The sequence below is a fragment of the Phyllobates terribilis genome, unplaced genomic scaffold (assembly GCF_046119375.1).
Source record: "Phyllobates terribilis strain yellow unplaced genomic scaffold, ASM4611937v1 Scaffold_125__1_contigs__length_5108534, whole genome shotgun sequence".
Classification (NCBI taxonomy): domain Eukaryota; kingdom Metazoa; phylum Chordata; class Amphibia; order Anura; family Dendrobatidae; genus Phyllobates; species Phyllobates terribilis.
In genome coordinates, this window is record NW_027362885.1 from 2,111,514 (window position 1) to 2,183,602 (window position 72,089).

The window sequence follows — 72,089 nt, forward strand, 5'->3', positions numbered from 1 at the left end:
CTCTGGCTCCTCTGTTTTCAGTATTATCCCTGAGCTCCAACACCGCCAGTTGGCGCTCGGAAGTGCCGTCTGCACAGTCAACACTTTCTGCCGTGTTGTTGGGGTTCAGTAACGTCAGCAGTTCCCCTGCTGTGCGGACGGCAATTTCTCCTGCTCTGTCCACATCCACTGTACTACTGATTTAAAACCTCCTCTAAATACACCTTTGGCTCCTCTGTTTTCAGTATTATCCCTGAGCTCCAACATCGCCAGTTGGCGCTCGGAAGTGCCGTTTGCACAGTCAACACTTGCTGCCATGTTATTGGGGTTCAGTAACGTCAGCTGTTCCCCTGCTGTGCGGACGGCAATTTCTCCTGCTCTGTCCACATTCTCACTACTGCAGATTTTAGAGTTGCTCCATTTACACCTCTGGCTCCTCTGTTTTCAGTATTATCCCTGAGCTCCAACACCGCCAGTTGGCGCTCGGAAGTGCCGTCTGCACAGTCAACACTTGCTGCCGTGTCATTGGGATTCAGTAACGTCAGCTGTTCCCCTGCTGTGCGGACGGCAATTTCTCCTGCTCTGTCCACATTCTCAGTACTACAGATTTTAGAGTTGCTCCAATTACACCTCTGGCTCCTCTGTTTTCAGTATTATCCCTGAGCTCCAACACCGCCAGTTGGCGCTCGGAAGTGCCGTCTGCACAGTCAACACTTGCTGCCGTGTCATTAGGGTTCAGTAACGTCAGCTGTTCCCCTGCTGTGCGGACGGCAATTTCTCCTGCTCTGTTCACATTCTAACTACTACAGATTTTAAAGTTGCTCCAATTACACCTCTGGCTCCTCTGTTTTCAGTATTATCCCTGAGCTCCAACACCGCCAGTTGGTGCTCGGAAGTGCCGTCTGCACAGTCAACACTTGCTGCCGTGTTATTGGGGTTCAGTAACATCAGCTGTTCCCCTGCTGTGCGGACGGCAATTTCTCCTGCTCTGTCCACATTCTCACTACTACTGATTTTAAAGTTGCTCCAATTACACCTCTGGCTCCTCTGTTTTCAGTATTATCCCTGAGCTCCAACACCGCCAGTTGGCGCTCGGAAGTGCCGTCTGCACAGTCAACACTTGCTGCCGTGTTGTTGGGGTTCAGTAACGTCAGCTGTTCCCCTGCTGTGCGGACGGCAATTTCTCCTGCTCTGTCCACATCCACTGTACTAGTGATTTAAAACCTCCTCTAAATACACCTTTGGCTCCTCTGTTTTCAGTATTATCCCTGAGCTCCAACATCTCCAGTTGGCGCTCGGAAGTGCCGTTTGCACAGTCAACACTTGCTGCCATGTTATTGGGGTTCAGTAACGTCAGCTGTTCCCCTGCTGTGCGGACGGCAATTTCTCCTGCTCTGTTCACATTCTAACTACTACAGATTTTAAAGTTGCTCCAATTACACCTCTGGCTCCTCTGTTTTCAGTATTATCCCTGAGCTCCAACACCGCCAGTTGGCGCTCGGAAGTGCCGTCTGCACAGTCAACACTTGCTGCCGTGTCATTAGGGTTCAGTAACGTCAGCCTTTCCCCTGCTGTGCGGACGGCAATTTCTCCTGCTCTGTTCACATTCTAACTACTACAGATTTTAAAGTTGCTCCAATTACACCTCTGGCTCCTCTGTTTTCAGTATTATCCCTGAGCTCCAACACCGCCAGTTGGTGCTCGGAAGTGCCGTCTGCACAGTCAACACTTGCTGCCGTGTCATTGGGATTCAGTAACGTCAGCTGTTCCCCTGCTGTGCGGACGGCAATTTCTCCTGCTCTGTCCACATTCTCACTACTACAGATTTTAGAGTTGCTCCAATTACACCTCTGGCTCCTCTGTTTTCAGTATTATCCCTGAGCTCCAACACCGCCAGTTGGCGCTCGGAAGTGCCGTCTGCACAGTCAACACTTGCTGCCGTGTCATTAGGGTTCAGTAACGTCAGCTGTTCCCCTGCTGTGCGGACTGCAATTTCTCCTGCTCTGTTCACATTCTAACTACTACAGATTTTAAAGTTGCTCCAATTACACCTCTGGCTCCTCTGTTTTCAGTATTATCCCTAAGCTCCAACACCGCCAGTTGGCGCTCGGAAGTGCCGTCTGCACAGTCAACACTTGCTGCCGTGTTGTTGGGGTTCAGTAACGTCAGCTGTTCCCCTGCTGTGCGGACGGCAATTTCTCCTGCTCTGTCCACATCCACTGTACTACTGATTTAAAACCTCCTCTAAATACACCTTTGGCTCCTCTGTTTTCAGTATTATCCCTGAGCTCCAACATCGCCAGTTGGCGCTCGGAAGTGCCGTTTGCACAGTCAACACTTGCTGCCATGTTATTGGGGTTCAGTAACGTCAGCTGTTCCCCTGCTGTGCGGACGGCAATTTCTCCTGCTCTGTCCACATTCTCACTTCTACAGATTTTAAAGTTGCTCCAATTACACCTCTGGCTCCTCTGTTTTCAGTATTATCCCTGAGTTTCAACACCGCCAGTTGGCGCTCGGAAGTGCCGTCTGCACAGTCAACACTTGCTGCCGTGTCATTGGGGTTCAGTAACGTCAGCTGTTCCCCTGCTGTGCGGACGGCAATTTCTCCTGCTCTGTCCACATTCTCACTACTACAGATTTTAGAGTTGCTCCAATTACACCTCTGGCTCCTCTGTTTTCAGTATTATCCCTGAGCTCCAACACCGCCAGTTGGCGCTCGGAAGTGCCGTCTGCACAGTCAACACTTGCTGCCGTGTTATTGGGGTTCAGTAACATCAGCTGTTCCCCTGCTGTGCGGACGGCAATTTCTCCTGCTCTGTCCACATTCTCACTACTACTGATTTTAAAGTTGCTCCAATTACACCTCTGGCTCCTCTGTTTTCAGTATTATCCCTGAGCTCCAACACCGCCAGTTGGCGCTCGGAAGTGCCGTCTGCACAGTCAACACTTGCTGCCATGTTGTTGGGGTTCAGTAACGTCAGCTGTTCCCCTGCTGTGCGGACGGCACTTTCTCCTGCTCTGTCCACATCCACTGTACTACTGATTTAAAACCTCCTCCAAATACACCTCTGGCTCCTCTGTTTTCAGTATTATCCCTGAGCTCCAACACCGCCAGTTGGCGCTCGGAAGTGCCGTCTGCACAGTCAACACTTGCTGCCATGTTATTGGGGTTCAGTAACGTCAGCTGTTCCCCTGCTGTGCGGACGGCAATTTCTCCTGCTCTGTCCACATCCACTGTACTACTGATTTAAAACCTCCTCCAAATACACCTCTGGCTCCTCTGTTTTCAGTATTATCCCTGAGCTCCAACACCGCCAGTTGGCGCTCGGAAGTGCCGTCTGCACAGTCAACACTTGCTGCCATGTTATTGGGGTTCAGTAACGTTAGCTGTTCCCCTGCTGTGCGGATGGCAATTTCTCCTGCTCTGTCCACATTCTCACTACTACAGATTTTAAAGTTGCTCCAATTACACCTCTGGCTCCTCTGTTTTCAGTATTATCCCTGAGTTTCAACACCGCCAGTTGGCGCTCGGAAGTGCCGTCTGCACAGTCAACACTTGCTGCCGTGTCATTGGGGTTCAGTAACGTCAGCTGTTCCCCTGCTGTGCGGACGGCAATTTCTCCTGCTCTGTCCACATTCTCACTACTACAGATTTTAGAGTTGCTCCAATTACACCTCTGGCTCCTCTGTTTTCAGTATTATCCCTGAGCTCCAACACCGCCAGTTGGCGCTCGGAAGTGCCGTCTGCACAGTCAACACTTGCTGCCGTGTTATTGGGGTTCAGTAACATCAGCTGTTCCCCTGCTGTGCGGACGGCAATTTCTCCTGCTCTGTCCACATTCTCACTACTACTGATTTTAAAGTTGCTCCAATTACACCTCTGGCTCCTCTGTTTTCAGTATTATCCCTGAGCTCCAACACCGCCAGTTGGCGCTCGGAAGTGCCGTCTGCACAGTCAACACTTGCTGCCGTGTTATTGGGGTTCAGTAACGTCAGCTGTTCCCCTGCTGTGCGGACGGCACTTTCTCCTGCTCTGTCCACATTCTCACTACTACTGATTTTAAAGTTGCTCCAACTACACCTCTGTCCACATCCACTGTACTACTGATTTAAAACCTCCTCCAAATACACCTCTGGCTCCTCTGTTTTCAGTATTATCCCTGATCTCCAACACCGCCAGTTGGCGCTCGGAAGTGCCGTCTGCACAGTCAACACTTGCTGCCATGTTATTGGGGTTCAGTAACGTCAGCTGTTCCCCTGCTGTGCGGACGGCAATTTCTCCTGCTCTGTCCACATCCACTGTACTACTGATTTAAAACCTCCTCCAAATACACCTCTGGCTCCTCTGTTTTCAGTATTATCCCTGAGCTCCAACATCTCCAGTTGGCGCTCGGAAGTGCCGTCTGCACAGTCAACACTTGCTGCCATGTTATTGGGGTTCAGTAACGTCAGCTGTTCCCCTGCTGTGCGGACGGCAATTTCTCCTGCTCTGTCCACATTCTCACTACTACAGATTTTAAAGTTGCTCCAATTACACCTCTGGCTCCTCTGTTTTCAGTATTATCCCTGAGCTCCAACACCGCCAGTTGGCGCTCGGAAGTGCCGTCTGCACAGTCAACACTTGCTGCCGTGTCATTGGGGTTCAGTAACGTCAGCTGTTCCCCTGCCGTGCGGACGGCAATTTCTCCTGCTCTGTCCATGACTCACCCCCTGGGCCAGTGCTGTAGTGCGGCGCGCGTGAGCGCGGGGGATACCCGGAGCCGGATCCGATGGGGGTAGTAGTCTTCGTGTGGCGGTGACCCGGTCCGCGCCCAGGGTGGTCAAACTAAGTGGCAGTTATTGGTATGATGGTATTAGTGTCCGACTACGCCACCCGTTGAATGCGGTTATGAAACCGCCGCTGCAGGGCAGACCGCTGAGGCCGGTGGTATAGGTGTGCAGCAATGTTGATATAACCCCCAACGGGAGAGGTATGGCCTCAGGGCAGCGGATGTGGGTGATGTTGGGAGTGATGGTGTGGATGTCCCAGCACTAACGGTGCGACAAGGAAGCACGGAGACGCGAGGGTACAGTTCAGGGCCTTTACTGATGGTACAAGGCAAATTCCCCCGGGAGTACTGGCTAGTAGTTGGGGTCTGGTTAGTCTGCGAGTAAGCCGGAGTTCCCCTGGCCAGGTGGAGTTGTAGGCCTTCCCGTTAGTCTGTACCCTTCCTGGCTACCCTGCTTTCGGCGGTTACAAGTAGCCCACGTCCCTGGGTATACCGTGTGGTGCTCACCCGTATGGCTGGTGACCTGGGGCCTCCTGTTAGCCTCCGCTCCGGGATGGCGGTGCTGGTCCCTTCGTTGTGACTGAGCCTCCGGGCTTTTATGGCCAGAGGACCTGGAATCCCCTGCCGGATGGATTCTGCTGCTGGGTATATCTTAGTCCCCACAGCCTCGGACTCCTGTGTCCGGTTTTAGTACCTTCTCCCAGGGCGAGCTCTGCACAGCTCCAGCCCCTGGCGCTTCTCCTTGGCTCCTACAGAGCTCCTGATGTCTATCTGTCCCTGTTTCTGCGTGTCCAGAGCAGACTCCGTCTCTGTCTGGAACTCCTCTCTCTAACCCTGCCTCAGCCCCAGTTTTTGTAGGGGAAGTTCTTCCCCTCCCAGGACTGGGCAGGAGGTGTGGCATGCTTAGGATTCCTGCCCAGGAGACCTCCCACCTGCTCACAGACGTAATACTGCTATTACTGTGGAAACCAGACCCCTGGGGTGCCACATTCCCCCCTAGTGAAATTTAGTACTCCCGGACTAAACATTTTTTTTTTTTTTTTAAAACATAACAGGGTATAAACAATAACAATTAAATACATGAGATGGTCACGGCGTGTCCGTAACCGGGAAGCAATAAGGGTGTCCATTTCACCAAAGAGCAGGGAGCCGTAACCAGGTAGGGGTCTGTCCTGCCCCGAGTCTTTAACAGTCTTTAGTCCATTCCTGGGTTACGCTCCAAACGTATTTACAACAGAGTTCCGGTTACTCACTGTCCATAACCTGTCAGTCCATATAAAGAAATCTGTAACTGAAAAACATAATTAGCAACGGCTACAACAAAACAGGTAAACATAAAATAGTTAAAGCAACTAGCCAACTTAGATTCTCCAACGTACGGGCATCTGGCCTCTGGTAACCCTAGTGGACCTACGGAGCTCACTAACTGGTCCTGCACTACAGGGTGTAGGAGGTGTTATGGGCAGGCTGGGCAGCTTTCTGCGCACTCTTTGGCTCACTAGGGGCACGGCAGGCTCACTACTAGCAGAGGGTTGATCCTCCTGTACTGCTGGTGTGGACTCTTCTGCCTCTTGGGCCGGCTGCTTTTCCAGCTCTACTGGTTCCTCTGTAGGCACTTGCGGGTCTGGCTGGAGAAAGGTGAGGACGGGTACCACGACAGCACCGTTTACTTGTGTCCAAGACCGGGGGAAGTCTCCGAGTACAGTCCTGATCATTTCTTCCCTTTCCTCTGCGGGTCGAGGGTTTTCTTGATCTTCTTCTTCAGGGTTTTGCAGCTGCTCGGGACACTTCTTCAGGTGGTCTCTGGAGACAACGGCTGTGGTTTCTCCTCCATCCTTACTGATCACGCAAATCTTTGGGTTCTCATGGCTTGATGACAGTACGGTGTACGGGTCCTTCTCCCACTGGTCGTCCAACTTGTGGAGCCGTCTTTTCCTCTTCAAGACCTGCTCTCCAGGTACCAGGGGAACAGCGGGAGCATACTGATTATAAGCCCTCTCTTGCCTTTCTCTAGCTTGAGACAGACTTCGCTCCACGTTCTCCTGCACTTTCCGATACTGCTGCTGCCGTCCTGTATCCCAGTCTGCCTCTGGTGAGGCGTCCTCGGGCGTCAGGACTCCCATATCCAGGTCGATAGGCAGCTTACCAGGCCTCGCTCTCATTAGGTAAGCCGGGGTACAGTTGGTAGAACCTACAGGGATGTGGTTGTATAGGTCCACCAGATCAGGCAGCTTCTCAGGCCACAGACTGCGTTCTTCCAGGGGCAATGTTTTCAGGAGGTCTATCACCACCTGGTTCATCTTCTCGCAGAGTCCATTAGTTTGTGGGTGATAGGGCGTTGTTCTTATCTTCGTGCAGCCATACAGGTTGCAGAACTCCTGGAAGACTTCCGCTTCGAAGGCTGGCCCTTGGTCTGTTAGCACTTGGTCCGGGTACCCGTGTGTACGGCAGAAGTGCTGCTGGAAGGCTCTAGCTGCTGTTTGAGCCGTTAAGTCCTTGACCGGGACCACCACCAGGAACCGGGAGTAATGATCTACGATTGTGAGGGCGTAGACATACCCAGATCTGCTTGGAGCCAGTTTCACATGGTCCAGGGCTACCAGTTCCAGTGGCTGTCGGGTGATGATGGGCTGCAAGGGAGTCTTCTGGCTGGCACGGTCCTTCCTTCTTAGGTGGCACGGTCCACAGTCTCTGCACCACCTCTCGATGGCTCCTCTCATGCCTACCCAGTAGAACCGTTCACGCAATAAGAACTCCAGCTTCTTCCACCCGAAATGTCCTGCTCCGTTGTGGTACGCCTCCAGAATCATAGCCGCGTCTCGTCTGGGGACCACTACCTGCCAGGTCAACTCATGTGTTCGAGAGTTAACCATTCTCCGGCACAACTTCTCCCTGTAAAGGAACAGCCTACTTTTCTCCTTCCACAGTTGCTTAGTCTCCTCTGGGGCGTCTGGGTCCAGACTGGCATCGGCTTGGGTCAGCATTTCCTTCACCAGACGGACTGCAGGATCACTGTCTTGCGTCTCCGCCCAGTTGTAGTGGGGCAAGGGATTGAACGTCGCGGAGCGCCTGTCCTTCACACGGTGGGAATACAGGGTAATCCCATGACGGTGGAACGCAGGGAGCTCAACTTCTTCCAGATCTTCTGGATCTTCCCCTACGTCCGGTAAGTTCGGCATTCTAGACAGGGCATCCGCGTTGGCATTTGAGCGTCCTGCCCGGTATTTGATGGTGAATTCAAAGTTGGACAGGCGAGCCATCCATCTCTGTTCCAGAGCACCGAGCCTTGCAGTGTCCAGGTGTGTCAACGGGTTATTATCCGTGTACACGATGAATTTGGAGGAGGCAAGGTAATGCTTGAAACGTTCGGTCACTGCCCACACTACTGCCAGGAACTCCAGCTTGAATGAGCTATAATTCTCAGGGTTCCTCTCGGTGGGTCATAGCTTTCGGCTAGCGTAAGCGATTACCCGTTCTTTTCCTTGCTGGATCTGGGACAGCACGGCTCCTAGCCCGATGTTACTTGCGTCCGTGTGGAGGATAAAGGGCTGGCTGTAGTCTGGATATGCCAGGATTTCATCCCCCGTGAGGGCCATCTTCAGCTGGCAAAAGGACTCCTCTTCCAGCTTTTCCCACCTGAAGGGCGGCTTCTGATTTTTGGCTTTTCGAGATTGACCTATCAGGAGGTCCTGCATAGGGGCTGCCATTTTGGTGAAACCGGGAATGAATCTTCGGTAGTAGCCTACCAACCCGAGGAACTGCCGCACTTCCTTTATGCTGGAGGGTCTTGGCCAGTCCTTAATCACGGTGATCTTATCAGGGTCAGGAGCCACTCCGTCAGCACTCACCACGTGTCCCAGGTATTGCACCTTTGGTTTCAGGAGGTGACACTTGGAGGGTTTCACCTTTAGGCCGTAGTTTGCCAGAGCTTCGAACACTTCTGCCAGGTGTTTCAGGTGGTCCTCGTAGGTCTTGGAATAGACGATGACATCGTCCAGGTATAACAGGACCGTCTCGAAGTTCCGGTGTCCCAGACAGCATTCCATCAACCGTTGGAAGGTTCCTGATGCGTTGCAGAGCCCGAACGGCATATAGTTAAATTCGCTGAGACCCATCGGGGTGGTGAATGCGGTCTTCTCTCGGTCTGCCTCTGCTACAGGAACCTGCCAGTACCCGCTAGTGAGATCCAAAGTAGAGAAGAAGTTAGCAGATTTTAATGCAGCTAAGGACTCTTCTATCCTTGGTAACGGGTACGAATCTTTGTGTGTGATACGGTTGACCTTCCTGTAGTCTACACACATTCTCATAGTGTTGTCCTTCTTTTTCACTAAGACTAGTGGAGCTGCCCAGGGGCTACAGCTGTCCCTGATTACCCCAGCCTCCTTCATGTCTCTAAGCATCCCCTTGGCGTGTTGGTAGTGTGCAGGGGGTACGGGTCGGTATCTCTCCTTTATGGGAGGATGGTCTCCCGTGGGGATGTGGTGTTCTACCCCCTTTACTCGCCCGAAGTCTAACGGGTGTTTACTAAACACTCTCTCGTACTCTTGAACCACCCGATAGACTCCTTGTTTCTGGTGTGAGGGAGTGGAGTCAGTACCCAGATGTAGTTGCTGACACCAGTCCTCCACTGGTTTCTTAGAGCCGTCACCTTCCTCTGGTTGAGATGGAGGCAAGGGTTCCACGGCCTGTACAGAATTCTGGTTTATGGTGAACAATTTAGCTAGCGTGGCATACCGGGGCAGGTGTACTTCTCTCTCACCGATATTTATGATGCGAACGGGCACCCTCCCATGGCGTACATCGACCACCCCCCGTGCTGTCAAAATGGTGGGCCTACTGTCTGAGTAGACGGGTTCTACCATTGCTTGGTAGTCTCTACCTCTTAGACCAATAGCTGCCCGGCACCAAATCATCATCTCACTTTTTGGGGGCATGGCAATAGGGAACGGGTCACACATTCTCACGCTACCTATCTCACCACCAGATAGTTCCACCTGTTGCCGCTTCATCAGTGCCCGGATCTCTTTTTGGAGCACACGCTGCTGGCCAGAACTGGCGTTCTTGGCAACCTGCTGTAAAATGAGAATCACCTCTGCAAGACAATTTTCAATTACATTGGTTCCCAGGGTGATTCTAGGGTGACTCTCATGACGGTCTATGTCCACTATAATCAGTCCTTGTGCCGCCAGTTCGACTTTACCGATTTTAATGGTCACCTCCTTGAATCCCACCTGCGGCACGGGCTGACCATTGCTGGCGATGATACTCAGGTCGTCATCTGGGTAGCGGGTTATGTCCGAATCATTCCAGTACTGCTTGAAGAGCACGTACGGGATGGTGGTGACCTGTGACCCAGTGTCTAGTAGGGCACTCATAGGAATGCCATCCAGTACCACAGGCAAGATTGGACGTCCCCCTACGTATTTATCACGCAAGTTTGATGGGCCTGATGGTCTTATGCCTGGGGGTTGGCCCTCTACCCCAGGTTGTGCCCGTTTAAATGACAGTACCTTGCCACATGTCCGGGTTGATTGCAGCGGCGGCAAATAGGTCGTCCGTCCTCGTATCGATCGCTGGGTCTTCCTCTGGCCGGTGGGGTCCTCCTTGGTCGGCGCCACGGGATGTCCTCCGGTCCGGATGCCAGCTCGATCTTCCCTGCAGTAGAAACCTGTAAAGACTGCACAGTTCGGGTTAGCGCGGCAACGCTTTTAGTTAGCTCTTGGACCTGATGGTGCAGGTCTGTAGCCGGGTCACTGTTTAAAGCCTGCGCATCAGCTCCCACAGGCCCTGCAGACAAGGGCGCCGTCTCCTGGTGATAAGTGATAGCAGGGCGCCTGTGGGTCACAGCGCCACCTGGTGCCGGTTCTCGGAGCACCCGGATGGCTCAGTCCTTGAACTGTGCAAAGTCCAGGTCAGGGTCCTGTAAGGCCATTGCCCGCAACTGGGTCCGGTGGGCATTGCACAGTAGACCCTCAATGAATTGTTCAGTCAACAGCTTATCTTCATTTCCCACGCTGTCAGGGTCTGCCTGCTTAATGGCTCTCAGGGCCTCTTGTAGGTTTAGAGCATAGTCTCTTATACTCTCATGTGCCCGTTGTTTGCACCCATAAAATCTTAGTTTTATTTCGGCTGAGGTGCGGGTGTCAAATGTGTCTTTCAGCCGGGTTAGTATGTCTCTGACAGTCCTCTTCCTCCCAGGTGGCCAGGACTTTACCTCCCTTTGGGCTGCCCCGATTAATTGGGCCACCAGGATGCTCACTTTTTGCGCCTCCGTGAGGGGATACACCTGGAAGAGGCTATCCAGCCTTTCTCTGAAGTCATTTAGGGTATGTGACTCCCCTGAGTACTGGGGTAGCCAGGCTGCCCCCGGGATATAGGGCATGGTGAAAGGCATGACCGCAGCAGCGGTGGCGCTGGCGGCGGCTGTGGCGGTGAAGCTCTCCTCCGTATCCGACATCCTCCTCCCCCCTAGTGGACCGTGGCCTACCTTGCGATGATCCTCTTCCGTAGGCCGCGGCTCCGCAGTGGATCGTCAGGGTTGAGGACCTTCTGTCGCGCTCCTGTGACGTCGGCGTCTGCTGGGCTCCTTCCAGGACCTTACGCAACGTCCGGACGTGATGCGGGGCTTCAGTTCTCGCGGGCTTTTGGAGTCCACGCCCCTCTTCTTCCCGCGCGGCGCCCTCAGGATGGCGTCCAATGGCGGGAAAACTCCACGGATGGCGGGAAGAAGGCAGAAGATGGCGTCGGATGGCGGGAATCGGCTCCAGATGGCGGGAAACGACTCCGGACGGCGGGAAACTTCACCACAGGTAAGTATAAAAGTCTCTTTTTTCAGGCACGCAGTACCCGGTGGTTGCGGGCACGTAATCCTGCCGACTACGCCAAAGTTGACTCACCCCCTGGGCCAGTGCTGTAGTGCGGCGCGCGTGCGCGCGCGGGGGATACCCGGAGCCGGATCCGATGGGGATAGTAGTCTTCGTGTGGCGGTGACCCGGTCCGCGCCCAGGGTGGTCAAACTAAGTGGCAGTTATTGGTATGATGGTATTAGTGTCCGACTACGCCACCCGTTGAATGCGGTTATGAAACCGCCGCTGCAGGGCAGACCGCTGAGGCCGGTGGTATAGGTGTGCAGCAATGTTGATATAATCCCCAACGGGAGAGGTATGGCCTCAGGGCAGCGGATGTGGGTGATGTTGGGAGTGATGGTGTGGATGTCCCAGCACTAACGGTGCGACAAGGAAGCACGGAGACGCGAGGGTACAGTTCAGGGCCTTTACTGATGGTACAAGGCAAATTCCCCCGGGAGTACTGGCTAGTAGTTGGGGCCTGGTTAGTCTGCGAGTAAGCCGGAGTTCCCCTGGCCAGGTGGAGTTGTAGGCCTTCCCGTTAGTCTGTTCCCTTCCTGGCTACCCTGCTTTCGGCGGTTACAAGTAGCCCATGTCCCTGGGTATACCGTGTGGTGCTCACCCGTATGGCTGGTGACCTGGGGCCTCCTGTTAGCCTCCGCTCCGGGATGGCGGTGCTGGTCCCTTCGTTGTGACTGAGCCTGCGGGCTTTTATGGCCAGAGGACCTGGAATCCCCTGCCGGATGGATTCTGCTGCTGGGTATATCTTAGTCCCCACAGCCTCGGACTCCTGTGTCCGGTTTTAGTACCTTCTCTCAGGGCGAGCTCTGCACAGCTCCAGCCCCTGGCGCTTCTCCTTGGCTCCTACAGAGCTCCTGATGTCTATCTGTCCCTGTTTCTGCGTGTCCAGACCAGACTCCGTCTCTGTCTGGAACTCCTCTCTCTAACCCTGCCTCAGCCCCAGTTTTTGTAGGGGAAGTTCTTCCCCTCCCAGGACTGGGCAGGAGGTGTGGCATGCTTAGGATTCCTGCCCAGGAGACCTCCCACCTGCTCACAGACGTAATACTGCTATTACTGTGGAAACCAGACCCCTGGGGTGCCACATCCACATTCTCACTAATACAGATTTTAGAGTTGCTCCAATTACACCTCTGGCTCCTCTGTTTTCAGTATTATCCCTGAGCTCCAACACCGCCAGTTGGCGCTCGGAAGTGCCGTCTGCACAGTCAACACTTGCTGCCGTGTCATTGGGGTTCAGTAACGTCAGCTGTTCCCCTGCTGTGCGGACGGCAATTTTTCCTGCTCTGTCCACATTCTCACTACTACAGATTTTAGAGTTGCTCCAATTACACCTCTGGCTCCTCTGTTTTCAGTATTATCCCTGAGCTCCAACACTGTCAGTTGGCGCTCGGAAGTGCAGTCTGCACAGTCAACACTTGCTGCCGTGTCATTGGGGTTCAGTAACGTCAGCTGTTCCCCTGCTGTGCGGATGGCAATTTCTCCTGCTCTGTCCACATTCTCACTACTACAGATTTTAGAGTTGCTCCAATTACACCTCTGGCTCCTCTGTTTTCAGTATTATCCCTGAGCTCCAACACCGCCAGTTGGCGCTCGGAAGTGCCGTCTGCACAGTCAATACTTGCTGCCGTGTCATTGGGGTTCAGTAACGTCAGCTGTTCCCCTGCTGTGCGGACGGCAATTTCTCCTGCTCTGTCCACATTCTCACAAGTACTGATTTTAAAGTTGCTCCAATTACACCTCTGGCTCCTCTGTTTTCAGTATTATCCCTGAGCTCCAACACCGCCAGTTGGCGCTCGGAAGTGCCGTCTGCACAGTCAACACTTGCTGCCGTGTTATTGGGGTTCAGTAACGTCAGCTGTTCCCCTGCTGTGCGGACGGCACTTTCTCCTGCTCTGTCCACATCCACTGTACTACTGATTTAAAACCTCCTCCAAATACACCTCTGGCTCCTCTGTTTTCAGTATTATCCCTGAGCTCCAACACCGCCAGTTGGCGCTCGGAAGTGCCGTCTGCACAGTCAACACTTGCTGCCATGTTATTGGGGTTCAGTAACGTCAGCTGTTCCCCTGCTGTGCGGACGGCAATTTCTCCTGCTCTATCCACATCCACTGTACTACTGATTTAAAACCTCCTCTAAATACACCTCTGGCTCCTCTGTTTTCAGTATTATCCCTGAGCTCCAACATTGCCAGTTGGCGCTCGGAAGTGCCGTCTGCACAGTCAACACTTGCTGCCGTGTCATTGGGGTTCAGTAACGTCAGCTGTTCCCCTGCTGTGCGGACGGCAATTTCTCCTGCTCTGTCCACATTTTCACTACTACAGATTTTAGAGTTGCTCCAATTACACCTCTGGCTCCTCTGTTTTCAGTATTATCCCTGAGCTCCAACACCGCCAGTTGGCGCTCGGAAGTGCCGTCTGCACAGTCAACACTTGCTGCCGTGTCATTGGGGTTCAGTAACGTCAGCTGTTCCCCTGCTGTGCGGACGGCAATTTCTCCTGCTCTGTCCACATTCTCACAAGTACTGATTTTAAAGTTGCTCCAATTACACCTCTGGCTCCTCTGTTTTCAGTATTATCCCTGAGCTCCAACACCGCCAGTTGGCGCTCGGAAGTGCCGTCTGCACAGTCAACACTTGCTGCCGTGTTATTGGGGTTCAGTAACGTCAGCTGTTCCCCTGCTGTGCGGACGGCACTTTCTCCTGCTCTGTCCACATCCACTGTACTACTGATTTAAAACCTCCTCCAAATACACCTCTGGCTCCTCTGTTTTCAGTATTATCCCTGAGCTCCAACACCGCCAGTTGGCGCTCGGAAGTGCCGTCTGCACAGTCAACACTTGCTGCCATGTTATTGGGGTTCAGTAACGTCAGCTGTTCCCCTGCTGTGCGGACGGCAATTTCTCCTGCTCTGTCCACATCCACTGTACTACTGATTTAAAACCTCCTCTAAATACACCTCTGGCTCCTCTGTTTTCAGTATTATCCCTGAGCTCCAACATCGCCAGTTGGCGCTCGGAAGTGCCGTCTGCACAGTCAACACTTGCTGCCGTGTCATTGGGGTTCAGTAACGTCAGCTGTTCCCCTGCTGTGCGGACGGCAATTTCTCCTGCTCTGTCCACATTTTCACTACTACAGATTTTAGAGTTGCTCCAATTACACCTCTGGCTCCTCTGTTTTCAGTATTATCCCTGAGCTCCAACACCGCCAGTTGGCGCTCAGAAGTGCCGTCTGCACAGTCAACACTTGCTGCCGTGTCATTGGGGTTCAGTAACGTCAGCTGTTCCCCGGCTGTGCGGACGGCAATTTCTCCTGCTCTGTCCACATCCACTGTACTACTGATTTAAAACCTCCTCTAAATACACCTCTGGCTCCTCTGTTTTCAGTATTATCCCTGAGCTCCAACACCGCCAGTTGGCGCTCGGAAGTGCCGTCTGCACAGTCAACACTTGCTGCCATGTTATTGGGGTTCAGTAACGTCAGCTGTTCGCCTGCTGTGCGGACGGCAATTTCTCCTGCTCTGTCCACATTCTCACTACTACAGATTTTAAAGTTGCTCCAATTACACCTCTGGCTCCTCTGTTTTCAGTATTATCCCTGAGCTCCAACACCGCCAGTTGGCGCTCGGAAGTGCCGTCTGCACAGTCAACACTTGCTGCCGAGTCATTGGGGTTCAGTAACGTCAGCTGTTGCCCTGCTGTGCGGACGGCAATTTCTCCTGCTCTGTCCACATTCTCACTACTACAGATTTTAGAGTTGCTCCAATTACACCTCTGGCTCCTCTGTTTTCAGTATTATCCCTGAGCTCCAACACCGCCAGTTGGCGCTCGGAAGTGCCGTCTGCACAGTCAACACTTGCTGCCATGTCATTGGGGTTCAGTAACGGCAGCTGATCCCCTGCTGTGCGGACGGCAATTTCTCCTGCTCTGTCCACATTCTCACTACTACAGATTTTAAAGTTGCTCCAATTACACCTCTGGCTCCTCTGTTTTCAGTATTATCCCTGAGCTCCAACACCGCCAGTTGGCGCTCGGAAGTGCCGTCTGCACAGTCAACACTTGCTGCCGTGTCATTGGGGTTCAGTAACGTCAGCTGTTCCCCTGCTGTGCGGACGGCAATTTCTCCTGCTCTGTCCACATTCTCACTACTACAGATTTTAGAGTTGCTCCAATTACACCTCTGGCTCCTCTGTTTTCAGTATTATCCCTGAGCTCCAACACCGCCAGCTGGCGCTCGGAAGTGCCGTCTGCACAGTCAACACTTGCTGCCGTGTCATTGGGGTTCAGTAACGTCAGCTGTTCCCCTGCTGTGCGGACGGCAATTTCTCCTGCTCTGTCCACATTCTCACTACTACAGATTTTAAAGTTGCTCCAATTACACCTCTGGCTCCTCTGTTTTCAGTATTATCCCTGAGCTCCAACACCGCCAGTTGGCGCTCGGAAGTGCCGTCTGCACAGTCAACACTTGCTGCCGTGTCATTGGGGTTCAGTAACATCAGCTGTTCCCCTGCTGTGCGGACGGCAATTTCTCCTGCTCTGTCCACATCCACTGTACTACTGATTTAAAACCTCCTCCAAATACACCTCTGGCTCCTCTGTTTTTAGTATTTACTCTGGGCTCCAATACCGCTAGTTGCTGCTCAGAAGTGCCGCCTGCACAGCCAACGCTTGCTCCAGTGTTATTGGGGTTCAGTAACGTCAGCTGTTCCCCTGCTGTGTGTCCGGCAAATTCTCCTGCTTTGTCCACATCCACTGTACTACTGATTTAAAACCTCCTCCAAATACTCCTCTGGCTCCTCTGTTTTTAGTATTTACCCTGGGTTCCAGCACCGCCAGCTGGTTCTCGGTAGTTCCATTTGCTCTTGTACCTTCTACTACCCATCCGGGTTCCAGTACCGTCAGCTGGTTCTCGGCAGTGCCTTTGGATTAGGTGCCTCCTTCTCGGTATCCAAGTTCCACCAACGTCTGCTGGTTCTTGGTAGTGCTTTCTGGCACAGGTACCTCCTGCTTAGTAACCGAGTTCAAGTACCGTCAGCTGGTCTTCGGCAGTTCCATTGGCTCTTGTACCTTCTGCTACCCATCCGGGTTCCAGTACCGTCAGCTGGTCCTCGGTAGTTCAATTTGCTCTTGTACCTTCTACTACCCATCCGGGTTCCAGTACCGTCAGCTGGTTCTCGGCAGTGACTTTGGCACGGGTACTCCCTCCTGCCCAGCCTGGTTCCAGCACGCCAGCTGTTTCCGGGTAGTGTCAACGTCACTTTGCCTCCAATGCGTTGTCCTGTCGTGTTGCGGTCGGGTTAGCCGACTCTATGGTGCCTGCAGTTTAGGTGACTCCTATGTGGGCTGCGGGATCTGGCAATGAAGGCTGGTTCCATAGTGCCAATAGGACAAGCACCCCCTGTAGGACTGTGGATTTTGGTATCTGCGGCCGGCTCGCGGCCTTGAACTTTTTTTACATGGGTACCTTCTGCTACCCATCTGGGTTCCAGTACCGTCAGCTGGTTCTCGGCAGTGCCTTTGGATTAGGTGCCTCCTTCTCGGTATCCAAGTTCCACCAACGTCTGCTGGTCCTTGGTAGTGCTTTCTGGCACAGGTAGCTCCTGCTTAGTAACCGAGTTCCAGTACCGTCAGCTGGTCTTCGGCAGTTCCATTGGCTCTTGTACCTTCTACTACCCATCCGGGTTCCAGTACCGTCAGCTGGTTCTCGGCAGTGTCTTTGGCACGGGTACTCCCTCCTGCCCAGCCTGGTTGCAGCACGCCAGCTGTTTCCGGGTAGTGTCAACGTCACTTTGCCTCCAATGCGTTGTCCTGTCGTGTTGCGGTCGGGTTAGCCGACTCTATGGTGCCTGCAGTTTAGGTGACTCCTATGTGGGCTGCGGGATCTGGCAATGAAGGCTGGTTCCATAGTGCCAATAGGACAAGCACCCCCTGTAGGACTGTGGGTTTTGGTAACTGCGGCCGGCTCGCGGCCTTGAACTTTTTTTTACATGGGTACCTTCTGCTACCCATCCGGGTTCCAGTACCGTCAGCTGGTTCTCGGCAGTGCCTTTGGATTAGGTGCCTCCTTCTCGGTATCCAAGTTCCACCAACGTCTGCTGGTCCTTGGTAGTGCTTTCTGGCACAGGTACCTCCTGCTTAGTAACCGAGTTCCAGTACCGTCAGCTGGTCTTCGGCAGTTCCATTGGCTCTTGTACCTTCTGCTACCCATCCGGGTTCCAGTACCGTCAGCTGGTCCTCGGTAGTTCCATTTGCTCTTGTACCTTCTACTACCCATCCGGGATCCAGTACCGTCAGCTGGTTCTCGGCAGTGACTTTGGCACGGGTACTCCCTCCTGCCCAGCCTGGTTCCAGCACGCCAGCTGTTTCCGGGTAGTGTCAACGTCACTTTGCCTCCAATGCGTTGTCCTGTCGTGTTGCGGTCGGGTTAGCCGACTCTATGGTGCCTGCAGTTTAGGTGACTCCTATGTGGGCTGCGGGATCTGGCAATGAAGGCTGGTTCCATAGTGCCAATAGGACAAGCACCCCCTGTAGGACTATTGGTTTTGGTAACTGCGGCCGGCTCGCGGCCTTGAACTTTTTTTTACATGGGTATGACGCGCCCCCTGGGCCATGTTGTGCAGCGTTGCACATGCGGGGAATACCCGGAGCAGGATCTGATAGGGGTAGTAGTCCTCGTGGCGGTGACCCGGTCCGTGCCCAGGGTGTCAAACCAAGTGGCAGTATTTAAAAAGATGTTATAGAGTTCGACTACGCCACCCGTGGATTGCGGTTATGAAACCGCCGCTGCAGGGCAGACCGCTGAGGCTGGTGTTGTTTGTGCAGCTGAGAATGGAATGACTCCCCACGGGAGGAGTATTGCCTCAGGGCAGCTATTGAGGAGATGATGATGGGAGTGATGGTGCGGGTGTCTCAGTACTGATGGTGTAGGTGCGGCGATGAAACACGGAGGCTTGAAATGCAGTTTCCAAAGCTTTACTCACAGTTCTTTATCGGGTCACTTGTGCACAGTAAGGACCACCCGAGTCATGCTGCGTCCACCAGGTCAGGGACTCGGCCAACTCCCAGGCAATTCCAGAGCGTGGTCCAGGGCTCCCCTCTCTGCCTTCCTACTGGCCGTCCCCACCAGGGACCCACCTTTGTCCGGCTCCCTCGGGCCTTCTGGTGTCGAAACCTTTCCCGGTTTCCCTGACCCTATACGGTATGCCTTCCTGGTGGATTTGGTGAGGGGTCGCGCCAAGACTTGACCACGACCTCCGGTTCCTGGCTAAGGATAATTGGCCTCCACCAGTTTGGGATCCGGTACCCTGTTCTGCCAACCCTTCACCCGTTATTCCGTGGGATCTTAGGGTTCCCTCTTTTCTTGCGTCTCTGGGCCTTTCCTGGTGTTTCTGTTCCTTCTTCCTCCTACTTCTCTCTCTCTCTCTGCTTCAGGCCTCCACTTCAGGCCTGGCTCTGGAGCTGGGCCCGGACTGAGCCACAGCTCCCTGTCAGCCCTCTCTGGCTGAGCTCCTCTCCTCTTCTCCTCCTGCCTGAACTGCTGAACTCCACTGAACTAAGATGGTGCCCACCTTTTATACTTCCTTCTGACACCCGAGCCCAGGTGACTAGCACCCAATGGGCTCCTACCTATGCCCAGAGTCCCTCCCCTCTCTGCTCCTACACCACTGAGATATTCCTCCCCCCTCCCCACTCCAGCCAGGGACAGACGCTGTCGTACCTGCACATCTATCTGGTGGGAGTACCATTGATCTGTCCCCCGGAAATGGGGTGAGTGTGGTGCATGCAGCTAACTGAGCTCCGTTCCACACTCCATCCTTACCCGGGAGTGGAATACCACACCTCTGGTTCGAGGTGCAATACCCCTGTAGCAGCCGAGTCCTCGGGGTGCTACATTCTCCCCTGGTAAACCACAGCACGTCCTCGGGCTGGAAAAGAGTAAAACAATTTAGACATACAAAAATTTTTAAAGTGCACTCACATATAAGACATTAACTATGAACTCATCCCTTTATGGGAGGTACTCTACTCTTTTTAAACGTTACTGGTATAAACATCATAAAACATTACAAGACTTTCTTCACACACATATAAAATACTATAAACTCTGTTAGCAGCATATGTAACTTTCCATTATAAGATATTGTCAAAACATATTCTTGTGCAACTTGTGACCAGGTAAAGTGCAACAGTCACTAATTCCGTGATAGAAAAACAGTTCTTTACAAAACCAGTAGGGGGCGCTTTAAGAAGCGCAACTATTTACAGGGTGGCCGCTCTCAGTCCTCGGCCAGTGGGAATAGGGAATGGCTGCTCACAGTCCTCAGCCTGATTAGGGATTAGGGCACACAGGTAACAGTCCCTTTAATAACTCCACACTAGTCCCAACGGGGACCACACTTCAATCAGCAAGAGTTCTTGCACCCCGACGGGTAACTATATACAGTTCTTTGTTCATGCTACTTCCCTTCAGTAGCTATGTCCTCTCCGTGCTCCCTCCTGAGGATAGTCTTCAGACCCGTCCGGGTCCTCTTGGCTTTCCTCATACTGCAACTCCTCTTCAGTTAGCCGGTGTACGTGAAGAGCGTACGGTCCTTTGGCACACTCATGCCGGGTGAAGGTGACCACGTCACCCGAGTAGAGATCACGTCCACGGTGTCCTTCAGGAAGGTGGCTCTCGACATCCCTGCGGGTAACAAAGACGTCGCCGGGGGTTCGATGGTCCCGGATAAAGCCCCAGCCATTCTCTAGCTGGAACTTTATTACGGTCCCGTTGGCGCGGGGACCGTGGGCCGTACGGGGGTTTCGTCGGGCCCTGCGCTTCTGTTCCGCGCTTCGGGCCTGCAGCTGTTCCTCGCGGATCCGCCTCTCTCGCCGTTCTCTCCCAAAGACCTCCAGCTGTTGACGGCAGCACTCCTCACGCCGGGCTGCGTCCGCCCGGGTCTCCTTGGTGAACCCCATGAGGTCCTCACCGGTCGGATCCCATTCAAATTGGGCGTCCTCTAATGGGAGCGGAACAATTTTGGCGGGCGCCGGAGCCGGGATCAGAGGCTCACACAGGGGCCGTTCCTTCCGGAGTCGGGGGTTGACGTACTCCGGTGGCCACACGAAGGGCAGCCCGTCCGGGCTAGTATGCTGCGCGAAGAGATCTGCGCCCAGGGGTGGCACTGTGGAGGCAGAGGGCGCGGTGGGAACCGCGGCGCCCGGGGGTACTCGGCCTTGCATCCAGGCCGGAGGCATCCTATTTGGGTCTAGGAATGGCACTTTTGGGGAAGAGGGCGCTGAAGGGGCAGCGGCGCCCGGGTTCACCAGGCCTTGCGACCAGGCCGGTGGCACTGTGGAGGTAGAGGGCGCTGTGGAGACCGCGGCGCCCGGAGGTACTCGGCCTTGCGTCCAGGCCGGTGGCGCTTTTAAGGTAGAGGGCGCTGTTGGGGCAACGGCGCCCTGGTTCACTAGGCCTTGCGACCAGGCCGGTGGCACTTCCTGTTTCGCCGCGCTCAGGGTCAAGGGGCGTGGCGCGGAAGGGGGCGTGACCGCGGCTCCTGCCGCTTGAGACCTAGTTGGAAGCAGTGGCGGTGCGGCAACGGGCGCGGTGAGTAGGACTTCGGGCTCTGCGACGGGGAGCTGGGGCAGGCTTACGGCTACGGGGCTCGGGGTGATGACGTCCCCATTACCTGCTTTCATCCCTGCGGCTCCCTCCGCGGCGTCGTCTTCGGCCTTCGTCCCTCCTGCACCATCCTCAGGGGCAGACATGCTCCACGTTGCGGGTGGCGTCCTCTGCTGGCGGGTTCCAGCCTGCTGGGCCATCTCCCTTCTCCATTCGGCCAGTGCTTCCTGCTGTACTCGGGCCATCTTCCGGGCCAAGTCCGACAGCGCAGCCTGTGTGCGCTCCCGATCTCTGGGGAGTTGTGCCAGGATCTCCACCAGGCCGTCTGGGGTGGCGGCCTGCAACAGGCTCCGGACCACGGGGTCGGTACTGCTTGACTCTTCCTCCATCCCCGGGTGCGGTCTGTCCAGATTGATCCCGGCCGCCCCCAGTCCCTCCGTTTTGTTCTCTATCCGCCCCCATTGGGAGTGGTCCCGGGGCAACTTAGTGACAGTCAGTTTCAGGGGCAGCCCCCCCACTCTGATGGACATCTCCATTGTTGTAGTCTCGGCTGGTGAGGGCGGTCTCTTCCTTTGGCGCCACTCTGGGGCCATGCCCACGATGAGAGGTGGTCTCTTGCCACCCTCTGGCACGCCCATAATGGCGTCCGCTCTGACAGGGCGGGAAACCGTCCAAGATGGCGGGAATCGTCCCCCGATGGCGGGAAGCTCCGCGGGTGGCGGGTAAAAGCTGCAGATGGCGGGCAAACGGCGGGAAACGACTCCGGACGGCGTCCGATGGCGGGCATCCTCTGGAATTGTCGGGAGACTTCTTTTTGAGGTACATGTGAACTTTTCTTCAGGCACGCAGTACCCGGTGGTTGCGGGCACGAGATCCTGCCGACTACGCCAAAGCTGACGCGCCCCCTGGGCCATGTTGTGCAGCGTTGCGCATGCGGGGAATACCCGGAGCCGGATCTGATAGGGGTAGTAGTCCAAGTGGTGGTGACCCGGTCCGTGCCCAGGGTGTCAAACCAAGTGGCAGTATTTAAAAAGATGTTATAGAGTTCGACTACGCCACCCGTGGATTGCGGTTATGAAACCGCCGCTGCAGGGCAGACCGCTGAGGCTGGTGTTGTTTGTGCAGCTGAGAATGGAATGACTCCCCACGGGAGGAGTATTGCCTCAGGGCAGCTATTGAGGAGATGATGATGGGAGTGATGGTGCGGGTGTCTCAGTACTGATGGTGTAGGTGCGGCGATGAAACACGGAGGCTTGAAATGCAGTTTCCAAAGCTTTACTCACAGTTCTTTATCGGGTCACTTGTGCACAGTAAGGACCACCCGAGTCATGCTGCGTCCACCAGGTCAGGGACTCGGCCAACTCCCAGGCAATTCCAGAGCGTGGTCCAGGGCTCCCCTCTCTGCCTTCCTACTGGCCGCCCCCACCAGGGACCCACCTTTGTCCGGCTCCCTCGGGCCTTCTGGTGGCGAAACCTTTCCCGGTTTCCCTGACCCTATACGGTATGCCTTCCTGGTGGATTTGGTGAGGGGTCGCGCCAAGACTTAACCACGACCTCCGGTTCCTGGCTAAGGATAATTGGCCTCCACCAGTTTGGGATCCGGTACCCTGTTCTGCCAACCCTTCACCCGTTATTCCGTGGGATCTTAGGGTTCCCTCTTTTCTTGCGTCTCTGGGCCTTTCCTGGTGTTTCTGTTCCTTCTTCCTCCTACTTCTCTCTCTCTCTCTGCTTCAGGCCTCCACTTCAGGCCTGGCTCTGGAGCTGGGCCCGGACTGAGCCACAGCTCCCTGTCAGCCCTCTCTGGCTGAGCTCCTCTCCTCTTCTCCTCCTGCCTGAACTGAACTCCACTGAACTAAGATGGTGCCCACCTTTTATACTTCCTTCTGACACCCGAGCCCAGGTGACTAGCACCCAATGGGCTCCTACCTATGCCCAGAGTCCCTCCCCTCTCTGCTCCTACACCACTGAGATATTCCTCCCCCCTCCCCACTCCAGCCAGGGACAGACGCTGTCGTACCTGCACATCTATCTGGTGGGAGTACCATTGATCTGTCCCCCGGAAATGGGGTGAGTGTGGTGCATGCAGCTAACTGAGCTCCGTTCCACACTCCATCCTTACCCGGGAGTGGAATACCACACCTCTGGTTCGAGGTGCAATACCCCTGTAGCAGCCGAGTCCTCGGGGTGCTACAGGTACCTTCTGCTACCCATCCGGGTTCCAGTACCGTCAGCTGGTTCTCGGCAGTGCCTTTGGATTAGGTGCCTCCTTCTCGGTATCCAAGTTCCACCAACGTCTGCTGGTCCTTGGTAGTGCTTTCTGGCACAGGTACCTCCTGCTTATTAACCGAGTTCCAGTACCGTCAGCTGGTCTTCGGCAGTTCCATTGGCTCTTGTACCTTCTACTACCCATCCGGGTTCCAGTACCGTCAGCTGGTTCTCGGCAGTGTCTTTGGCACGGGTACTCCCTCCTGCCCAGCCTGGTTCCAGCACGCCAGCTGTTTCCGGGTAGTGTCAACGTCACTTTGCCTCCAATGCGTTGTCCTGTCGTGTTGCGGTCGGGTTAGCCGACTCTATGGTGCCTGCAGTTTAGGTGACTCCTATGTGGGCTGCGGGATCTGGCAATGAAGGCTGGTTCCATAGTGCCAATAGGACAAGCACCCCCTGTAGGACTGTGGGTTTTGGTAACTGCGGCCGGCTCGCGGCCTTGAACTTTTTTTTACATGGGTACCTTCTGCTACTCATCCGGGTTCCAGTACCGTCAGCTGGTTCTCGGCAGTGCCTTTGGATTAGGTGCCTCCTTCTCGGTATCCAAGTTCCACCAATGTCTGCTGGTCCTTGGTAGTGCTTTCTGGCACAGGTACCTCCTGCTTAGTAACCGAGTTCCAGTACCGTCAGCTGGTCTTCGGCAGCTCCATTGGCTCTTGTACCTTCTGCTACCCATCCGGGTTCCAGTACCGTCAGCTGGTCCTCGGTAGTTCCATTTGCTCTTGTACCTTCTACTACCCATCCGGGTTCCAGTACCGTCAGCTGGTTCTCGGCAGTGACTTTGGCACGGGTACTCCCTCCTGCCCAGCCTGGTTCCAGCACGCCTGCTGTTTCCGGGTAGTGTCAACGTCACTTTGCCTCCAATGCGTTGTCCTGTCGTGTTGCGGTCGTGTTAGCCTACTCTATGGTGCCTGCAGTTTAGGTGACTCCTATGTGGGCTGCGGGATCTGGCAATGAAGGCTGGTTCCATAGTGCCAATAGGACAAGCACCCCCTGTAGGACTGTTGGTTTTGGTAACTGCGGCCGGCTCGCGGCCTTGAACTTTTTTTTACATGGGTACCTTCTGCTACCCATCCGGGTTCCAGTACCGTCAGCTGGTTCTCGGCAGTGCCTTTGGATTAGGTGCCTCCTTCTCGGTATCCAAGTTCCACCAACGTCTGCTGGTCCTTGGTAGTGCTTTCTGGCACAGGTACCTCCTGCTTAGTAACCGAGTTCCAGTACCGTCAGCTGGTCTTCGGCAGTTCCATTGGCTCTTGTACCTTCTGCTACCCATCCGGGTTCCAGTACCGTCAGCTGGTTCTCGGTAGTTCCTCAGCTTTCTTGTACCTTCTGCTACATTTCCAAGTTCAAGCTTTTTGAAATGGTTCTTGGTAATCACTCTGGATCTCCCTGACGAGGACCCTGAAGACGAGGACCCTGAAGGCCAACCCTAAGAAGACGAGGACCCCGAAGACAACGACCCTGAAGACGAGGACCCTGAAGACCAACCCTAAGAAGACAAGGACCCCGAAGACAACGACCCTGAAGACGAGGACCCTGAAGACCACCCCGAAGAAGACGAGGACCCTGAAGACCACCCCGAAGAAGACGAGGACCCTGAAGACCACCCCGAAGAAGATGAGGACCCTGAAGACCACCCCGAAGAAGACGAGGACCCCGAAGACGAGGACCCAGAAGACCAACCCGAAGAAGACGAGGACCCTGAAGATGAGGGCCCCCGAAGACGACGACCCTGAAGACCACCCCGAAGAAGACGAAGAAGATGACCCTGAAGAAGTTGACCAAGAGGACAAAGAAGAGAAGACAAGCACCAAGATACAGAAGAACAAGAGACAGAAAACCAAGAAGTAGAAATACAAGAAGCTGCAGAACAAAAAGCGGAAGAACATTAAGCATAAGACTAAAAATCAGAGCAAAAGATAATATCTAAATTATAAGCAGAAGATGACTAAGCAGTGTATGGGGGTGAGTCAGTTCCTCCTCGTGGTGCCCCTGGAAAAGACCTGCTGCTGCAGGCCAAACTGAACGCGGACAAATCCTGTTGTAAATCTTTTGTGACGGGCAGAACGAAAGGTGTAATGTCCAAACTTTTATAGATAACAACTACAGGAATGCCTGTCACAAATAAGAATATGATGAAGAAGAAGAATATGAAGAAGATGAAGAAGTAGAATATGAAGAATGTAAAAAAAAAAGAATAATACGAAGAAGGTGAAGAAGAAGAAGATGAAGAAGGTGAAGAAGAAGAGGATGAAAAAGATGCTGAGGATGATGAAGGAGAAAGTGTGGGAGAAGTAAAAAAGAAGGTGAAGAGCATGGAAGTAGTGAAACATAAATATCTGACAAAATATAAAAATACTTAACATAGTCAATATTTCCGTAACTCAGAACGTCTTAAAAAAAATATTAATTCCTGCTATTCCATTTGATTGGGCTAAACCTCTATGCCTTTATTGTCTCCCCCACCTCCACCAATACATTCTACATTATTCTTAGTTGTTTTCTTTCATGTAGAATTAACCTACAAGGAAAGAAAGGGTTTATTTTCATTCCGATATTTCTGTCCCATTGACTTGCATTGGTTTCCGGTATCGGAATTGGCGATATCCGATACTTTTTCGGTATCAGTCCGATCCAATCCGATCCGATATTTCCCGATATCGGAAGGTATCGCTCAACACTACTTATGACTAAATTTCCATTTAAATGACAGAAAGAATCATTGAAATATTTAGGGGTCCATATTCCCTCAGATCCTAATAAATTATTTGCGCTTAACCATCAAGCTTTACTGAATAGAACATATAGAGATCTATTGAAATATGGTAAATTGAAGCTATCTTGATTTGGAAGAATGAACGCCATCAAAATTGACATTTTACCTTGTTTCTTGTACATTTTTCAAACAGTCCCGATCTCTCCTCCCCATAGTTTCTTTCGTAGACTAAGATTAGCTATGATTAAATTCATTTGGTGTAAGATTAAACCTCGCATAAACATACAGACACTCTCTCGTCATAAATCAACGGGTGGTGCAAGCCTTCCAAATTTCAAGAGATATTTTCAGGCCTCTGCCTTGCTGAGGATCCTAGTTTGGCACTTTTATGCAGACACTAAACAATGGGTGGGGGTGGAACAGGAAGGCTTAGAAGTCCCTCTACGACATCTACCATGGTGTCAAGAAGACTCAGTGACCTTGGTCAAGTGCAAATTAACTAGGGAAACACTTAGAACATGACATTCACTGAGGAAAAAGTGTTTCCAGATAAAACTATTAGTCCACTCATATCAATATTTTATAACCCTTCCTTTCTTTCCGGATATCTACGGGGGTCCTTCCTCGGTCGGAGGGCAGTGGAGGACACCTGATTGTTTCAAATATTGGAAAATGGTATGATACCTTCTTTTGTATCTTTACAAAGTCTCCAAATGTGAAAATCAAATGGTTTGAATACTTGCAAACACAATCCCTTCTAGTAGCACATAACCCTAATGTAAATTCGCTCCCAAACTACACCTGCTTTGAGAACATGTTCCTTCAGGAAAATGGACCGACTCACTCTATTTCTGTGATCTATGAGGGATTGGGTAGAGAGGAGGGAACGGAGAAGCTGGCATATCAGCGAGCATGGGAGAGGGACTTGGAGATTAGTTTGTCCCCTCTTGAATGGGCAAAAGGGTTCCTCTTCACACACACGCTCACTAATGCTGGGAGTGCACAAGAGAAGAACTATAAAATACTTACACAATGGTATCACTACCCATCTAAATGACATGCAATATTCCCTACAGTTTCAGAAATGTGTTGGAGATGTGAATGTGAAGTGGGTTCCATGATTCATATCTGGTGGGAGTGTTCTAGAATGAAACCATTTTGGGAGAAGGTATTCGATAATTACCAACGTATCACAGGTAACAGAGTAACAAGGTCTCCCTAAATAGCTCTCCTGTCAATTCTCCTTTCTTCAATAGGTACTTAAAAGAAAGACCTACTTCGATTTTGCTTTACAACGGCAAGGACGGTAATCCCGCGGTTTTGGAAACTTAAAAACCCACCTAGTATATTGGATTGGTACAATGAAATGGTGAATTTATGTAGAATGGAAGAACTTTCTGCAGAATGTAATGGAACCAATGATAAATTCAGAAGGGTTTGGAGCAGTTGGATTCTGTTTCAGGATTCACATAATTTTCATACTATGTTTTAATAGTTTCAACAGATTTATGTCATTGTACTCATAATCAGCTACATGGGCATAAGGACCTCCTCCCCCTCCCATCCCTCATCCCAATGTCTTTTCTCTCTCTTTTTCTTTCTTCTCTTTATATGATTTCTTCAGACATAATATAGAAGTTACCTCAACATAAGAACCTCTTATTGCTGATTATTACATAAACAATATGATGTTCAAGGTATTACAATGTGAATTGATATTGAAAGAGGTGATCTCATTGGAACTGTGGACATTTTCCATATTGTTATGTTGTCTTCAAATTCAATATATTTTTTGATTTGCAAAATGTTTAACAATCAATAATTAATGTTTAATTAATGTTTAATAAAACATATTGAACATAAAGGGTAATTTTAACTTTGGAAACAATTCTCTATCCGATGGGGTAGAAGATAACTGTCCAACTACTGGGACCCCCACTGATCCTGAAAGACAGGGCTCTGAAGTGCCCGGTGTGAATGGAGTCCTGGTCAGTCATGTGCACTCCTGCATCATTAACAGATGACTCCTCCAAGGGAGTGGTAAGGGGCATGAACAACTAAAGCAAAATTTGTTGAACCGTTCATTGCCCCTTGTTTGGGGTGGGGTTATAGTTTATGGGCTGGTAGGGTTTGTGTCACAGTCTGACCCTGATGCAGGGTGTGTGCAGAGCAGGATATCAGTCAAGCAGGAGGGAGTGATTACAGCGACCTCACTGTGTAGTGAGCACTGACTATTCATTACCCCAATGACTGGAAGCAGAAGCTGCAGGGAGAATATAACATCATTTTCTCCCTGTAGCTGCACTTCCAATTAGACTGCAGCACATGTGTAAATTGCTATTTTCCAGCAGGTTCAAATAATAGCAGCAGGTAAATACTATTTTATATAATCGTTTAATCTGTATCTCTGTGTTTTGAGAAGAAAATAAATAATGATTTTTATTGTGTTAATTATTCCATTTATAATGAAAAAATATAAATGAGCGTGCAAGTAAAGTTCTTTCAATAAAACACAAGTGCCTGAATATTAACTGTAGAGAAATCAAATCATATCTCTTCCCATGTGTACATTCACACCAGTGTATTGTCCGAGTGCTATGGCCTATGGCTGGGCAAAAGAATCGGTATCCCATACTGATCATCTGTTTTGCATCTAATTTATACAGACACGTTGGTCTTGTAAACTTTTTTAACTGGTGATTTATAAAACGGATGCCATACAGATGTATAAAAGGACGTACAGATAATATACAGATAACATACAGATGACAATAAGGATGAAAAATCATTCTTTTTTAATGGATGAAAATCGGAAGATTTTTTATGCTCTTGTGTTAACTTAGCCTATGATCCATCCAGTGATTCCAGAACAACATTCAGAAAACATTAATTCTTTTCCTGGGACTTTGGGTGTTATCAAAATAACTCTGCTCTGGGAATCTGTATGTAATATAAAAAAACTTTTTCAGATAGTTAACATTAAAATTCTCCAATGTGCCCGGCCAGCTGAATCCTATGGCCCTTAATAATGATTAGGTACAGTGACGTACCGTCCTATATAATGGACACGGACTATTTCTTAAGCACTTTGGAAGACTTCACTTGGCAACCCGTTTTCCTTTTGGCTTCCATTGATATTAAAAGTCTGTACACCAGGATTCCCCAGGACGGGGGTCTCCATGCGGTCCAAGACATTCTGATTAACCCAAATACAAATGAACAATTCATTGTATTTATGAGCGAAGCATTACATTTCATACTTACTGATAATGCTATTAAATTCAATAATAAATGGCATCATCAGGAGGTCGGCACAGCGGTAGGATTCTTCGTCACACGTATTTACACCAATATTTTATGACCGTTTTTGAAAATAATTATATTTTAATCTATAGTCATCCGTTCATCAGATTTATTTGTATTTTTTGCTGTTTTGTGGATGACATTTTTCTGATATGTTCCGGTACAGACTCACAATTTAACCAGTTTGTTAATGATTTAAATAATATTGAAAAAATGTATATGAAATTTACTAGCAAGTTTAGTGATATCAGAATAGAATTATTAGAGATTTCAGCCTCTATAATTACCAATGAAATCATTACTAAAAACTACAGAAAACTAGTCTTTCCTGCAATAAGAAAGTGCACATGCTCCACATGTAGAAAATCCAATCCATACAGTCACTTCTTGTGAATGCGATGTATATATAATATTATGGAGAATTTCATGGAACAGGACACATAATTAAAAGAAAGATTCACAAAAAGATGGTACCCAAAAAATGAATCCCAGAAGCTCTGAATGGAGTAAGCTCCAATTGCCTTTTATATTCTAAAGATGAAGAAAGAAGAATAGAAAATCACTTTTGCTTTTCTGTTAAACACCGTCCCTTACCTGCGTCTATAAAATCAGTTATTTATAAAACTATTGGCATATAATTGAAAATTATCCAGATTATAAAGTAGTGGTCTGAAACACAATTGCAATAAAAAAATACATTTTAGTGAGGAGCCGCTTTAGTGATAGGAAAACCACCTGGTTGGAAAAATCCGCACCAAACGGAAATTACAGATGGGGCAATTGCACAATATGTGATTATAATGCGAAAACGAACTACATCAGACTGTGAAACATAACGCATCAGGGTAATGAGTTTATTTCATGCCAATAAATATCATAGTCTATGTCCTGGTCTGTGAATGAGGAGCGTTTTATATAGGAAGAACAATACGTAACCTACAGGTCTAAACAAAAGGAACATTTTAAATCAATTAATACAGGAGCTTTTTCTCCTCATTTAACCGAACATATAAATAAACACCAAGAAGGGAAAATTAATATATTACAGTTTGCAGGTTTAGAAAAGGTCCCACCACCACTCGGGGGTGGTGACAGACATAAGATCCTATTAAGAAAAGAAGCATAATGGATCCTCCATACTAACACATTAGGACCTCTGGGGTTAAATGCTAAATTTGACATGAGAGTGTTCTTCTAATTCATATTTTGTCCACTTGACCTTCCTCTATCGAATGCAGCAGAATAAGTTTCTACCATGACACTTTGTAGCAGGGCATATACAGTATAAGGCATATGTAATAGTGGGGAAGGGCGTAGCCTTCCCTTGGTACTGAGATAGTTAAAGGGAGTGTTCCTGAAGTCAGACCTCTCTGAACTGTTGGTAGACCAAGCTAAGGGGTTAGCTTTACTGGTCCAGTCAGTAGGGTAAAGGGGGAACTTAGTGCCCGGATCAAGCCTTGAGTGATATAGAGCTTGTTCCTGGCATAATTCGTTGTGGGCTGCAGTACCTGTAAATGGCCACAAGATGGCACTGTTCTGAGTGCAGATGACAGGTTGAGTCTGCTAGCAGGGTTGCAGGCAGTGATGAGTTAATGCTGTGTGATGACAGCTCACAGGGGGTGGGCACATTGGCAAAAAGCCTCGGTTTTAGTGTCCAGAGGCGATTAAGAGACAGTACGGGGAATCGTGCGGGCAGCCTGACTATAGTGGCTGCTAGGGTAGACGGGAGCTCTACACCCTCAGACAGTGGGATCACTACTGTGCAAGTCTCCTCACGCAAGAGCAAGAGTCCTGTTAGCTGGTCGGAGAAACTCATCAGAGCTAGTGAGGACCCGAGGCACTTCTAGTCTGCAGGAAGCAGAAGAAGATAAATAGGACTCCAGGCTAGGACGTGGGGGAGATATTTGATCCAGGTCACTATTAATGTTACAGAAGAGTCTCGTGGACTAGAGATAGAGTCACAAGAGATGCTTCACTTAAAGAGGGAACCAGGGCTGAAGATGTTGTCAGTGCCTGTGAGAGAGATGATAGCCTGTCGGGCCTTACCCATTATATCTGCCTGTAAATACTACATATATTCCTCTTCCCCAAGTAAAGTTCAAGTTCTGGTTAAGAACCTTGTGTCCTCTGAAGTTCTTGCTGCCCTGGTCCCAGAAGAGAAATGCCTGGAGACAGCCGCGATCGGATGGCTTGAAGTAAGTGAAGAGCAACACATACACAGCCACACTTCAGAGGGAGGACACGTATTGTCTGTAGGGTGCCATAGCGAGTGGGGACTACAGCTCGCCCACGACTACCTCGCTGGGGCACCTTACACATACACTGATGTCATGATAGACTCGGGCCAGATGAAGCGTTAGTCACAGTGCGAAATGGCCGATACCTTTTAATGTTGCCTGTGTGCACATCCCATCCACCGCTGCACAGAAATAAAGTATATGGGCATTTTACTTCCAGGGTGACTGACACGCTTTTCTCTGAAGATCCTGTATGTGGACTACACCTTTCAGAGTGTCCAGCACTGACCTTGTGGTCGTATGTCCTGGGAGATCCATTATATACATGACACGGCTGCTCTTCCAGTGCAGCCAAGTGATCCATAGTGCTGGCCAATTTCTTTTTACTTGTTTCCTCGCAGTAATAATACCGTAACATTACATCCATAGAGAGATAAAGCCATGAAACTACGTCATCCTGTGGCTACTGCAGGGTATTACATCACTGTGGACAAAACACCACAGTATAAAACCCACTGGAGAATGTATAGATTTATATACTCTTGTATGTAGATGAAATGTCAGTGTGGCCTCTACACAACACAGGGCTGTGGATAGCGGCAGTAGGAGGCAGAATGTGAAATATAAGGATTATTTCCTATTTTCATTCATGTACATCACTGCAGATATACACCCATCAGCCATAACATGAACACCACCTGCCTAATATTTTGGGTACTTTGGAGACCTCAGTGATGTTTGCCGTGTAGCAGGGGGCATTCTCCTAATGATAGGGACCTCTGCCAGTAGGGAACATGGCTGCCATGAAGGGAGATACTCAGTGTTAGATGAGTCCTGGGACGTAATATCAGGTTGGTAAATTCACCTTAGTTTAGTGAACAGGACGGTGAGGGGAGGACACAGAAACATTCACCTCGTGGGCAATATGGGCCTGAAAACACCGGGATTTACTTGTCTTGACCTGTGTTGTGGTGTCATATACTGGAGCACAGAACTATTTCTCTTATACTTATTTATTTGGGAAATCACTGTTCCTCTTCAATCTGCAATCTTTACGTGTACCCTAATGTCACAATTGATTATTTCTGCAGCTTTATTTAGGCAATTTGGTGTCCTCCTTACTATATTCTGTAACACTGCTGTGTTCCTCCATCTCCGGTTGTTATTTTAATATGTCTTTGTGCATATGTTGTTTTTAATCAGATCATGCCCAGCAATTTTGTATATCTAATAAAGATACATTTATTTATTAAACTTTATATTTGTTGGTGCATCGGTTCTTGTTTTTTTTCTAGGTGCTCATAGATTTTTGGACAGTTAGATGCACAACATTTAGGACCCATCAGTAGAATCTTAAAAAAGGTATGTTACACTGCAAAACAAAACTTTTCTCATACTGGGTTATCTGATTATGTCAAACTTAGACCTTCAGTGGTTGATGTCATCATCGCTTACGCTCTGACTGATGATGTCACAATGGCGATGATATCACAATACTATGGAATTGTAAAGTTAAGATTCCACTGTCACTTTTCTTACTTTACCTTCAACTGTTGAAGAGTGAGGACGACTTTTGCGTACTTAGCAAATTCTTTTTCATTGATATTAACTTATCATGAGAAGAAAAAGGAAGTGTGGTGAAGAGAATAAGAGGAGCGCTAAAAAGAGATGCATGAAAGAGAGTTTTTCTCAGAGAGGAGAAACTTCTCAGGACATTGTACAGGATGTACCTGTTGAGAAGACAGAAGATCCCTGTACAACATCTTTTGGGCATCCTCTACAGAAAAAGACCCTTAAAAAGGGGAAAAGAAGAGGGAACACATTTCCTGAGAAGGCAGATGAAGCCCCAAATAAGAGAGGGAGAATGGTGGAATCTGAGAGTGGAAAGGATGATACCTCTGAAATAAGGTTTAGCGGGTCAGCTAAAACCAGGAGCTCTCACAAACATCAAGAGAGAGGTGAAGATCAAAGTTGTAGAGAACAACTTAAGAGAAAGAGGACATCTGACACTGAGACCACAACAAAGAGAAGACGTGAGAATGACAAAGCCATCTACCAAGCTCCAGAAGGTAAATTCTATAGTCATTAAGTCACAGACCACATCCATGTTTTATATAGTGTTCATTTATTTTACGAAATGTAACCTAATGACATAATCGTATCCCGTACATCTTACCATGTACATCAGAGCTCTCCACCTTCTATACTTGGGGCTCTCCGGCCGGAACATGGTGGTATCCAGCTTCATCATGTTCAAAGTTCATGACTGGGTTAAAATAATTGTCAATTTATTGCAGCATTATATGCGAGTGCGACAGTAAGATTAATTGTTAGTTCTTCTATCTGTTTTTCTTTCTAGGAGTAATTGGTGCGCAGACCACCAGCGTTTCAGACCCAGTGACTGCCCGTATTTCCCTGGAGAGTTTCACCTTTACCAGGAAGCTTGGAGAGGGCAGCTTTGGCAAGGTGATGCTGGCCACACATAAAACCAGTGGACATCAGCTGGCGATCAAGATGGTCAAGAAGAGGGAATTGGTGGAGAACGCTAGACACGCCATCCGCTTAGAGAGAGAGGTCCTGGAAATCACTGGAGAGAGCAGATTCTTCACACACGCCTATGGCACCTTCCAGACAGTGGTAAGAGACTCCTTTCCTTCTAGAAATTCCCCCTTTCCCCCCATCATGTCCAGTTTCTTCCATTAAGAGTGTAAATCCAATCTTTGCCAGTGCAAATGAAAAGATCTGCTGTGTGCCCTTGCCGCCATTACTGATGACTATCATTAGTGGATTTTGACTGAATCTTGAACTCGTACGCCTCCAGAGTTTGCAGATCATGGGGACATTTTTTCCTGAACATACAGTATAGTTCCCAGAACCATGGTAAATGTTATCAGGATGTAAAAAAGCCACATTATTTACCATCATCTTCCCTCCTTTCACACAGGACTATGCATTTTATGCCATGGAATATCTGAGTGGTGGCGACTTGACTGCATTTATCAATTCCAGATCCCCCCTGGATGTCTGCACGACCAGGTAAGAGAACAGCAGCTCTGTGACATCTGTGGCCGCTGTCTCCCATCACAGTAATTGGTGGTTCAGTAGAACAATCAATGCTGATAGGATTTTTTTCTTCCTTCTCAGGTTCCTTGCAGCAGAAATCTTGAGTGGACTAGAGTTTCTCCACAGCCGGGGGATTATTCACCGGTAATAAGTCATTTCTTTTTTATACATAGGAGAAGGTAAAATAGTGAAATGTGCCAGAACTAAGTAATCCGCATAATAGGTGGTGTAATGTCAGACAAAACTCACTAAAGATGCTCCAAATTTACTGTGATGAAATTTGGTGTGTTTTCAGACAGTCTGGTATACGTCTACACAAGACGGGATTAGTAACTCTGCCGCCCAGTGTTTAGTGAGTGGTCCTGTGCAGCCGCCCGCACAGCAACCCAAGCACTACAACTGATCCACGTCTGATTCACAGAACTATTTTTCTTTCTTTTTTCAGGGATTTAAAACCAGACAACATCCTTCTGGACAGCGATGGACACGCTAAGATCGCTGATTTCGGCCTTGCTGCAATGAATGTATTTGGCTCTCAGAAGATCAGTGACTTTGCCGGCACTCCCGGCTATATGGCTCCTGAGGTGACTATGTGACTACTGATATCTCATATCTTATTATCCACCTGCAATCTTCACTTACTGTGGAGCTTGTGCAATCACAGACCCATCACCACAGCGGCCCACATTTACTAACGCTGTCTAATAGATGGACTGTGTAAGGGCCCCCATACATATAAGACTAAAGTCAGCCAAACCTGCCAATATCACAGGGTTCAGCCAACAGTCTAATGTGTATGAGGACCTCTCAAGTCTTCATCCAGGAGGAGAAAAACACGGCACATCGGATTTCCAATGACCGATCTTTTGTTCTTCGGAGGAGTCTAGCAGCTTCTCTCTCATAGAGAACAGAGGAGCTCTCGCCCGAGCCGTGCATTCCTGTTTATGGGGGAGGTAGCTAACAACGATCTTTTGGCCAACATCTATGTAATGTATATGGGGGCTTAGGAGTGGAGGAACACTACCGGCAAACCTGGCCACGGTTGTTTTGTCTCCCAGGATGGAAAATGTACTAACTTATCCTTTTAATCTGATCTTTCCACAGATGCATTGTCAGCAGCCCTTTAATTACACGGTCGACCTGTTCTCTTTTGGGATCACAGTCTTCCAAATGGCCACAGGATCTTACCCGTTTTATACTGGTCGGAATCGACTAATGATTAAGCGTTCAGTGCAGCATGATAAACCTCGCTATCCGAACACCATGGATTCTAACATCAGGGACATCATAGAGAGAGTGAGTAATTAGACACTTATATCTGGAGACATAGAACAGATAGGCCTGTCATGAGTTGTGATAACACGCTGAACATTTCATCACCATTGTGTTTCAGCTTTATCCAATACAAGTGATTGGGACAAAGCTGCAGCCCCTGGCACAGCCCCTCCTATATGTACAGCTTTCTTATGTACAGCCTTATTCATATTATAAAGAGGCCGCGGCGCTCACCAAAACCTCTTCAAACAGCTAATCATCATGATCATTGGGCATCGGCCACCGTCTGATCTACTACAGACGGCCTATCCTATCCTATCCTTTCCTATCCTATCCTGTACTTTCCTATCACACCCAGTCCTATCCTGTACTATCCTGTCCTATCCTGTACTGTCCTATCCTGTCCTGTCCTATCCTGTATTTTCCTATCCTATCCTGTACTTTCCTATCCTATACTATCCTGTACTATCCTATACTATCCTGTACTGTCCTATCCTATCCTGTACTATCCTGTCCTATCCTGTACTATCCTATCCTGTCCTATCCTGTACTTTCCTATCCTGTACTGTCCTATCCTGTACTTTCCTATCCTATCCTGTACTATCCTGTCCTATCCTGTACTGTCCTATCCTGTCCTGTCCTATCCTGTACTATCCTGTACTTTCCTATCCTATCCTGTACTATCCTGTCCTATCCTGTACTTTCCTATCCTATCCTGTACTATCCTGTCCTATCCTGTACTGTCCTATCCTATCCTATCCTGTACTATCCTGTCCTATCCTGTACTGTCCTATCCTGTACTGTCCTATCCTGTACTATCCTGTCCTATCCTGTACTATGCTGTCCTATCCTGTACTTTCCTATCCTGTCCTATCCTGTACTTTTCTATCCTATCCTGTACTATCCTGTCCTATCCTGTTCTGTCCTATCCTGTACTTTCCTATCCTATCCTGTACTATCCTGTCCTATCCTGTACTGTACTATCCTATCTTTTCCTTTCCTATCCTTTACTATCCTGTACTGTCCTGTCCTATCCTATCCTCTCCTGTCCTATCCTGTACTATCCTATCCTATTTCTTTCTAGCAATGGTTGTTATAATAAATTCATCTTTCTATAAGAAAATGAGAATACATTTGTGACACTGATGTTTTTCTGCGATTATTCATATGACTACTTGTGATATAATAATGGTTCTTATATATTTGCAGCTCTTGTATAAATCACCAGAGAAGAGACAGGTTGCTTGCAGCAATTTAAAAGGACATCCATTCTTCTCGCCCATAAACTGGGAGGAATTGGAGGCAGGAAGGTTACGTCCACCATTTACAATGACACCTGTAAGTACACAGCATTATTTTATTATAATGTCACCTCCTCATCTGTATAATGTGACAATATGTGTAAGAAATACTCAAATAATGAGTAATAATCAGACATAGTGTAGGCCAGTATGTGTTTATCCTCCCCTGCTGGTAAACGTGTGGAATTACCGCATGGGGCAGGATGGGCAGGCCTTTACATATTTCTCAAAAGTGTAATTATTGTCCCCAATTCTCCAGAAGGTCACTTATTTAATAACTTGGATCCATTAGGCTGTGTTCACACTGTGCATTTTTTTGGTGAAAGCGCCATAATGCTCTTGCCATTTTTTTGGGAAAACCACAACAAAAGTGTGCATTTTTGTCGATACTGCGGCAAAAGAAACCAATGTGGTTGTAACGTGTGAGCGCAGCCTAGTGGTGCAGTTGTAGCCGATGTGCATACCGCAGATTGCCAGGCACCACCAGTAGTTGACTTGTTCTCAAGCTAAAAGTACCGGTGGATGGTGGTGATTGGGGGTAATCTGCACACGGTTACCACGGCTCATCCACAATCTGTACAGGTGCCCTAAGGAGAGGACTGATATAATGAAATACCTAATGAATTAACCAGACTGATTTGTCTTTCTTCTATAGATCCCAGTGATGCAAACTAGCAAACAAATTGAATTGCAGCAAGTGATGTCCCGCACTGAAGCTCGGAAACCACCTATAACCCCGGAGGACCAGCGGCTGTTCTGTGGCTTCTCCTATATCAGCGACAGGTGGAAGAACATTCAAAGCCGCAGCAATAACAGCAATGGAAATGTAAAGCAGTTCCCTCCCCCCAATACCTGACTACTGGGTCAGGGAGGCGTGGACCTGGGTGTGGTCTGAAGAAACAGGCGGGGTCTGTTTGAATCCCACCCCTGAGCTTTACCATTGGTCTCTTGTCCAGAGTTCTTCCATCTACTCTGTTACATATCAGAGACCATGACCTCCTGCATTCTCTATTGCTGCCCCATGCCTCATCTGGTGGCATGCTGCTTGGAGATGTAGGACCATCATACTACAGGACGGCACGGTGGCGCAGTGATTAGCGCTGTTGGCGAGCAGCACGGTGGTCCTGGGTGTAAATCTGGGACACCATCTGCACTGAGTTTGTATGTTCTCCCCGTGTCTGTGTGGGTTTCCTCCGGGTACTCCGGTTTCCTCCCACAACTCAAAACATACTGATAGGAGAAAAAAATAAAATTATTAATTATTGAACATCATCATCATGTATCTCGTGTATTTCTGTATTTATTACCAGTAAGTGATATATAGAAAGGTGGTAACACTGCATATTCTGTCATGACTTTCATATCCTATTACTTATAATGTCTACAGTGACATAAAACATTAATTTCTCAATAAGTAAGTTTTGAGCCTCTAGTAGTCTGCACAGTTACAATGTAACACGTAAACTCACCGGCTCCTTCCTACAGCCTCCCTATACGTTGTTATTGCTTCCTCCTGAGAATGAGGTTGTGTTGTTACTAGAACTCCGGGTTTTCTGTTCCTACGTGTGTTATGGGAATCTTACTTAGCTGTATATGTACAGCGGGTGATGGTTGTGGGTGCATGGAGTGGGCTCAGGAGCTGAGACCGGGTCATACAAGGCGGGAGTGGGTTGGGTACACAGCTGACTCGTGCCTCTAACTGACTAAGGTTGTATTGTTACTAGAACTATGGGTTTATGGTTCTGAGTCAGGGGCGCATCTTCCTGCAGCCTCGAACTCTGAATTATCACTCACTTCCATCTCTCCATGAGGCCAAATAAAAATAATGATAAAAAGTGATCAAAAAGTCATATGTATTCCAAAATGACACCAATAAAAACAGCAGCTCATTTTACAAAAATACAAGCCCTCATACAGTTCTGTTTACAGAAAAATGAAAAAGCTAGGACTCTGACAATATGACGAGCCCCTAAAAAGCTAATAAAAAGTAATTAAAAAATATACACTGCGCAAAAAGACCCAAAACACTTAAACAACAGAATATAACTCCAAGTAAATCAAACTTCTGTGAAATCAAACTGTCCACTTAGAAGCAACATTGACTGACAATCAATTTCACATGCTGTTGTGCAAATGGAATAGACAATAGATGGAAATTATTGGCAATTATCAAGACACCCTCAATAAAAGGAGTGGTTCTGCAGGTGGGGACCACAGACCACATCTCAGTACCAATGCTTTCTGGCTGATGTTTTGGTCACTTTTGAATGTTGGTTGTGCTTTCACACTCGTAGTAGCATGAGACGGACTCTACAACCCTCAGAAGATGCTCAGGTAGTGCAGCTCATCCAGGATGGCACATCAATGCGAGCTGTGGCAAGAAGGTTTGCTCTGTCTGTTAGCGTAGTGTCCAGAGGCTGGAGGCGCTACCAGGAGACAGGCCAGTACACCAGGAGACGAGGAGGGGGCCGTAGGAGGGCAACAACCCAGCAGCCGGACCGCTACCTCCGCCTTTGTGCAAGGAGGAACAGGAGGAGCACTGCCAGAGCCCTGCAAAATGACCTCCAACAGGCCACATATGTGCATGTGTCTGCACAAACGGTTAGAAACCGACTCCATGAGGGTGGTATGAGGGCCCGACGTCCACAGATGGGGGTTGTGCTCACAGCCCAACACCGTGCAGGACGCTTTGCATTTGCCACAGAACACCAGGATTGGCTAAGTCGCCAATGGCGCCCTGTGCTCTTCACAGATGAAAGCAGGTTCACACTGAGCACATGTGACAGACGTGACAGAGTCTGGAGGCGCCATGGAGAGAGATCTGCTGCCTGCAACATCCTTCAGCATGACCGATTTGGCAGTGGGTCAGTAATGGTGTGGGGTGGCATTTCTTTGGAGGGCCGCACTGCCCTCCATGTGCTCGCCAGAGGTAGCCTGACTCCCACTAGGTACCGAGATGAGATCCTCAGACCTCTTGTGAGACCATATGCTGGTGCGGTTGGCCCTGGGTTCCTCTTAATGCAGGACAATGCCAGACCTCATGTGGCTGGAGTGTGTCAGCAGTTCCTGCAAGATGAAGATGACGCGCCCCCTGGGCCTGTGCTGTTCAGGGGGATACCCGGAGCCGGATCGCTGGGGGTTGTAGTCTCAGTGTGGCGGTGACCCGGTCCGTGCCCAGGGCGGTCAAACCAGTGGCAGTCTTAAGTAATAACAATGTCCGACTACGCCACCCGTGGATTGCGGTCAGTGGGGACCGCCGCTGCGCTGCAGACCGCTGAGGCTGATGTAATTTGCGCAGCCGAGTATGGAATAACTCCCCACGGGAGAAGTATTGCCTCAGGGCAGCTAGTGTGGATGATGGGAGTGATGGTGTGAGCATCCCAGTAGTAATGGTGCTGGTGCGGCGATGAAACACAGAGACGTGTGGTGCAGTTCAGGGTCTTTACTGATGGTATAAAGCTGACCCTCCCGGGAGTACTGGTTAGCAGTAGGGGTCTGGTCAGTCTGTGAGCAAGCAGGATCTCCCCTGGCCAGGTGGAGTTGTAGGCCTCCCCGACTATCTGCACTCTTTCCTGGCTACCTTGCTCTATGCGGGTAGAAGTAGCCCACGTCCCTGAGTATACCGTGTGGAGCTCACCCGTATGGCCGGTGACTTGGGGCCTTCCGTTAGCCTCCGCTTCACGATGGCGGTGCTGGTCCCTTGCTTGTGACCGTGCCTCCGGGCTTCTAAGGCCAGAGGACATGGAATCCCCTGCCGGTTGGATTCTGCTGCTGGACCTGGATGTCCCCACAGTCTCGGACTCAGTGTCCGGGTTTAGTGTCTTCAGCCAAGGCGAGCTTTCTAGCTTCCAGCCTCTGGCACTCGCTCTTGCTCCTACAGAGCTCCTGTTGTAACTCTCCCTGTGTCTGGAACTCACTTAATCCCGCCCCAGACCCAGTTTAGTTTATAAGGGCAGATTCCTCCCCTCCCAGGTCTGGGTGAGCCGTGTTGCATGCTTAGGGCTCCTGACCAGAGAAACCTCCCACTTGCTCTCAGACATAATATTTCTATTACTGTGGCAACCAGACCCCTGGGGTGCCACATTCCCCCCTAGTAAATTTTAGTACTCCGGGACTAAACACATTTTTAAAGAAACATAAATGCAGGGTATAACAATAATACAATAACATATTTACAAGAAGCTTTAGTTCTTTAAAGGTCACGGAGTGTCCGCAACTGGGTGTCCATATCACCCAAGGTGAAGTTTTAAGCAAAGTAGGGGACCTGTCCAAAGCAAACCCCTTGCGTTGGCCTTGGGCGTGGCTGCAAGACTGGAGCTAGCTACTTTGGGCTGCAAGGAGGCAACGCCAGACAGGTTTTCTCTTCCACGGCCGTCTTCGCAAGAGGCACCAAGGTGCAACTATCTACAAGAATTGTTCCGGTTATCCAGTGTCCATAACCTGTTAGTCCAAATAAATCTGCAGGGTAACTGAGAAACATAATTAATAACAGGCAACAAACATAAACCATAAACAGTTAAACAGATAAATTCACAGTGCATTAGTTTAGATTTTCCAGCGAGCGGACATCTGACCTCTAGTGACTCTAGTGTACCTACGGAGCTCACTAACTGGTCCTGCACTACAGGGTGTAGGAGGTGTTATGGGTAAGCTGGGCAGCTGTCTGCGCACTCTTTGGCTCACTAGGGGCACGGCAGGCTCACTACTAGCAGAGGGTTGATTCTCCTGTGCTGCTGATGTGGACTCTTCTGCCTCCTGGGCCGGCTGCTCTTCCAGCTCTACCTGGTCTTCTGCAGGCACTTGAGGGGTTGGCTGGAGAAAGGTGAGGACGGGCACCACGATAGCGTTGTTTACTTGTGTCCAGGACCTGGGAAAGTCTCAGAGTACGGTGGTGATCATTTCCTCCTTTTCCTCTACGGGTTGAGGGTCTTCCTGATCTTCATCCGTGCTTTGCAACTTCTCGGGGCACTTTTTCAGGTGGTCTCTGGAGACAGTGGCTGTGGTCTCTCCTCCATCCTTACTGATGACGTACACCTTTGGATTATTGTGGCTTGAGGGCAGTACGGTGTACGGGTCCTTTTCCCACTGGTCGTCCAACTTATGGAGCCGCCTTTTTCTTTTCAAGACCTGCTCTCCAGGAACCAGGGGAACAGTGGGAGCATGTTGGTTATAAGTCCTCTCCTGCCTTTCTCTTGATTGACAGAGACTTCGCTCGACGCTCTCCTGTACTTTCCGGTACTGCTGCTGCCGTTCTGTATCCCAGTCTGCCTCTGGCGAGGTGTCCTCGGGTATCAGGACTCCCATATCCAGGTCAACAGGCAGCTTACCAGGTCTTGCTCGCATTAGGTAAGCCGGGGTACAGTTGGTGGAACCTACCGGGATGTGGTTATACAGGTCCACCAGATCGGGCAGTTTCTCAGGCCACAGACTGCGTTCTTCCAGGGGCAATGTTTTTAGCAGATCTATCACTACCTGGTTCATTTTCTCGCAGAGTCCATTGGTTTGGGGGTGATAGGGCGTTGTTCTTATCTTCTTGCAGCCATACAGGTTGCAGAACTCCTGGAAGACCTCCGCTTCGAAGGCTGGTCCTTGGTCCGTCAGCACTTGATCCGGGTACCTGTGTGGGCGGCAGAAGTGCAGCTGGAAGTGACGCGCCCCCTGGGCCAGTGTTGTTTGGGGAATACCCGGAGCCGGATCAGATGGGGGTTGTAGTCTCCGAGTGGCGGCGACCCGGTCCGTGCCCAGGGTGTCAAACTCCGTGTGTGGCAGTCTTTACAGATGTTGTTAGTGTTCTTAGTGTCGACTACGCCACCCGTTGATTTGCGGTCAAAAGGCCGCCGCTGCAGCAGGGTCCGCTGAGGCTGGTGGTATGTGTGCAGCTGTGATAGTATAACCCCCAACGGGAGGGGTATAGCCTCAGGGGGTCAGGTGTAGAGGATGGTGGTAGTGGAGGTGCAGTGTGGATGGTAAGAAGACTCAGAGTCGGGCTGTGCAGTTCAGGGTTTTTACTTACTGCTGTTCTGTTGGTCACTCTGGCCTTGAGTGACCGCCCGAGCCGCGCTGCGTCCACCAGGTCCTGGACTCGGCCAACCCCCAAGCAATTCTGGAGCGTGGTCCTGAGCTCCCTTTCTGACTGTCCTCTCTACTGGCCTTTCTCACCAGGGGTCCACTTATGTCCGGCTCCCTCGGGCCTCTTGGTGGGTGCACCTCTTCGGGGTTCCCTGACCCTATACCTGGTGTGCCTTCCTTGTGGACTTGGTGAGGGGCTGCTCCACGTGCAATGTCGCAGCCTCCGGTTCTTAGCCGAGGGTTGTTTCTCTCCTCCACTAATTTGGGATCCGGTTCCCTTGCGTGCCAACCCTTCACCCTTCTGGTCTAATTCTGGGTTCTTGGGGTTCCTTCTTCTCCCCCTCTGGGTCCTTCTCTTCTCCTCTCTCTCTTCTCTCTGCAGGCGCTCCTGGACCTCTCTCAGGACTGACTGACTCTCTACAGAAGACTGACCCTGATCTAAGATGGTTCCCACCTTATATACTCCCTCTATGTGTGAGCTCAGGTGACCAGCACCCAATGAGCTCCTAGCCTTACCCAGACTGCTCCCCCTATCTGCCCCTACACTACTGGGATGTTCCACCCCCCTCCCACTCCAGCCAGGGACAGACACTGTCGTACCTGCACATATACCTAGTGGGAGTACCATCGGTCTGTCCCTCGGAAATGGGATGTATGTAGTGTATGCAGCTAACTGAGCTCAGTTCCACACTCCATCCTTACCCGGGAGTGGAATATCACACCTCTGGCTTGAGGTGCAATACCCCTGCAGCAGCCGAATCCTCAGGGTGCTACATTCCCCCCTGGTAAATCACAGCACGTCCTCGGGCTGTAAGAGACTAAAACATCCATAAACATACAAATTTTCATAACAACATAAACATATAAAACATTATATATATATATCAGCAGCATAAACTTTTTTTTCTGGTAGAAAAACACGGCTTTCCTATAAAACCAGTAGGGGGCGCCTTAGAAAGCGCAACTATATACAAGGGGAATATGGCCGCTCTCAGTCCTCGGCCAATGAGGAAGAGGAATGGCTGTTCACAGTCCTCAGCCTGTTGGGGGATAGGGACACACGGGTACAGTTCAATTTGCTGGTCCCAACGGGGACTATATTTTAACAGTTCTTATACCCTGACGGGTAACTATTTACAGTCTCTTTACCGTACTTTAATGACGGCGTCCTCCTGCTCCTTCTTTGTCTTCAGACCCGTCCGGGTCCTCTTGCTCCTCCTCACACCGCAGCTCCTCCTCCGTCAGGCGATGTACATAGAGGGCGTAGGGTCCTTTGGCACACTTGTGCCGGGTGAACGTGACCTCGTCCCCTACGTACAGGTCACGACCTCTGTGTCCCTCCGGCAGATGGCTTTCTACGTCTCTGCGGGTTACAAAGACGTCGCCGGGGGTATGATGGTCTCTTATGAAGCCCCACCCATGCTGCAGGTTGAATTTAATCACAGTCCCGGTGGTACGGGGACCATGAGCTGCACGGGGGTTCCTCCTGGTCCGGCTCTTCTGCCCTGCGCTCTGTTCCTGCAGCCGCTGCTTACGGATCCGCCTCTCTTTCCGCTCTTGCTCGAAGGCTGCCAACTGCTGGCGGCAGCACTCCACTCGCTCTGCTGCGGCTGCCCGCGTTTCTTGAGTGAACCCCATGAGGTCTCCTCCGGTGGGGTCCCACTCGAATTGTGCCTCTTCTAGCGGGAGCGGGGTTCTCCTGACGGGCTTCGGAGCCGGAATCAGGGGCTCGCACAGGGGCCTTGCTCTTTGGAGTTCCAGTTGGTAGTACTCCTGGGGCCATACAAAGGGCTGCCCATCCGGGCACGTGTGCTGGGCAAATAGATCTTCGCCCAGGTGCGGCACTCGAGATGTTGAGGGCGCGTTGATGGTAGCGGCGCCCGGGTCGACCAGGCCTTGCGACCAGGTTTGGGGCACCCTAAAGGTAAAGGGCACCGTAAGGACGGCGGCGCCCGGGGGTACTCGGCCCTGCGACCAGGCCGGTGGCTCCGCGGGGGTAGGGGGCGCTGTTGGAATTGCGGCGCCCGGAGGTACTAGACCTCGCGACCAGGCCGATGGTATTTCCTGCTTCGCCGCGCTCAGGGTTGAGGCGCGTGACGTCACAGGGGTCGCGGCCGCGGCTTCTGCTTGAGGCCTAGTCTGGCACGGTGACGATGCAGCGACGGGCACGGCAGGGGGAATTTCGGGCTCTGCGACGGGGAGCTGGGACAGGTACACGGTTTCTCGGCTCGGGGTAGAGACGTCCCCTTTACCTGCCTCCGTCCGTTCAGCTCCCTTCTCGGCGCCGTCTCCTGCCTTCATTCCTCCTGCGCCATCCTCAGAGGTGGTCTGTCTCCTCGTCTCGGGTGGCGTGCTCCGCTGACGGGTTCCGGTCTGCTGGGCCATCTCACGGCTCCACTCCGTCAGTGTTTCTTGCTGCACCTGGGCCATCCTCCGTGCGAGGCCCTCCAGCGCGGTCTGTGCACACTCCCGGTCTCGGGGGAGCTGTGCTAGGATCTCCACTAAGCCTAGTGGGGTTGTTGCTTGCAGCAGGCTCCTGACCACTGGGTCGGTGCTGCCTGTCTCTCCCTCCATCTCCAGGTACGCTTTCTCTGGACTCCTCTCCAGACTTCTTGTCTCCGGGTGCGCTCTCTCCAGACTCCTCCAGGCTGCACCCATCTTCGCTCCTTTGTTCTGTCTCCGCCCACATTGAGGGTGGTCCCGGGGCAACTTAGTGATTGTCAGTTCCAGGGGCAGTTCTCTCACGCTGATGGACACTTCCAGCATCACAGTCTCTGTTGGTGGGCGCGGTTTCCGCTTTTGGCGCCATTCTTCGACCTGGCCCACGATGGGAGGTGGCCTTTTGCCACCCTCTGGCACGCCCATAATGGCGTCCGCTCTTCCAAGGCGGGAAATCTTTGGAAATGGCGGGAATCGTCTCCCAGTGGCGGGAAACTCCATGGATGGCGGGAAAAAGCTGCAAATGGCGGACAACCGGCGGGAAACGACCTGTGATGGGGTCCGTTGGCGGGGACCCTCCGGAACCGGCGGGAGACTTCTTTTTGAGGTAACGGTGAACTTTTCTTCAGGCACGCAGTACCCGGTTGTTGCGGGCACGTTATCCTGCCGACTACGCCAAAGTTGACGCGCCCCCTGGGCCAGTGTTGTTTGGGGAATACCCGGAGCCGGATCAGATGGGGGTTGTAGTCTCCGAGTGGCGGCGACCCGGTCCGTGCCCAGGGTGTCAAACTCCGTGTGTGGCAGTCTTTACAGATGTTGTTAGTGTTCTTAGTGTCGACTACGCCACCCGTTGATTTGCGGTCAAAAGGCCGCCGCTGCAGCAGGGTCCGCTGAGGCTGGTGGTATGTGTGCAGCTGTGATAGTATAACCCCCAACGGGAAGGGTATAGCCTCAGGGGGTCAGGTGTAGAGGATGGTGGTAGTGGAGGTGCAGTGTGGATGGTAAGAAGACTCAGAGTCGGGCTGTGCAGTTCAGGGTTTTTACTTACTGCTGTTCTGTTGGTCACTCTGGCCTTGAGTGACCGCCCGAGTCGCGCTGCGTCCACCAGGTCCTGGACTCGGCCAACCCCCAAGCAATTCTGGAGCGTGGTCCTGAGCTCCCTTTCTGACTGTCCTCTCTACTGGCCTTTCTCACCAGGGGTCCACTTATGTCCGGCTCCCTCGGGCCTCTTGGTGGGTGCACCTCTTCGGGGTTCCCTGACCCTATACCTGGTGTGCCTTCCTTGTGGACTTGGTGAGGGGCTGCTCCACGTGCAATGTCGCAGCCTCCGGTTCTTAGCCGAGGGTTGTTTCTCTCCTCCACTAATTTGGGATCCGGTTCCCTTGCGTGCCAACCCTTCACCCTTCTGGTCTAATTCTGGGTTCTTGGGGTTCCTTCTTCTCCCCCTCTGGGTCCTTCTCTTCTCCTCTCTCTCTTCTCTCTGCAGGCGCTCCTGGACCTCTCTCAGGACTGACTGACTCTCTACAGAAGACTGACCCTGATCTAAGATGGTTCCCACCTTATATACTCCCTCTATGTGTGAGCTCAGGTGACCAGCACCCAATGAGCTCCTAGCCTTACCCAGACTGCTCCCCCTATCTGCCCCTACACTACTGGGATGTTCCACCCCCCTCCCACTCCAGCCAGGGACAGACACTGTCGTACCTGCACATATACCTAGTGGGAGTACCATCGGTCTGTCCCTCGGAAATGGGATGTATGTAGTGTATGCAGCTAACTGAGCTCAGTTCCACACTCCATCCTTACCCGGGAGTGGAATATCACACCTCTGGCTTGAGGTGCAATACCCCTGTAGCAGCCGAATCCTCAGGGTGCTACAGAAGACTCTGGCTGCTGTCTGAGCCGTCAAGTCTTTGACAGGGACCACCCCCAGGAACCGGGAGTAGTGATCCACGATGGTTAGGGCGTAGACATACCCGCTTCTGCTTGGAGCCAGTTTAACATGGTCCAGAGCGACCAGTTCCAGCGGCTGCCTGGTGATGATGGGCTGCAGGGGAGTCCTCTGGCTGGCACGGTCCCTTCTTCTTAGATTGCACGGGCCACAGTCTCTACACCACCTCTCAATGGCTCCTCTCATGCCTATCCAGTAGAACCGTTCACGCAGCAGGAACTCCAGCTTCTTCCATCCGAAGTGCCCTGCCCCATTGTGGTAGGCCTCCAGCACCATAGTTGCGTCCCGTCTCGGCACCACCACCTGCCAGATCAGTTCGTGTGTCCGGGAATTGACCATTCTGCGGCACAACTTCTCCTTGTAGAGGAACAGTCTGCTCTTTTCCGTCCACAGTTGCTTGGTCTCTTCCGGAGCGTCTGGGTCCAGGCGGGCGTCAGCCTGGGTCAGCATCTCCTTCACCAGATGGACAGCGGGGTCACTGTCTTGCGTCTCCGCCCAGTTGTAGAGGGGTAAGGGGTTGAATGTAGTGGATCGCTGGCCCCTCACACGGTGGGAATACTGGGTAATCCCATGACGGTGAAACGCAGGGAGTTCGATCTCTTTCAATTCTTCTGGATCCTCCCCTTCGTCCGGTAGGTTTGTCATCCTGGACAGGGCGTCCGCGTTGGTATTGGAGCGTCCTGCCCGGTATTTGATCGTGAACTCAAAATTGGACAGGCGGGCCATCCATCTCTGCTCCAGGGCACCCAGTCTTGCAGTGTCCAGGTGTGTCAACGGGTTGTTGTCCGTGTACACGGTGAACCTGGAAGAGGCAAGGTAATGCTTAAAACGTTCGGCTACTGCCCACACCACTGCCAGGAACTCTAGCTTGAACGAGCTGTAATTCTCAGGGTTTCTTTCCGTGGGTCGCAGTTTTCGGCTGGCGTAAGCAATTACCCGTTCTCTCCCATGCTGGATCTGGGACAGTACGGCTCCTAGCCCGATGTTGCTGGCGTCCGTGTGGAGGATAAAGGGCTGGCTGTAATCAGGGTACGCCTGGATTTCATCCCCCGTAAGGGCCATCTTTAGCTGGCGGAAGGACTCCTCTTCCAGCTTTTCCCATTTGAAGGGTGGCTTCTGGTTTTTGGCCTTCCTGGACTGGCCTATCAGGAGATCCTGCATAGGAGCTGCCTTCTTGGTAAAACCGGGAATGAATCTTCGGTAGTAGCCTACCAACCCGAGGAACTGCCGCACTTCCTTTATGCTGGATGGTCTTGGCCAGTCCTTAATCACGGTGATCTTATCAGGGTCGGGGGCTACTCCGTCAGCACTCACCACGTGTCCCAGGTACAGTACCTTTGGCTTCAGTAGATGACACTTTGAGGGTTTTACCTTTAGGCCATAGTTCGCCAGGGCTTCAAACACTTCTGCCAGGTGTTCCAGATGGTCGTCATAGGTCTTGGAATAGACGATGACGTCGTCCAGGTATAATAGGACCGTCTCGAAGTTCCGGTGTCCCAGACAGCATTCCATCAACCGTTGGAAGGTTCCTGGTGCGTTGCAGAGCCCGAACGGCATACAGTTACATTCGCTGAGTCCCATCGGGGTGGTGAATGCGGTCTTCTCCCGGTCCGCCTCTGCTACAGGAACCTGCCAGTACCCGCTAGTGAGATCCAAAGTAGAGAAGAAGTTAGCAGATTTTAATGCAGCTAAGGACTCTTCTATCCTTGGTAACCTTCCTGTAGTCTACCCACATTCTCATGGTGTTGTCTTTCTTTTTCACTAAGACTAGTGGAGCTGCCCAGGGGCTACAGCTGTCCCTGATTACCCCAGCCTCCTTCATGTCTTTTAACATCCCCTTGGCGTATTGATAGTGTGCAGGGGGTACAGGTCGGTATCTGTCCTTTATAGGAGGATGGTCTCCCGTGGGGATGTGATGTTCTACCCCCTTTACTCGCCCGAAGTCTAGCGGGTGTTTACTAAACACTCTCTCGTACTCTTGAACCACCCGATAGACTCCCTGTTTTTGGTGTGAGGGAGTGTAGTCAGTACCCAAATGCAGTTGCTGACACCAGTCCTCCATTGGTTTCTTAGAGCCGTTACCTTCCTCTGGTTGAGATGGAGGCAAGGGTTCCACGGCCTGTACAGAGTTCTGGTTGATGGTGAACAATTTGGCTAGCGTGGCATACCGGGGCAGGTATACTTCTCTCTCCCCGATATTTATGATGCGGACGGGCACCCTCCCATGACGTACATCGACCACCCCCCGTGCTGTCAAAATGGTGGGCCTACTGTCTGAGTAGACGGGTTCTACCATTGCTTGGTAGTCTCTACCTCTTAGACAAATAGCTGCCCGACACCAAATCATCATCTCACTTTTTGGGGGCATGGCAATAGGGAACGGGTCACACATTCTCACGCTACCTATCTCACCACCAGATAGTTCCACCTGTTGCCGTTTCATCAGTGCCTGGATCTCTTTTTGGAGGACACGCTGCTGGCTGGAACTGGTGTTCTTGGCAACCTGTTGCAAAATAAGAATCACCTCTGCAAGACAGTTTTCGATTACATTAGTACCTAGGGTTATTTTTGGGCAACTCTCGCGACGGTCAATGTCCACAATGATAAGTCCTTGTGCCGGCAGTTCAACTTTACCGACCTTGATGGTCACCTCTTTAAATCCTATCTGGGGCACGGGCTGACCATTGCTGGCTATAATGCTCAGGTCGTCATCTGGGTAGCGGGTTATGTCCGAGTCATTCCAGTACCGCTTGAAGAGCACGTACGGGATGGTGGTGACCTGTGACCCGGTGTCTAGTAGGGCACTCATAGGAATGCCATCCAGTACCACAGGCAAGACCGGACGTCCCCCTACGTATTTGTCACGCCAGTTCGATGGGCCTGATCGATCTTATGCCTGGGGGTTGGCCCTCTACCCCAGGTTGTGCCCGTTTAAATGACAGTACCTTGCCATATGTCCGGGTTGATTGCAGCGGCGGCAGATGGGTCGTTCGTCCTCGTTGTATCTGTCACTGGGTCTTCCTCTGGCTGGTGGGGTCCTCCTCAGTCGGCGCCACGGGACGTCCTCCGGTCCGGATGCCAGCTGGATCTTTCCTGGAGAAGAGACCTGTAAAGACTGCACAGTTCTGGTTAGCGCGGCAACGCTCTTAGTCAGCTCTTGGACCTGATGGTGCAGGTCTGTAGCCGGGTTATTGTTCAAAGCCTGCGCATCAGCTCCCACGGGCCCTGCAGACAAGGGCGCCGCGTCCTGGTAATAAGTGATAGCAGGGCACCTGTGGGTCACAGCGCCACCTGGTGCCGGTTCTCGGAGCACCCGGATGGCTATGTCCTTGAACTGTGCAAAGTCCAGGTCAGGGTCCTGTAAGGCCATTGCTCGCAACTGGGTTCGGTGGGCATTGCACAGTAGACCCTCAATAAATTGTTCGGTCAACAGCTTGTCTTCATTTCCCACGCTGTCAGGGTCTGCCTGCTTAATGGCTCTCAGGGCCTCTTGTAGGTTTAGGGCATAGTCTCTTATACTTTCATGTGCCCGCTGTTTGCACCCGTAAAATCTGAGCTTTATTTCGGCTGAGGTTCGGGTATCAAATGTGTCTTTCAGCCGGGCTAGTATCTCTCTGACAGTCCTCTTCTTCCCAGGTGACCAGGACTTTACCTCCCTTTGGGCTGCCCCGATTAACTGGGCCACCAGAATGCTCACTTTTTGCTCTTCTGTGAGGGGTTATACCTGGAAGAGGCTATCAAGTCTTTCCCTAAAGTCACTCAGGGTATGTAACTCCCCTGAGTACTGGGGTAGCCAGGTTGCCCCCGGGATATAGGGCATGGTGAATGGCATGACCGCTGCAGCGGTTGCGCTGGCGGTGGCTGTGGCAGTGGAGCTCCCCTCGGTGTCCGACATCCATCTTCCCCCCTAGTGGACCGTGGCCTACCTTGCGATGCTCTTCTTCCGTAGGCAGTCGATCGTCAGCGTCGCTCTTCCTCCCTTCCAGGACCTTGCGCAGCGTCAGTGTGTGGGGCGGAGCTGCGGATCTCGCGCGCTTTCGGCGTCCACGCCCCTTTTCTTCCCGTGCGGCGTCCTGTAGATGGCGTCCGATGGCGGGAAGCAGCTGCGGATGGCGGGAAGACGACAGAAGACGGCGGGAAACGACCCAAGATGGCGTCCGATGGCGGAAACGGCTCCGGACGGCGGGAAACTTCACCACAGGTAAGTATAAAAGTCTTTTTTCAGGCACGCAGTACCCGGTGGTTGCGGGCACGAAATCCTGCCGACTACGCCAAAGTTGACGCGCCCCCTGGGCCTGTGCTGTGCAGGGGGATACCCGGAGCCGGATCGCTGGGGGTTGTAGTCTCAGTGTGGCGGTGAATTGGAGGCAGGAAGGTTACGTCCACCATTTACAATGACACCTGTAAGTACACAGCATTATTTTATTATAATGTCACCTCCTCATCTGTATAATGTGACAATATGTGTAAGAAATACTCAAATAATGAGTAATAATCATACATAGTGTAGGCCAGAATGTGTTTATCCTCCCCTGCTGGTAAACGTGTGGAATTAGAGCATGGGGCAGGATGGGCAGGCCTTTACATATTTCTCAAAAGTGTAATTATTGTCCCCAATTCTCCAGACGGCCACTTAGTTAAAAACTTGGATCCATTAGGCTGTGTTCACACTGTGCATTTTTTTGTGAAAGCGCCATAATGCTCTTGCCATTTTTTTGGGAAAACCACAACAAAAGTATGCATTTTTGTCGATACTGCGGCAAAAGAAACCAATGTGGTTGTAACGTGTGAGCGCAGCCTAGTGGTGCAGTTGTAGCCGATGTGCATACCGCAGATTGCCAGGCACCACCAGTAGTTGGGGTAATCTGCACACGGTTACCACGGCTCATCCACAATCTGTACAGGTGCCCTAAGGAGGGGACTGATATAATGAAATACCTAATGAATTAACCAGACAGATTTGTCTTTCTTCTATAGATCCCAGTGATGCAAACTAGCAAACAAATTGAACTGCAGCAAGTGATGTCCAGCACTGAAGCTCGGAAACCACCTATAACCCCGGAGGACCAGCGGCTGTTCTGTGGCTTCTCCTATATCAGCGACAGGTGGAAGAACATTCAAAGCCGCAGCAACAACAGCAAAGGAAATGTAAAGCAGTTCCCTCACCCCAATACCTGACTACTGGGTCAGGGAGGCATGGACCTGGGTGTGGTCTGAAGAAACAGGCGGGGTCTGTTTGAATCCCACCCCTGAGCTTTACCATTGGTCTCTTGTCCAGAGTTCTTCCATCTACTCTGTTACATATCAGAGACCATGACCTCCTGCATTCTCTATTGCTGCCCCATACCTCATCTGGTGGCATGCTGCTTGGAGATGTAGGACCATCATACTACAGGACGGCACGGTGGCGCAGTGATTAGCGCTGTTGGCGAGCAGCACGGTGGTCCTGGGTGTAAATCTGGGACACCATCTGCAATGAGTTTGTATGTTCTCCCCGTGTCTGTGTGGGTTTCCTCCGGGTACTCCGGTTTCCTCCCACAACTCAAAACATACTGATAGGAGAAAAAAATAAAATGATTAATTATTGAACATCATCATCATGTACCTCGTGTATTTCTGTATTTATTACCAGTAAGTGATATATAGAAAGGTGGTAACACTGCACATTCTGTCATGACTTTCATATCCTATTACTTATAATGTCTACAGTGACATAAAACATTAATTTTTCAATAAGTAAGTTTTGAGCCTCTAGTAGTCTGCACAGTTACAATGTAACACGTAAACTCACCGGCTCCTTCCTACAGCCTCCCTATACGTTGTTATTGCTTCCTCCTGAGAATGAGGTTGTGTTGTTACTTGAACTCCGGGTTTTCTGTTCCTACGTGTGTTATGGGAATCTTACTTAGCTGTATATGTACAGCGGGTGATGGTTGTGAGTGCATGGAGTGGGCTCAGGAGCTGTGACCGGGTCATACAAGGTGGGAGTGGGTTGGGTTCCCAGCTGACTCGTGCCTCTAACTGACTAAGGTTGTATTGTTACTAGAACTATGGGTTTATGGTTCTGAGTCAGGGGCGCATCTTCCTGCAGCCTCGAACTCTGAATTATCACTCACTTCCATCTCTCCATGAGGCCAAATAAAAATAATGATAAAAAGTGATCAAAAAGTCATATGTATTCCAAAATGACACCAATAAAAACAGCAGCTCATTTTACAAAAATACAAGCCCTCATACAGTTCTGTTTACAGAAAAATGAAAAAGCTAGGACTCTGACAATATGACGAGCCCCTAAAAAGCTAATAAAAAGTAATTAAAAAAATATACACTGCGCAAAAAAAAACAAAACACTTAAACAACAGAATATAACTCCAAGTAAATCAAACTTCTGTGAAAACAAACTGTCCACTTTGGAAGCAACACTGATTGACAATCAATTTCACATGCTGTTGTGCAAATGGAATAGACAATAGATGGAAATTATTGGCAATTATCAAGACACCCTCAATAAAGGAGTGGTTCTGCAGGTAGGGACCACAGACCACATCTCAGTACCAATGCTTTCTGGCTGATGTTTTGGTCACTTTTGAATGTTGGTTGTGCTTTCACACTCGTAGTAGCATGAGACGGACTCTACAACCCTCAGAAGATGCTCAGGTAGTGCAGCTCATCCAGGATGGCACATCAATGCGAGCTGTGGCAAGAAGGTTTGCTGTGTCTGTTAGCGTAGTGTCCAGAGGCTGGAGGCGCTACCAGGAGACAGGCCAGTACACCAGGAGACGAGGAGGGGGCCGTAGGAGGGCAACAACCCAGCACCAGGACCGCTACCTCCGCCTTTGTGCAAGGAGGAACAGGAGGAGCACTGCCAGAGCCCTGCAAAATGACCTCCAACAGGCCACATATGTGCATGTGTCTGCACAAACGGTTAGAAACCGACTCCATGAGGGTGGTATGAGGGCCCGACGTCCACAGATGGGGGTTGTGCTCACAGCCCAACACCGTGCAGGACGCTTTGCATTTGCCACAGAACACCAGGATTGGCAAAGTCGCCAATGGCGCCCTGTGCTCTTCACAGATGAAAGCAGGTTCACACTGAGCACATGTGACAGATGTGACAGAGTCTGGAGGTGCCATGGAGAGAGATCTGCTGCCTGCAACATCCTTCAGCATGACCGGTTTGGCAGTGGGTCAGTAATGGTGTGGGGTGGCATTTCTTTGGAGGGCCGCACTGCCCTCCATGTGCTCGCCAGAGGTAGCCTGACTCCCACTAGGTACCGAGATGAGATCCTCAGACCTCTTGTGAGACCATATGCTGGTGCGGTTGGCCCTGGGTTCCTCCTAATGCAGGACAATGCCAGACCTCATGTGGCTGGAGTGTGTCAGCAGTTCCTGCAAGATGAAGATGACGCGCCCCCTGGGCCTGTGCTGTGCAGGGGGATACCCGGAGCCGGATCGCTGGGGGTTGTAGTCTCAGTGTGGCGGTGACCCGGTCCGTGCCCAGGGCGGTCAAACCAGTGGCAGTCTTAAGTAATAACAATGTCCGACTACGCCACCCGTGGATTGCGGTCAGTGGGGACCGCCGCTGTGCTGCAGACCGCTGAGGCTGATGTAATTTGCGCAGCCGAGTATGGAATAACTCCCCACGGGAGAAGTATTGCCTCAGGGCAGCTAGTGTGGATGATGGGAGTGATGGTGTGAGCGTCCCAGTAGTAATGGTGCTGGTGCGGCGATGAAACACAGAGACGTGTGGTGCAGTTCAGGGTCTTTACTGATGGTATAAAGCTGACCCTCCCGGGAGTACTGGTTAGCAGTAGGCGTCTGGTCAGTCTGTGAGCAAGCAGGATCTCCCCTGGCCAAGTGGAGTTGTAGGCCTCCCCGACTATCTGCACTCTTTCCTGGCTACCTTGCTCTATGCGGGAAGAAGTAGCCCACGTCCCTGAGTATACCGTGTGGTGCTCACCCGTATGGCCGGTGACTTGGGGCCTTCCGTTAGCCTCCGCTTCACGATGGCGGTGCTGGTCCCTTGCTTGTGACCGTGCCTCCGGGCTTCTAAGGTCAGAGGACATGGAAGCCCCTGCCGGTTGGATTCTGCTGCTGGACCTGGATGTCCCCACAGCCTCGGACTCCGTGTCCGGGTTTAGTGTCTTCAGCCAAGGCGAGCTTTCTAGCTTCCAGCCTCTGGCACTCGCTCCTGCTCCTACAGAGCTCCTGTTGTAACTCTCCCTGTGTCTGGAACTCACTTAATCCCGCCCCAGACCCAGTTTATAAGGGCAGATTCCTCCCCTCCCAGGTCTGGGTGGGCCGTGTTGCATGCTTAGGGCTCCTGACCAGAGAAACCTCCCATTTGCTCTCAGACATAATATTTCTATTACTGTGGCAACCAGACCCCTGGGGTGCCACAAAGACATTGAAGCTATGGACTGGCCCGCCCGTTCCCCAGACCTGAATCCGATTGAGCACATCTGGGACATCATGTCTCGCTCCATCCACCAACGTCACGCTGTACCACAGACTGTCCAGGAGTTGGCGGATGCTTTAGTCCACGTCTGGGAGGAGATCCCACAGGAGACCATCCGCAACCTCGTCAGGAGCATGCCCAGGCATTGTAGGGAGGTCATACAGGCACGTGGAGGCCACACACAATACTGAGCCTCATTTTGACTTGTTTTGAGGACATTACATCAAAGTTGGATCAGCCTGTAGTGTGTTTTTCTACTTTAATTTTGGGGGTGACTCCAAATCCAGGCCTCCATTGGTTAATACATTTGATTTCCATTGATTATTTTTGCGTGATTTTGTTGTCAGCACATTCAATTTTGTATAGAACAAAGTATTCAATGAGAATATTTCATTCATTCAGATCTAGGATGTGTTATTTGAGTGTTCCCTTCATTTTTTTGAACAGTGTATATTTTTTTCATGTAAAAAACAGTAAAACATAATTAAATATATAATTTTGTTATCACTATCATTTTATTGACCCAAAAAAAAAGTTAACATGTTGTAAGAGAATGAGAAGTCTGTAGCATCGGCGTCTCTGCCCCCTGCCAGGCAGAGACGCCGTCCCTCTCACCTCCTCGCTCCCCGCTCGGCGTCCTCCAGCGCTCCTCTTCCTGCTGCTCCCTCTCTCTTAAAGGGGCCGCGCCCGCCGTCCTAAGTAGTCCCCGGTCAATAGCCGGAGGACCTCCCATATATAAGGCACCTCCTCCAAAATGGAGGTGCTCGAGCAACAGTTGTCGCACAGTATACTTACCTATGCTTCAGCACTCAGGTCCCACTGCTTGCCTGTTACCTGCCTGTAACCTGCCGTGCCTGCCAGCCTGCTTACCTGGAAGCACCTGCCTGTTACCTGTTACCTGCCTGTTACCTGCCGTGCCTGCCAGCCCACTTACCTGGAAGCACCCGCCGTCACTTGCCGTGACCACCTGCCGAGCCCACCTAGAGACTCCTGCCGTCACTTGCCGTGACCACCTGCCAGCCTGCCTAGAGACTCCTGCCGTCACTTGCCGTGACCACCTGCCAGCCTGTCTAGAGACTCCTGCCGTCACTTGCCATGACCACCTGCCAGCCTACCTAGAGACTCCTGCCGTCACTTGCCATTTCTACCAGATAGCCTACCTGAAAGCTTCTGCTCGCCAGCCTGCCTGCTGTGCCCATCTGCTATTCCGGTCAGTCCCTGCCATCTGTACCGTGGGAGTCACCCGTTCCCTTACAAGGTGGACCCCAGAGTAGCACCTGGTCCCTCTGCTCGGTCCCTCCCTGGTCACGGAGTCATTAGCCGCCGTACGACCAGGGTCGGTCCAAGTTGATACTTAGTTACACCCCTCTGGGTCCCTCCTTGCACAGTAGCAAAGAGGTTCCACCTCCTGGATCCGTAACAAAGTCCTAACAATCTGAACAGCCATGTTAAACCTAGCAGCCATCTTTTGCAAAGTTTGAGTTTTGCAGCTAATGAGATGCATGTTCTGCGCGCTCTAGCCACAATGGAGCCATGAAATGATGTCAGTGCCATTAGCAGGTATGGTTAGCATACACAAAGGTTAATTGGAGCAGCTGCAGGTCATTGTGAAAGTAAATAAGTGGTATTATAGGGTAGAAAATAGTGTAATTGTAATAGTAGTATAGAAATTAGGACAATACAGTTATCAATATGTGATGAATTATGAGGAAACCATCATTAGTTAAGAAGGACATGGGGATTCATGGATTGTAATCGTGTTTGGCAAAAATACTCATAAATATTGTCATGTTGCATTATTTGTTGTTCTAAGACGCATGTTTTCCCTGCAGTATGAGGTTATCATGTACAGCGGGTACGGAAAGTATTCAGACCCCTTTACATTTTTCACTCTTTGTTGCATTGCAGCCATTTGGTAGATTCTAAATAGTTCATTTTTTTCTCATTAAAGTACACTCTGCACCCCATCTTCACTAAAAAACACATAAATGTAGAAATTTTTGCAAATTTATTAAAAAAGAAAAACTGAAATATCACATGGTCATAAGTATTTAGACCCTTTCCTCAGTATTGAGTAGAAGCACCCTTTTGAGCTAGTACAACCATTAGTCTTCTTGGGAATGATGCAACAAGTTTTTCACACCTGGATTTGGGAATCCTCTGCCATTTTTCCCTGCAGAGCATCTCCAGTTCCATAAGGTTGGATGGTGAACATTGGTGAACAGCCATTTTCAGGTCTCTCCAGAGATGCTCAATTGGGTTTAGGTCAGGGCTCTGGCTGAGCCAGTCAAGAATGGTCACAGAGTTGTTCTGAAGCCACTCCTTTGTTATTTTAGCTGTGTGGTTAGGGTCATTGTCTTGTTGGAAGGTTAACCTTTGGCCAAGTCTGAGGCCCAGAGCACTCTGGAAGAGATTTTCATCCAGGATATCTCTGTACTTGGCCGCATTCATGTTTCCTTCAATTGCAACCAGTCGTCCTGTCCCTGCAGCTGAAAAACACCCCCATAGCATGATGCTGCCACCACCAGGTTTCACTGTAGGGATTGTACTAGGCAGGTGATGAGCAGTGCCTGGTTTTCTTCACACATACCGCTTAGAATTATCACCAAAAAGTTCTATCTTCGTCTCATCAGACCAGAGAATCTTATTTCTCATAGTCTGTGAGTCCTTCATGTGTTTTTGAGCAAACTCAATGCGGGCTTTCATATGTCTTGCACTGAGGAGAGGCTTTGTGGAACTTTCTCCCATGTCCCTACTGCATCGGTGGAGCTCAGCCACAGTGATCTTGTGGTTCTTCTTTACCTCTCTCACCAAGGCTCTACTCCCACGATTGCTCAGTTTGGCTGGACGGCCAGGTCTAGGAAGACTTCTGGTGGTTCCAAACTTCTTCCATTGAAGGATTATGGAGGCCACTGTGCTCTTAGGAACCTTGACTAATGCAGAAATTCTTTTGTAACCTTGGCCAGATCTGTGCCTTGCCACAATTCTGTCTCTGAGCTCATTGGGCAGTTCCTTTGAGCTCATGATTCTCATTTGGTCTGACATGTGAGCTGTGAGGTCTTAAATAGACAGGTGTGTGTGCCTTTCCAAATCAAGTCCTATCAGTTTAATTAAACACAGCTGGACTCCAATGAAGGAGTAGAACCATATCAAGGAGGATCACAAGGATTACAAGGAAATGGACAGCATGTGACTTAAATATGAGCAAAGGGTCTGAATACTTATGACCATATGATATTTCAGTTTTTCTTTTTTAATAAATTTGCAAAAATTTCTACATTTCTGTTTTTTTTCAGTCAAGATGGTGTGCAGAGTGTACTTTAGTGAGAAAAAAAATTAACATTTTAGAATTTACCAAACGGTTGCAATGAAACAAAGAGTGAAAAATTTAAAGGGGTCTGAATACTTTCCGTACCCACTGTATACGCCTTTTGCCGCAATATGTAGTACCTTTGTTTAAGCCATGTATAAAAAGGCTCTGATACTGTTGTTCGGGGCCAGTCCATCGCCACAACACATCCACACCATGGCCAGACCACCACCAGATATTCCAATGCTGTGTTGCTGATCTGGACACCTGCGAGTGCCAGTGCATTTTCCCTGCCTGCATTCTGACTTGTTCTGCCGCGTACCTCTGAATAAACTTCATTTTCTGCTTTAAAGAAGAAATTGTCCACACTGTTTTCCCAGCTCTTCCAGCTCTCAGTAAGGACTTTCTTACACATGTCAGTTATTCTTTGTAAAGACTAAAATTTAAAACCAAACACAGATTTAATCTTTTTTGTTCCTGCCTGCTACCAAAATAATGATAAATGATGATAAAAAAAAACCTTATAAACCTCAAAATTGTCCCAGAAAAAACAATTCCTCATGCAGCCCAATCTGTGGGGAAATAAAGGTTATGATTATCAGAATATGGTGACAAATAAGTATTTTTTTAATGTAAGTTCTTCTGCAAAAGTAGCAAAAAATAAGAAAAAACCTACAGTATATAAATTTGATATTGTCGTGATCATATTGAATAAATATTCCATGATCAAAATCTAGAATTGATTCCATCCAAACTGTAAAGAAAAATATGTCAAAAAGTCGCATGTACCACAAAATGGCACCAATGTAAACTACAGCTAGTAGCACAAACAATAAGCCCTCGTACAGCACAGTTGTCCGAAAATTGCGAAATTATAGCTCTCAGAATTTGATGACCCAAAATCAGAAGATTTTTTTTTATGCATGAGCGTATTAATTGTACAACAGTAAACTATATAAACATAACACATCTGCATCTCTGGCTGCTGTGGGCATAAAAGGGGACAAATTTATGGTGTGGCCTCCATGCTCCCCTGACCTCAACCCCATTGAGAACCTCTGGAGCATCATCAAAAGGAGTGTCTATGATGGCGGGAGGCAGTTCACATCTAAGCAACAGCTCTGGAAGGGTATTCTGTCCTCATGCAAAACAATTGAAGCAGAAACCATCCAAAACCTGACAAATTAAATGAATGAGAGAGTTCAGAAGCTCCTTTCAAACAAGGGGTCCTATGTGCAAATGTTACATCACCTAGAATAAAGTTTTGAGTTGAAAACTGTTTGATTTCAGTTTGTGAAAACCTACTAATGCTTATAATTTCAAAAATGCCCATTCTTTTGTTCTTTATTAAAATGAAAAGGTTGAAAACTCTGCTGTGTATAATAATTTGGAACATGCATTTTGAGTGCAGTTTGAGTGTTTTATTTTTTTAAAAATATACTGTTATCATAGGCAGTTTGTACAAAAACCTTTCAATTGTACTCTAATAGTTATTTGACTGGAAAATTACAATGACTGCAATTCATATAGGTAATTTGGGAAAATCTGAGAAAATATTATTTGCATAATAATTTGGAACACAGTGTATAAGTTGTGACAGGGAGAGGGCTCCCCCTCTCACCACCATCAGCACCCCCTCGACACAATCATCAGGAGTTGAAAGTTGTCATGGCACCCGGAGATCAAACAATGACCTCCTGGTCTGCCAGGTATGGTGGCCTGTTAGACCCAGCCGTAGGCTGCCAGTTTAATATGATAGGTCTTATGCATTGCTATTGGTGTTGAGCGAGTATGTTCTTCTCCGAGTATGCTCGGGCTGAGCTCCGAGTATTTACAGCTGCTCGGTGATATGTTTGAATCGCTCCCGTGTGCATGATTTGCAACTGTTTGACAGCTTTATTACATGTGAGGAATGTGTAAGAAATGTGGCAAAAACTTTTGCATTTTGCTGCCAAACAAAAAGGGGAATGAAACAAGATTAAAAAACTGTATATGAAATCCTGAAAAGATTATCTTGTCTGCTAAAAAATATTATAAATTCTATGAAACACATGTATGTTCAAGATGTTCATCACACTCGTCAATATATTCCTTGAGGGGTATAGACTCCAAATTGGGGTCACATGCAGCATGGCGTCTGCAATCTATTCTAGACAAATTTACACTCTAAAAATCATACAGCGCTACTTCCCTTCCAAGCCCTGCATGTGCCCTAACAGTAGTTTTCTCAAAATTCTTTTTATTTCCACCACATATATTGTATTGTTCTACTCAGGAGAAATTTCACAACAAACTGTGGTGTCCATTTCCACCTTTTACATTTGCAAAAATTTAAAATGTGGGGCTTAAGAGACATTTTAGTAAAGAAAATGTTAATTTTCATTTTTTTTTTCCAGGTTTTTCCAAGTTGAATTTATTCCTGTGAAGCGCCTAAATAGTTATCAAACTTTCTGAATGCGGTTTTGAATACTTAGAGGGATACAGATTTTAAAATGTGGCATTTTTTGCCAGTTTTCTCACATCTAGACGACTTCAAAAGTGAAGCGGTTCTTAAAAATAAAGGTTTTCTAAATTTCATTGAAACAATGAAAAATTGCTGATAAACTTTTAACCTTTTCAATAATTTAGCAAAAGAAACCTCATTTCAATAATGATGTTGATGTAAAATAGAAATGTGGTGAATATTATTTATAAATTATTTTGTGTGGTATGACTGTTTTAAAAGCAGAAAAAATTAAAAGTTCGAAAATTGCACATTTTCAACATTTTTGTCAAATTTTAGATATTGTCATATATATGCACAAATCGTATCGACCTAGATTTACTACTATCCTGAAGTACAATGTGTCACGAAAAAATAACCTCAGAATCACTGGAATATGTTGAAGTGTTCCAGAGTTATTACCACAAAAAGTGACGCATGTCAGATTTGAAAATTGAGATTCTGTCATTAATATACAAAGTGGCTCGGTCCTTAAAGGGTTAAACAGTATGGGGCTGATTCATTAGGATGTATACGTAGTGGAATAATGGGCCCCAATGAAAATTTGGATCTGGACCAGAAAAGCATGTTGGTCTGATGTATAGGCTTCTGTAGAATTCTACATCCTATAAAGACATACCGTATTTTTTGGACCAGAATACGCACTTTTTCCCTCCCAAAATTTGGAAGGAAAATGAGGGGTGCGTCTTATGGTCTGAATGTCTGGGGAGTTGCGGTGGTGGTGGAGTGGGATCGATGGCGGCACCCACCGTAAAAGCAGCGCATACTCCTCGCTCTGCCTCACCGCCTACAGCCAGACACAGGCCCCGAGCATCTCACCTCTTCTGCCGCCGCCGGGTTCCTGAGGGAGGGAACGGAGGCTTCTGCTTCTTACAATCCTGCTTCACCACCACCACAACTCCCCACTGCTGGAACACTCCGGGTTCACAGCATTCCTCCACTTTCGCCGGCTTCTTGAGGGACCCTACCTCCTGAGGGACCACCCCCAAGGTAAGATACCTATATACCTATTCAGACTATAAGACGGACCACCATTTTATAAAAACATTTTTTTTCCTATTTTCCACCCCAAAATTTGGGGTGCGTCTTATGGTCCGGTGTGCCTAATAGTCCGAAAAATACGGTATGTGTTTATCTTACCTACATTAGAAAAAAGAAAATATGTAAACCTCTTAGAAAACACAGCAGTAAGATCATCACCATATTGCTACTGAACAAGTTCACTATACCAAAATTTATTAACCAATCATAAACAATTTGAAGGGGAAAAATGGCACCACACAATGGCCATATATTATCACCACATAGTGTCTGAGTATGACCGCCATCTTGTTACTGAACAAAATCTTCAGCTCTGGGTGCAGAATTATAACGCAAGTGAGTATTTTGACCATATCATAATTTTTATGCAGAATTTCAACCTCCAAGCTATATAAACTTGAATGCTTATTGGATGAAGCAGATTATGAAAGATTTTAAAAATCGCCTTCAAATATTGAAATTCTACTCTGTAAGCTCTGGCCAAGGTCATTAATAAATATGTTAAAAAGAAGAGAGCCCAATACAGATCAATGTTAATTGTGACCCAATCATAGCCAAGCTTACGCCAGAAATACACTCCAATCAAGGAGTAACATTTATGCTGGAGGTACATGGCACATGTAAGATACATCTAGTACATCTCCCTGATGGCACACTGGGTAAACATAGTGCAAGCCGGGACCCAGTCGGACCTTGGGACTTAACACATCCTCCCCACACCGAGGATTGCGGGCCCTATGTCAGTCAGAGTTGCCCCCACAGTATACAGCTCCTACGCATCCTCCTCCTCCTCCTCATGTTCAGCCTCCATCTCAGATATCAGCACAGGAGCACTGCAGTACTGCCTCAGCCAAGGGGCAACAGGCTGTGCTGAAACTCATAAGCTTAAGTGATAAACCTCACACTGCTTGTGAGCTGTGGACAGCTGTGAAAAAGCAAGCAGATCTGTGGCTGAGACCGCTGAACCTGCATCCAGGCATTGTCGTGTGTGACAATGGCCGTAACCTGGTGACGGCTCTGAGGCGAGGCGAGATCACACACGTACCATGCCTGGCTCATGTGCTTAACCTTGTGGTTCAGCGGTTTCTTAAATCATACCCCGAGTTGCCAGATCTGCTCGTCAAAGTACGGCGCCTGTCAGCTCATTTTCGCAAGTCGGCTACAGCTTCCGCCGCCCTTGCTGTGTTGCAGCAGCGTTTGCAGCTTCTGGCACACCGACTGGTGTGTGATGTCCCCACACGATGGAACTCTACCCTCCACATGTTGCAAAGGATTTGTGAGCAGAAGAGAGCAGTTGTGGAGTACCAGCTGCAACAAGGCCGTCGATATTCAGGTCAGACTCCACACATAAGACCTCAGGAGTGGACCTGGATGTCTGACATATGTACCATCCTGACAAACTATGAGGAGTCCACCAAGATGGTGAGTGGCGATGAAGTCATCATTAGCGTCAGCATCCCACTTGTCTGTCTTTTGCAATGCTCTCTGTAGAGAATTAAAGAGGAGGCATTGCAGCCAGAGTATGATGAGATGGATCAAGAAGCCGTAATGGGCGATTACACACAGCCCAGCCTCATCTCATCCCAACGTGCATTGGGGAACAATGAGGGAGAGGAGGAGGAGGAGGAGGAAGAACAGGAGCTGGTATCATGTGCTGTAGACGGTAGTACCTATACAACTGTCATACCGTCGGTTCAGCGTGGGTGGCCTGAGGACAGGGGGGGAGGAGGAGAGCATGGTCAGTCGTCATCTTGGTGAGGACACGGAAATCTTGCCCGTTACCAGTCTGGCAAGCATGGCTGACTTTATGTTACACTGCCTTAACCGTGACCCTCGCGTTGTCAAAATGTTGGGTGACAGTCATTACTGGTTGCTGACACTTTTAGATCCCCGCTACAAGGAGAACTTTCACTCTCTTATTCCTGAGGTGGAGAGGTCTACAAAAATGTGGCAGTACCAGAAGGCCTTTGCTGCAGAACTGTTAAAAAAATTCCCATCTGAACACGCTAGCAGCAGAGGTCACAGTTCGTTGACCAACCAAGGCGTACAGGCGAGAGAGAAGCAACTGCAATCCAGCAGAGGCAGGGGAACACTGTCAACATTCTGGGACAGTTTTCTGAGACCCGCCCAGCTTACAGGCCCTGAGGCGCGGGGTACTCACAAGGAGTGGAAAGTTTCAAAAGATGGTGAGGGAGTACCTTGCCGACCTTACCAGCGTCCTCCGTGATTCCTCTGTGCCTTTTAATTATTGGGTATCCAAGCTGGACACTTGGAATGAACTCAATCTGTACGCCTTGGAGGTCCTGGGCTGCCCTGCCGCTAGCGTGTTATCGGAGCGTGCTTTTAGTGCCGTTGGGGGAATTATAACTGATAAGCGCACTCGCCTGTCAACTGACAATGCTGACAAGCTGACCCTTATCAAAATGAACAAGGGCTGAATTGGGCCAGACTTCTCATCACCACCAAATGACAGCAGAGTAACACAAAGTCAAATCCACTGTGTTATTTTGGGAGGTGTATTCCCATGCACCGCTTCATACCCACACATGGGTATACGCTTCCTCATTTCAGCTGTATTTTGCTCTTCTCCTTATCCTCAGCCTCTACCACCACTATACCATGAGGGTGACCGTGGTAAGTGTTGCTAGCATTGCAAGTTCCTCCATCCTAATTTTTGGCAGCTTTTGCTTGAAAGGCATAGGCAAAGACTATGGGAGACCCACTCCCCAATAATGGGAATAATGTTTTGAATATGCTGTACTGCATGGCTCTTGTTTGCCAGCATTGCAAGTTCCTCCATCCTAATTTTTGGCAGCTTTTGCTTGGAAGGCATAGGCAAAGACTATGGGAGACCCACTCCCCAATAATGAGAATAATATTTTGAATATGCTGTACTGCATGGCTCTGGTTTGCCAGCATTGCAAGTTCCTCCGTCCTAATTTTTGGCAGCTTTTACTTGGAAGGCATAGGCAAAGACTATGGGAGACCCACTACCCAATAATGGGAATAATGTTTTGAATATGCTGTACTGCATGGCTCTTGTTTGCCAGCATTGCAAGTTGCTCCGCCCTAATTTTTGGCAGCTTTTGCTTGGAAGGCATAGGCAAAGACTATGGGAGACCCACTCCCCAATAATGGGAATAATGTTTTGAATATGCTGTACTGCATGGCTCTTGTAAGGGGCATTAAAATAGTCTTGCTAAGCTACTGTGACCTCCACCACTCTTCCAAGGGGCATTAAAAGCGTCTTGTTAAACCACTCTGACCTCCACGTCTCTTCCAAGGGGCATTAAAACCGTCTTGTTAAACCACTCGGAACTCCATGTCTCTTCCAAGGGGCATTAAAACCATCTTGTTAAGTTACTGCGACCTCCACCACTCTTCCAAGGGGCATTAAAACCGTCTTGTTAAACCACTCTGAACTCCACGTCTCTTCCAAGGGGCATTGAAACCGTCTTGTTAAACCACTCTGACCTCCACGTCTCTTCCAAGGGGCATTAAAACCGTCTTGTTAAGCTACTGTGACCTCCACCACTCTTCCAAGGGGCATTAAAACCGTCTTGTTAAGCTACTGCGACCTCCACCACTCTTCCAAGGGGCTTTAAAACTGTCTTGTTAAGCTACTGTGACCTCCACCACTCTTCCAAGGGGCATTAAAAGCGTCTTTTTATTCCACTGTGACCTCCACGTCTCTTCCAAGGGGCTTTAAAACCGTCTTGTTAAGCTACTGTGACCTCCACCACTCTTCCAAGGGGCATTAAAAGCGTCTTGTTAAACCACTCTGACCTCCAAGTCTCTTCCAAGGGGCATTAAAACCGTCTTGTTAAGCTACTGTGACCTCCACGTCTCTTCCAAGGGGCATTAAAACCATCTTGTTAAGCTACTGCGACCTCCACCACTTTTCCAAGAGGCATTAAAACCATCTTGTTAAGCTACTGCGACCTCAACCACTCTTCCAAGGGGCATTGATATTGTATTTTTATTCCACTGTGACCTCCACGTCTCTTCCAAGGGGCTTTAAAACCATATTGTTAAGCAACTGCGACCTCCACCACTCTTCCAAGGGGCATTGATATTGTGTTTTTATTCCACTGTGAACTCCACGTCTCTTCCAAGGGGTTTTAAAACCGTCTTGTTAAGCTACTGTGACCTCCACCACTCTTCCAAGGGGCACTAAAAGCATCTTGTTAAACCACTCTGAACTCCACAGCTCTTCCAAGGGGCATTGAAATGTTGTTTTTAATTAACTCTAACCTCCACGACTCTTCCAAGGGGCATTGCAATTCCTCCTAATTTGAGTCAGCTTTTGCTTTTCAATGCATAGGCGAACACTTCTACCCAATAATGAGTAGAAGGTTTTTAGTACGCTGTAATCCACGTCTGTTTCAAGGGGCATTGCAATTCCTCATAATTTTTGGAAAGCCTTCCATTCACTGCTCAGGCCAACAGTGTACAGGAGACCCAGTTGCTATAAATGGAAAAAAATGTTTAGTTAAGGCCCTCTGACCTCCATGTTACTTCCAAGGGGCATTGGAGTGCCTCGAAATTTTTGGTAGGCATTGCACTCACTGTATGCCCTATAACTTGTAGCATCGGCGTCTCTGCCTCCTGCTAGGCAGAGACGCCGTCCCTCTCACCTTCCTGTTCAGCGCGCGGCGTCCTCCAGCGCTCCTTCCCTCGCTGCTGCCTGCGCGCGCTCCTTCCCGGGCACTGTGCTTAGGGAAAGCGCTCTCCCCCTCTCTTAAAGGGGCCGCGCGTGTCATCCTAAGGAGTCCCCAGCCAATTGCCGGAGGACTTCCCATATATTAGGCACCTCCTCCAAAATGGAGGTGTCCGAGCAAAGTTGTTTGCACTGTGTCTGATCTGTGCTTCAGCCCTCAGGTCCTGCTGCTAGCCTGACTTCTCGTCCTGCCTGCCAGCCTGTTATCTGTCCGTTACCTGCCGAGCCTGCCAGCCTGCTCACCTGGAGCGCTCACCTGTTACCTGCCTGTTACCTGCCTTGGCTATCTGTCCGCTCACCTGGGAGCATCCGCCTGCCCTGTCTGTCAGACCGCTCACCTGGGAGCGTCCACCAGTTACCTGCCTGTTACCTGCCTCGTCTGTCAGACCGCTCACCTGGGAGCGTCCACCAGTTACCTGCCTGTTACCTGTCTCGTCTGTCTGCCTGCTCACCTGGGAGCGTCCACCAGTTACCTGCCTGTTACCTGCTGTGTCCGTCAGCCCGCTCACCTGGGAGCGCCCACCAGTTACCTGTCAGTTACCCGCCTCGTCTGTCTGCCCGCTCACCTGGGAGCACCTGCCAGTTTCCTGCCAGCCTGCCTGGAGACCCTGCCGTCACTTGCCATGACCACCTTCCTGGTAAACCTAAAGACTGCTACTTGCCCTGCTTTCTCGAACTGTGACCACCTGTCAGCTACCAGAGACTTCCGCCTGCTTGCCGTGTCCATCCACCATACCGGTCAGTCCCAGCCATCTGACCCGTGGGAGCCACCTGCTCTCTTACAAGGTCGTCCCCAGAGTAGCACCTGGTCCCTCAGCCCGGATCCTCCCTGGTCACGGTGTTGTTAGCTGCCGTATGACCAGGGTTGGTTGGGGTGGATACTTAGTCACGCCCCTCTGGGTCCCTCCTTGCACCTCGGCACAGAGGTTCCACCACCCGGACCTGTAACAGTTTGCTCGGACCATGGAACCCGGTGGCCCCCAGATCTCCGATCTGCACCAGGAAGTCTTATGTCAGAAAACTCAGCAGGAAGTGGTACTGGCCTATCTACGGTCTGTTAACTCTCGCCTAGGCGCATTGTGTGACTCGTCTATGTCTACCTCTGGCCCAGCCGTGCCTATTCCTGCGGTACCACAATCCAGTCCCTTCATGGCACCCGGCTATGGACCTCGGCTTCTGGCACCCCCACGCTTTGCCGGCGAACCTGCTTTAGCTCGGGGTTTCATAAACCAGTGCACCCTGCACTTTGAGCTATTGGCATACCAGTTCATCTCCGACCGGTCCAAGGTGGCCTTCATCATGTCCCATCTCACTGGGGAGGCACTGGCATGGCTAAATCCCCTGTGGGAGAGAGGGGACCCCCTGGCGTCCGACCTGCCGTCTTTCCTCGCTGCTTTCCGGAGAGTCTTCGATGAACCTGGACGGAAAACCTCTTCTGCCTCCTCTCTGATACGTCTCCGCCAAGAGAGTCTCACCGTGGGCCAATATGCCATACGGTTCCGCACCCTCGCTTCTGAGCTTGCCTGGGAAAATGAGGCCCTGGTGTCCGTCTTCTGGGAGGGTCTTTCCGGCCGGATTAAGGACGAGTTAGCTGGTTGGGACATTCCTACCACTCTGGATGACCTGGTGTCACTAGCTACCCGGATAGACATCCGGTTCCTAGAGCGTGCCAAAGAGACTGCCTGGGAGAGAGACTTTTCTCGCTCTGCTCCTACTTCCCTGAGACCTGCCTCTCCACCAGTCACTCCCCGGGCGCACTCGCCTGAACCTATGCAGATCGACCAGACCAAGATGGTCAAATCTCGCCAAGAATCTAGCCGAGCCGAGGGAAGCTGTTTCTATTGTGGCAGTATGGAGCACTCCATCCGTTCCTGCCTGGAGAAGCCGGGAAACGCCAGTGTCTAGGACCGCTCGGAGAGGTCATCCTAGACAAAAGTAAGCCCTCTCCGTCTCTGACTTTGTCGGTCTCTATTGCCTGGGGAGAAAACTGTCACTTTGAACTCGCCCACCTGGATTCTGGAGCTGCTGGAAACCTCATCTCCCAGTTTTGGTAGAGAGATACCGTATTCCCACCAAGCCCCTGGCTGAACCATTGTCAGTCGCCTCCGTGGATGGAAGACTTCTCCCGGTGACCATCCTGCTCGTCACTGAACCCATAACCCTGCAGGTGGGAATGCTGCACTCTCTCACTCCCTGTTGCTAGGTCTACCTTGGCTCCAGACACACGAACCCGTATTGAACTGGCGATCCGGTGAAGTACTCCGGTGGGGTCCAGACTGCCATAAGAGCTGCCTGGTTCCGGTCCGCCCAGCTCGCCCTCCGCCTACTCCAGCTAATCTACCAGGTCTCCCGGCTCCTTACTGGCCCTATGCGGACGTCTTCGGTAAAAAGGAAGCAGAGACGTTGCCTCCCCATAGGCCATATGACTGCCCGATCGACCTGGTACCTGGCGCCACTCCTCCCCGTGGACGTATCTACCCGTTGTCTGCAGCCGAGACCCGGGCCATGTCTGAATACATTGAAGAAAATCTGGCTAGGGGATTTATCCGAAAATCTACCTCCCCGGCTGGAGCCGGATTCTTCTTTGTCAAAAAGAAAGACGGCTCGCTACGTCCCTGTATTGACTACAGAGGACTCAATCTAATCACTGTAAAAAACAAATACCCCCTGCCGCTCATCTCCGAATTGTTTGACTGTCTTAAGGGCACCAGGATCTTCTCCAAGCTGGATCTACGAGGAGCATATAACCGGGTCCGTATCCGTCAAGGAGACGAGTGGAAGACAGCATTCAATACCCGGGACGGTCACTATGAGTACCTTGTGATGCCCTTTGGTCTCTGTAACGCTCCCGCTGTCTTTCAAGAGCTGGTCAACGACATCTTCCGTGACCTCCTGTACTCCTGCGTAGTGGTATACCTGGACGATATCTTGGTCTTCTCTCCGGATCTCCCCACACACCGAAGGGACGTTCATTAGGTCCTGCTTAGGCTTCGGCAGAACCACCTCTATGCCAAATACGAGAAGTGCCTCTTCGACCAGACCTCTCTACCTTTCTTGGGCTATGTTATCTCCCAGACAGGCCTGCAAATGGATCCCGAGAAGCTCTCTTCCGTTCTAAAATGGCCCCGTTCAGAAGGTTTGAAGGCGATACAGCGATTCCTGGGCTTCGCCAATTACTATCGTCTTTTCATCCCACACTTCTCGTCCCGGACTGCTCCCATATCTGCGCTTACCCGTAAGGGGACAAATCCCAAGGTATGGTCGCCTGAAGCCGAGGAGGCCTTCCTTTCTTTAAAGAAAGCCTTCGCCTCTGCTCCCGTCCTGCACCGTCTGGACTGTAATAAACAATTCTACCTGGAGGTTGATGCCTCCTCCTCCGGAGCCGGAGCGGTACTCACCCAAAAATCTTCTACCGGGAGAATGGTAACCTGCGGCTTCTTCTCCAAAATCTTCTCCTCGTCTGAGCACAACTACTCCATAGGAGACCGTGAACTGCTAGCCGTCAAATTGGCACTGGGGGAGTGGCGCTATCTGCTTGAAGGGGCCCTATATCCGGTAATTATCTACACGGATCACAAAAACCTGGCATATCTCCAAAATGCCCAGAGACTCAGTCCTCGCCAGGCCCGGTGGTCGTTGATTTTTGCCCGCTTCGACTTCATTCTTCATTTCCGCCCGGCGGATAAAAACGTCAAAGCTGATGCCTTGTCCCGGTCCTTCCTGTCCTCTGATCAAGAAGAGGAGCCTACGCACATCATTGACTCCTCCAAGGTGATGAATGTGGCCCCCTTGGATCTGACTCGTCTTCCACCCGGTAAGAAGTTTGTAGCAGTACCAGATCGGGAGAGGGTTCTTCGCAGGGGACATTCTTCTAAACTAGCTGGCCATGCTGGCCAAAAGAAGACCTTCCAGCTCATTGCCCGGCATTACTGGTGGCCTACCCTGCGTAAGGACGTTGTAGACTTCATCGCGGCCTGTTCATCCTGTGCCCGTAACAAAGTTCCTAGACATCTACCAGTTGGCCATCTCTTGCCCCTGCCCATACCTGCTGCTCCATGGCAGCACATTGCTATGGACTTTATCACCGATCTTCCTGTTTCTGCTGGTTGTACAGTCATTTGGGTGGTCGTTGACCGCTTTTCTAAAATGGCTCACTTCATTCCCCTACCTGGTCTCCCATCTGCACCCGAGCTGGCTAAAGACTTTATCCGCCACATCTTCCGTC